The sequence below is a fragment of the Cetorhinus maximus genome, unplaced genomic scaffold (assembly GCF_964194155.1).
Source record: "Cetorhinus maximus unplaced genomic scaffold, sCetMax3.hap1.1 HAP1_SCAFFOLD_44, whole genome shotgun sequence".
In the NCBI taxonomy this organism is placed as follows: Eukaryota; Metazoa; Chordata; class Chondrichthyes; order Lamniformes; family Cetorhinidae; genus Cetorhinus; species Cetorhinus maximus.
The window spans coordinates 1132121-1204209 of NW_027596099.1; positions in this window are offsets into that span (position 1 = coordinate 1132121).

Below are 72089 nucleotides of genomic sequence, written 5' to 3' on the forward strand. Positions count from 1 at the left end.
TGAATAGAAACAATGAGTAGGGTCATGGGAAAACGGCAGGGAAATGGCACTGAACAATAATGCTCATTCAGACAGCCAGCGTGGTCACGATGGGCAGAATGGCCTCCTTCTGCACCATCGCAGCTCCATCATTCTGTGATTCTGAATTTACCTTCATGCGTCCAAACTTCTGACATTGAGAGCAATTTATTGTACGCAACTCAATGTTGTGCGTTAAATCCGGCGTGGGAGAGGCGGGGTTGGTTTGGAAAATGCGGGGGGTGGGATGAGGACAGTCAGATGTTCATTTCTGAGGGAGTGCCGCATTGTCAGAACATCAGCACATCGGGAACGCTGCACTGTCAGAGCGGCAGTACAGAGAGAGAACTTTACTGTCTGAGGGTCTGTACTGAGGAATTGTTACACTAACAAAGTATCAGCACTGAGTTAGCACTGAGTTAGCTCTGAGCTGTCAGAGATTCAACATAGAGTGTATGCCGCATTGTCGGAGGGTAAGTACTGAGGGACCGGTGCATTGTCGGAGAATCTGCACTGACGGTGTGCTGCGCTGTCAGAGGGCCAGTGCTGAGTTAAAAGCCCGGTATATCACCTTTCCTCCCTCTGTCTACCTGGTATATCACATTGGCGCAGCCCAGCTGCTGGTGTACTTGGTATAAATGCCATCTGCAATCGGGATCCTGGAATCTCACCCACAATCGCACATTGTACCTATTATATGTTCCCACTTCCCCAGTGCACCTGGAATAGGTACCTCCCCAACTGTAGCTGCTATATTACCATCCTGCCCTGGTGTGCCTGGAATACCCCCAACCTCATGTACCTGTATTATTCCTCCGCCTTCCAGCGATAGACATCATCCCTCATTGCTGCTGCTGCTTTTGTTGATGGCCTGATTTCTATCACAACCAGGGATTTGCGGGACCACTGATGACGCTCCCCTTCCCTCTGTTCTCCAGTCTGTATGGGTCTCTGTGCAGCGCTGGCAATTAACAGCTTATGGAACAGACTCTGTCCGTTTGCTCTGTCACCATAAAGGCTGAACGCCCTCCCACTCCGCCCTCTGCCTGCTGTCAGCCCAGCAAACATCCCCTCTGCCAATGGAAAGAGAAATAACATGGAAACGTAATGGACATTCTCAGTCAGTCAATGTTCAAATTCTCGGGTGGATTTAACAATTGGAGTAAAGGGGTATTTCAGCACAATCTTCAACTGCACCCTGAACTTAACCTGGGTCACGGCGTAAATCCCAGTGTTTGTGCAGCAACTCAGGAGCTGCAGCATGAAGCCCAATTCCATCACAATATAATCTAGATCAACTTGCACATTCCCCAAGAACGTTATCAGGCTTCACATGTAAGGTAATATTAACATTGTCCACAACAGGATGAAATTTGCTGAGATAACTGGTAGGAAAATCATGGATTTCCTCCGACGCTCCATCTCTGGGTCTCTGGGAGTCTCCCCACTGCTGTGAGCCTGGAGTCTCCTGCGGGCTCTGCTGTTCACTAAAATGTGTCTGACGGTGAGAACATTGAGCAGCAGAATCAGGACAAATGGGAGACAGGGGGTACAAATTAAGTGGGGCGATGGTGCAGAGGGATTGTCGCTGGAGTAGTAACCCAGAAACCCGGCATCATGCTCTGGGAACTGGCGTTCGAAGCCCGCCTTGGCAGATGGTAGAATTTAAATTCAATAAAAATCTGGAATATAAAGTACAATGATGACCATGAAACCATTGCTGATTGTTGCAAAATGCCACCTGGTTCACTAATGCCCTTTAGAGAAGTAAATCTGCTGGGAAACATGTGCCTCCAGTCCCACAGCAATGTGGTTGATTCTTAACTACCCTCTGAACAAGGGCAATTCGGGATGGGCAATAAATGCTACCCTAGCCAGCGACGCACACGTTCCATGAATGAATAAAACAAGAATGTGATGGAGGAACACGACAGCTGTCCAGGCGGGAGATGGTTTTGGAAAGAGTGTCCTGCAGTCAGCATCGCGGTGAAACAGTCTGGAAAGAGTCTACTGCAGGTATTTTTTAGAATAAGAATAGTGACATCAAAAAACAGCGCGAGAGCGATGGAGAGATCAGAACCAGCGCGAGTGCGGGGATGCTTGAAAAGGTGACAAAAGCACAAAGGTGAGAGCTGATTGGTGAGTCACGGGCAAGTGTTTTCCCCAGGCTAAGCTAAGGAAAGCTAAGAGTTCAATTTTTTATTTAATATACATAAATAATACAAAGTTTATTTTTTACTGTATTTAACTTAAAGTAAAGAACGGGGGTATTTTCAAACTAGAGGCACGGCAGGGCAGCTCAGGCCCATGTTATTTACCGCTTTCAACATGTGGGAAGTCTTAGATGCTCCTTACTCTCTGGCCGACCACGTGTGCAGGAAGTGCCGTCAACTGAAGCTACATGAGCTCCGAGTTTCAGAGCTGGAGCGGCAGCTAGAGACACTGAAGCGCATCGGCAAGGCTAAGGGTTTGGTGGCTAGAACGTTTTTAGGCATGGTGACCCCAAAGCAGACAGAGCTGGATTGGTAAGCATCAGTCTGAAGAGTTGGGTCAGACAGGTAGTCAGGAAATCCCGAGGGTGCATCTCGCTCAAGAACCGTATTTCTGTGTCGGAAAACGGTGAGAGTGACGGTTCGACTGGGGAGTGCAGCCACGCTCATGGCACTGAGTGGCTCAGATGCACAACGGGGAAGGAAAATGAGGGGAAGAACAATAGTTGCAGGAGGGCCCATAATAATGCGAACAGACAGCCGTTTCTTAGGCCAGGATGGTATGCGGCCTCCATGGTGCCAGGATCAATTATGTCTCTGCACGGCTTAAGGGCATTCTAAAGTTGGAGGGCAAAGAGACGGAGATCGTGGTACATATTTGTACCAACGACATCGCTGCAAAGAGGGATGAGGTCCTAAAAACAGAATTTCGGAATCCAGGAAGCAGATTAAATAACAGGACATCAAAGGTAGTGATCGCTTGACTTCTTCCATTGCCACGCATTGGTGCGTATAGAAGTAGGGGGCTAGTCCACTTGAATGCGTGGCTGGATAGATGGTGCAGGAGAGAGGGCTCTCTATTAATCGCATATTGGGACGGTTTCTGGGGGAAGTGGGACCTGTAAAAGGCAGACAGGAAGCACCTGAACTGCAATGGGACCAACATCCTTGCGGGGAGGTTTGCTGGTGTTGTTGGTGAGGGTTTAAACTAACTTGGCAGGGGGATGGGATCCTGAGAGGTGGTTCAGCAGGGGGAGTTGAACAGACAAAATTAGAATAGAGAGTAAGTGAGTCTTGAAGGCATAGAACTTATAGGCCAGTTAAGGCAGAAGCGAGCTCGGAAAGGTTGGATGGCATTTATTTTTATGCAAGGAGTCTGACAAATAAGGCAGATTTGAGGGCATAAGTTAACATATGGAAGTATGATGTCCTTGCTGCCGCAAACACATGGCTGAGGGAGGGACATGATTATCAGCTCAAAATCTCAGGGTATAGGGTCTTCAGGCGAGACAAGGAAGGAGGTAAATGAAGAGGGGGTTTCGCAATATTGGTCAAGGAATCAGTGACAGCAGTGAGGAGGATTGACATCCTAGAAGGCTCTTCAGAAGAAGCCATATTGATAGAACTGAAAAAACAGAAAAAGGAGCAATGACATTGCTGGGTGTGTACTACCGTCCGCCAAATATTCATAGAGAAATGGAAGCGAAGATATCAAGGCAAATTTCAGAGCAGTAAAAAAATAATAAGTGTAGTAATAGTGGGCGATTTAAATTTCCCCAACATTAACTGGGTTAGTCAGAGTGTGGTAGGTTTAGAGGGAGATCAATTCTTACACTGCAACCAGGAAAGCTTTTTAAGCCATTACATCGAAGGTCCTACAAAGTAGGGGCGGTCCTGGACTCACTTTTAGGGAATGAAGCCGGGAATGTGGCAGAGGTATCAGTGGGGGAGCATTTTGCGCATACTGATTATAACTCCGTTAGATTAATGTTGTTATTGGAAAGGTCAATTGAGTGCCAGAGATCAGAGTTCTAAATTGAAGAAAGGCCAATTTTAATAAGATCAGGTATGATTTTTCCAGAGTTGCCTGGGAGCAGCTTATTTTAGGTAAATCTGCTTCAGAGCAGTGTGACTCATTCAAGATAGAAATAGGGAGAGTGCAGGACAAACATATTCGAATAAAAAATAAAGGGCTGGACCAATAAATCCAGGGAAACCTGGATCTCGAGGGATATGCAGGATTGGATAAAGAGAAAAAGAGAGGCTTATGGCAGTTAACGAGAGCTCAAAACTGTGGAAGGCCTATAAGAGAATAGAGTGTATAAGGGGCAATTTAATAAGGAAATTAGGAGAGCAAAAAGAGGGTATGAAAAATCATTGGCAGGAAAAATAAAGAAAAATACAAAGTTATTTTACAAGTTAATTAAGAGTAGGAGATAACTAGGGAAAGAATAGAGCCCATTGAGGACCATGGTGGAAATTTGTGTGTGGAGCCGGAAGACGTAGGTCAGTTTCTAAATGAATGACTTGTATTGGTGTTCACAAGTGAGAGGGGTGATATAAATCATGCAGAAGGGCTGTGAGATAATTAAATAAATTAGCAAAGAAAGGGAAGAAGTTGTAAGCGGTCTGACAGGCTTAAAATAACATGAATCTCCAGGACCAGATGAAATTGATCCCAGGCTGTTGAATGAGGCAAGCGGGGAGATAACAGGGGCGCTCCAAATAATTTTCAACACCTGTCTGACCACAGGAGAGGTGCCAGAGGCGCCAATGTGGCACCGTTATTCAAGAAGGGAGGAATGGATTTACTAGGGAACTAGAGGCCAGTCAGTCTGTCATCAGTGGGTAAATTATTGGAAGTAATTCTGAGGGCGATAGTTTATCTACACTTGGAGAGGCAGGGAAAATCAAGGACAGTCAGATTGGATTGTTTAAGGAGATGTAATACCTGACTAATTTGATTGAATTTTACGAAGACGTGACCAGGTGTGTAGATTATGGCAATGCATTTGATGTAGTCTACTTGGACTTCAGCAAGGCTTTCGATATGGTCAGGAGACTGATAACGAAGGGAAGAGCCCATAGTGGCCAAAGCAATTTGGCGAATTAGGCCCAGAATTGGCTGAGTGGCAGGAAGCAGATAGTGATGGTCTAGGGGGGCGGGGGCGGTTTGTGAGTGGATGCCTGTGTACAGTGCGGTTCCACATGGGTCGTTGTTGGGTCCCGTGCTGTTTGTGGTATATATATAAACTATTTAGATTTGAATGTAGGGGTGTTTATCAGTATGTTCGCGGATGGCACGAATATAGATGAATATTAATGAATCTTGATGAATATTGATAAATAGTAAGAATATTAGCCATAGATTACAGGTGTATAGAGAGAGGCTGGTCAGATGGGCTGATCATTTTCAAATGTAATTTAATCCAGATAAGGGTGAGGTGATGCAGTTGGGCAGGACAAACAACACACGGGAATATGATGAATATTATGATCCTGGGAAGTACCGCGGATCAGAGAGATCATGGTGTGCATGTCCAGCGGTCCATGAATGTAGTGGGGCAGGTAGATAAGGTGATGAAGAAAACATATGGGATACCTGCCTTTATTAGACGAGGCATAGAATATAAGAGCAGGGATGTTCTGCTGAACTGTATGAAACGCTGGTTAGGCCACATCTAGTGTATTGCGTGCAGTCTGGAATCCGCATTATAGGAAGGATGTGTTTGCATCAGAGTGTAGAGGAGGTTTACCAGGATGTTGCCTGGCCTGGATATTTTTAGTTATGAGGAGAGATTGAACAAACTGGGGTTAGTTTCGCTGGAGCAGAGGAGATTGAATGGTGACATTATTGACGTGTATTAAAATTTCAGTCTCATAGATAGGGTAGGCGGGATGGAAATTTCCCCGTTGGTGGAGGGACCAATAACCAGGGGGCATAGATTTATGTAAGGGGCAGGAGGTTTAGAGGGAATGTGGGGAAGAATTATTTCACCCGGAGGGTGGTGGGAATCTGGAACTCACTGCCTGAAAGGGTGTTCGGGGCAGAAAACGTCATAACATTTGAGAAGTATTTGGATGTGCACTTGTGATGCCCTGACATACAAGGCTATGGACCTATTGCTGCAAAATGGGTTTAGAATATTTATGTACTTATTTGACCGGCGCGGACTCGATGGGCCGATTTTTCTGTGCTGCAGACGATTTTGACTCTATTACTCTATGTCTGAAATTGTATTATTCCAAAACAGAATCATGGATTGTTCATCTGCAAACAAGAATCTGGTAACATGAAATACCAGAAAATTTCTTTAAAAAACTCCGCACAATCATTTTTCTCAGAACCATTTTCACGGTTCAATATTTACTTCTCAGTTTCTGGAAAAACATGGCCACAAACCGATCAAATGTGAATGTCACTGAACAACACACAACGGCCAGTGGCTGCATAAAGCAGGACGGCATCGGTATGATACAGACGCATGGCCCACAGGAAATGAAACCATTCCCAATAATCAATCAGAATGCTTGTAAATAACAAGTATCAGTTTGTTTGCAGTCGCTGAAATTTTCCACTATGTTGCTGCATCCAGTGCCGTATTGACACTATTGTACATGCAATAATATGATTGTCTCTGATATGGTGGGAGGCAATAGAGATTAGATGGCAATAAATATGTTACTGAAATTGCTGAACTCGGATGTTATCATAATCCTGTCCCCCTGGATTCTTTAACTGGTATAAAAATGTTGCAATCTCCAAAACACTTGTAATTTTGATGAAGAAGAAATAAATAATTTCTACACGCTTTATAGAATTAATAACCATATACAATGAGACTTACCAGGGATGCCAATAATAGCGAGGATGGGATAGTAACCGGCCTGAATCACATGGAGTGCCTGATAGATCCGGCTTTCCACTGGCAGCCAATCAAATAATGTAGAAAGTAGATAAAGCGCCTCCAATAAACTCCTACTCATTGTTGTAACATTCCGATCTATTGTCCTCAGGTTCTGATCCATTGTTGTAACATTCCGATCTATTGTCCTCAGGTTCTGATCCATTGTTGTAACATTCCGATCTATTGTCCTCAGATTCTGATCCATTGTTGTAACATTCCAATCCATTGTTCTCAGAATCTGATCCACTGTTGGAACATTCCAATATTTTGTTCTCAGACTCTGGTATCCTCTCTCCCAGTTTTATAACCGCGGGTCCTTGTTCCTCATGGAGCTGATGCCCCCGCTGACAATATGAGGTAACACAATGTAGCGACTCCCTTATTAACAACAGTGGGAAGCCCCCCCAGTGAGTTATTTAGGATCCATGGAGACTAACATTAATTACAGCCACTGAACAAACAGGCTCATTTAACCCTTTCAGTCCAATTGCACATGCACCACACTAAATTGGAACAGTTAGCTGGTCCATCTGGGATGTAAGAGCGTTTCTGAGGACGGAATACTGTAAAGATAATCGTGTGAAGCAGAAAATCGGGCAAATGTCGGAGTTGTTTCGTAAAACTATCGGGTGGACATAAGCATGTCGCTGAAGGTGGCAGGGCAAGCCTTGTAGAGTATTAAAATGGCAATATATTTTTATTGTTAAACAGAATCAGAGTTTATGAAACTAAGAAAATCAGACAACACATTTGTAAATATTGGTGAAGCCTCAGCTGGAGTACTTGTGTCTAATCCTGGCCAGCGTTTTTCATGAAGGATGTGAGGGCCTTGGAGAGGGTGCAGAGGAATTTTACTGGAATTGGAACAGGGATGAGGGGCTTGAATTACGTGGGGAGACTGGAGAAGCCGGGATTGTTTTCCTTCGAGCAGACCAGGCAAAGGGGAGGTTTAATAGAGACATTTAAAATCACGAATGTTTTTGACAAAGTAAATAACGAGAAACTGGCGATTCTGTAAAATCAGTCAGTAACCAGAACAGTGAGTTTTAAAATGATTGACAAAGAGGCAAAGAGCGTTTGAAGAGTTCTTCGTACAAATAAATCTGGAATGTTCTTCCTGAAAGGCTGGCGAATGTAATTAATCAATTAACTGTGAAAATAGAATTGGATGAGTACTTGCAGTGGACATTTGAACAGCTAATGGAGGGGTGGAGCGAAGGGTTGATTAGATAGGTCTGGTAAAGAATCGAAACTGACAAGATGGGCCACATGGCGTCTTCCTCAAATTTATGATTCTATGGCTCTGTTGCATCAGAGGTCATAGGGTGCCAATATTATGTTTACAGTTGATTTTTAACAGAATCATCCAGACAGAGGCTGGACATTATTGTATGCTGATGGATGCAAGAGCGCAAGCAGACACACTCACTTCCTCTCAGGAAATCGTCTCAGAAACTCCTCTCCGGAACTCCTCTCAGGAACTTCCTCGTATCATGCCGTTCATAGATTACTTCCTTGTCAAATGACTCCTTTCAAAGTGTATCACGTCACATTATTGAGGATTAAATTCCATCTGCCAATTCTCTGGCCCTTAGACCATCCCGTGTATATCTTCCGGTAAACCAAGGCACTCGACCCCACTGTTGACCACCAGGCCAATCTTTGTATCATCCGCAAACGTACTAATCCTACCCACAACATAGTCATCTATGCAGCCATCTATCTTCTCAGGGACTCCTCTCAGGAACTTCTCTCAGGAACTACGATCAGGAACTCCTCTCGGTAACAACTCTCCGGAACACCGCTCAGGAAATCTTCTCAGGAACTCCTCTCAGGAACCCACCTGTGGAACCAGTCTCAGTAACTCCGCTCAGGAATGCCTCTCAGGATATGCTCTCAGGAGCCCCTCTCAGGAACCATTCTCACGAACCCCTCACAGGAATGCTCCCCAGGATCCTCTCGAAGGATGCCCTGTCAGGAACTCATTCAGTAATTTCTCTTAGGATCCGCACTCAGGAACTCCTCTTTTAAACGCGTCTCATGAAGCGCTCTCAGTGTCTCCTCTCAGGAATCTACTCAGGAATTCCATTCAGTGACAACACTCAGGAAGCCCCCTTAGGAACACACCTCAGGGACGCCTCTCAGAAACCACCCTCAGGATTTCCTCGGAGGAACTCCACTCAGGAACCCCTCTCAAGAAACCCTCTCAGGATCCCATCTCAGCAACTCTTTTCAGGAGCCCCTCTCACAAACTCCTCTTCGGAACTCCTCTCGGGAACCCCTCTCAGGAACTCCTCTCTGGAACACCACTCAGTAACTTCTCTTAGGAAACCCTGTCAGGAACCCCTATCAGGATCTCCTCTCAGGAACTCACCTCAGGAATCCCTCTCAAGTACTCCTCGCATTAACTCCTCTATGGAAACCATCTCCCGTACTACCCTCAGCAAATCGCTTTCAGGAACCTCTGTCAGGAACTCCTCTCCAGAACTACTCTCAGGAAGTCCTGTAAGGGAATCAACTCAGGGTCCAATCGCCGGATCATTGCTGAGTAACTCCACACAGGAATCCCTCTCCGGAACCACAATCAGGAAATCATCTCAGGGGCGCCTCTCAGGACCACCTCTCAGGAAAGCTTCTCTGTTTATATCCTCTATAACTCTGCTCATAACGCCTCTCAGGGTCTGCTCAAACAAACTCCTCCCAGTATCTTCTCTCAGTAAACCCTCTGAGGAACACGTCTCAGGAACTCCTCTCAGTACCATCTATAAGGGACCACTCTCAGGAACTCCTCTCAGTAACTGCTCTCTGGAACTCCAAACAGGAACCCCTGTCAGAAACAACCCTCAGTAACTCCTTTCTGGAACACCTCTCAGGAACTCCTCTCAGGTACCCCTCAGATGAATCCCTCTCACGATCTCCTCTCAGGAACCCCACTCAGGAACGCCTCTCAGTAACTCACCTCTGCAACTAAATCTGTAACTGTTCTCAGGAGCTCCTCTCAGCAACTCATCTCAGTAACTCATCTCAGGAATCCCTCTCAGGAATTCCTCTCAGTAGCTCCTCTCAGGAAACCCCCTCAGGAGCCCCTCGTAGTAACATCTCTCAGGAACTCCTCTCAGGAACTTCTCTCAGGGACTCATCAGAGCGACTGGACCCTGAACCTCCTTTCAGGAACCACGCTCAGAAACTCCTCTCAGGAACCCCTCTCAGGAACTCCCTTCAGGAACACCTTACGGAGATGAGGAGAAACGTCTTTAGCCAGTGAGTGGTGAAACTATGAAATTCGTTGCCATAGAAGTTTGAGCAGGCCAGGTCATTGAGTGTGTTTAAGACATAGATAGATACGTTCTTGACAGGTATGAGGATCAAAGGTTACAGGGAGAAGGCGCGAGAATGGGGTTGAGAATTTTCTCAGTCATGATTGAATGGCGGAGCAGATTCTATGCGCCAAATAGCCAAACCTCTGCTCCTATGTATTATTGTCTTATGATCTCAGCAACCTCTCTCAAGAACTCAACTCAGGAACTCCTCTCAGTAGCTGTTCTCAGGAACTCCTCTCAGTAACTGGGCTCAGTAACTCCTCTGAGGTACCCATCTCAGGAACAGCTCTAGGGATCTCCTCTAAGGAACCACATTCATAAACTCCTCTCAGGAACCATTCTCAGGTACTCCTTTCTGGAACTCCTCTCAAAAACTCCTCCCAGGAACCGCATTCAGAAGCTCCTCTCAGGTACTTCTCTCAAGGACTTCTCTCAGTAACCCATCTCAAGAACCCCTCCACCGAATGCCCCTCAGGAAACGCCCTCAAAAACTCCGCTCAAGAACTGCTAAACGGCACCCCTGTCAGAAACAACTCTTACTAACTCCTATCAGGATCAACTCTCAGGAATTCCTCTCAGGAACCCCTATCCGTAACTCCACTTAGAAACCACTCTCAGGAGCTCCTGTCAGGAACTCCTCCCAGGAAGCCCCCTCATGAACTCCTCTTAGGAACCCCACTCAGGAACGCCTCTCAGTAACTCACCACTGTAACTCACTCTGTAACTACTCTCAGGATCACCTTTCAGCAACCCCTCTTGGGGACTCCTCTCAGGAAGTCCTCTCAGCTGCACCTCTCAGGGACACCAGTCAATAACCTCTCTCAGAATCTCCTCTCAGGAACCCCTCACAGGAACTGCTCTCAGTAACGCCTCTCGGGAACAACTCTCAAGAACTCCTCTCAGGAACCCCACTCAGGAATTCCTCTCAGGAACTTCTCTCTTGAACTTTTCTCAGAAACCCCTTTCAGAACGTCTCTCATAATCTCCTTTAGGAACTCCACTCAGGAACTCTTCTCAGGACACACCCGCATAATCTACTCTTAGGTGCCCCACTCAGGAGCGTCTCTGAGTAACTCGCTGCTGAAACTCACTCTGTAACACCTCTCATGATCATCACTCAGCAACCCCTCTTGGGGACTCCTCTCAGGAAGTCCTCTCAGTAGCTACTCTCAGGGACCCCTCTCATGAACCTCTCTCAGGATTTCCTCTCAGTAACCCCTCAGTGGAACTGCTCTCAGTGACTCCACTCGGGAACAAATCTCAGGAACTCCTCTCACGAACACCACTCAGGAATTCCTCTCAGCAACTTCTCTATTGAACTTCTCTCAGGACCCCCTCTCAAAAAGCCTCTCAAGATCGCCTTTAAGAACTCCACTCAGGAACTCCACTCAGGAAATCCTCTCAGGAACCCCTCTCAGGAGCTCCTCTAAGAAACCACTCTCAGGAATTCCGCTCAGCATCTTCACACTTGGGCTTCTCTTCGGAACAACTCCCTCAGCGACGCATCTCAGTAACCATTCTCAGGAACGCCTCTGTTACTACCCTCCCTACCTTCTCTCATAACTTCTCTCAGGAACTCCGCTCAGCATCCCATCTCAGTAACTCCTCACAGAAACCACTCTCAGGAATTCCATTCAGGAACATCACTCTTGAGCTCCTCCCAGTAACTTCTCTCGCTAAACCCTCTGAGGAACAGCTCTCAGGAACAACTATGTTTATTCCCACTAAGCGAACACTCTGAGGAACTCCTCCCAGTAACAGTTCTCTGGATCTTCTATCAGGAACCCCTCTCAGAAACACCACTCAGCAACTCCTCTCAGGAACCCCTCACATGAAACCCTCTCATGATCTCCTGTCAGGGACGACAATCAGGAACTCCTCTCGGGAACCTCTCTTAGTAACTCCTCTCAGGAACCCCTGTCAGGAACTCCTCACAGGAACCCCACTCAGGAATGATTCTCAGTAACTCAACTCTGTAAGTCCGTCTGCAACTCATCTCAGCAACTCCTCTCATTACCTCCGCTCAGTAAAGACTCTCAGGAACCCCTCTCAGTAACTTCTCTCAGGAAAACTTCTCAGGAGCCCCTATCAGGAGCATCTCTCAGGAATCCCTGTCAGGAACACCTCCCAGGATCCCCTCTCAAGAACACCACTCACCAACTACACTCAGGAACCCGTCTCAGGATCCCCTATCAGGATCCACTCCCAGGAACTCCTCTCAGGAACTACTCTCAGGAACTCCTCAACAGAAACCACTGTCAGGTATTGTCGCGGAAAACGGAGTGAACACTCAGACCCAGGAGGTTTGTCTCAGAAGCCTTTATTAAATCGTGATATCACGGAGAGCCCAGTAGCATACAATGGAGCTAGCGGACACTCTGAGGAAGCATCAGAGCACACACAAAGTTATAGTAAAAGTCGTACATATCAAAGAGCTTGAAGGTGATAAGACTGTCTAACCTTGAAAAATTAATTACATTGAGAATCATTGTCTTTGGCATGCAACACACAATTAGTCTATTCTAATTTATGACTATACAGGATATTGGGGGAAGCCCATCTGGTAATAGATAAGTGAGACAGAGCATAGATAACCATGCTTGACCTTATCTTTAGTGCTAGGGGGTGGACACTCTAGAGAACAGCTGACCATTGCTTGATCCTGTCTCTTTGTGTTGGGGGCAGACATTCTAGCCTTGTCTCAAGGATTCTAGGAAGCTTGTTTATGATACTCCTTTTCTCCTTTCCTGGTCAATTAGCTGGCAGCTGCAGGTGTGCCTGCTAGAACAAAAGAGGGAACTGTGCTTTAGTATTCCACTACGGTTTTAACTGTTTAACCCTTAGTTGTCCTGTAAATATATTTTATTCTTCCACAATCCCTCCTTTCAGATTAATACCAATGAGGAATAGTATCTTCACCATCATACGGGGTCCCATAACCATAAGGAAAAGGCTGAGCCCTGGCAGGGTAAACTTTTTCTCCCCAGCAGTGTATTTCGCTGGGGCCAGTGCATGTCCATTGAGGGACAACTTGGAGCTCCTCTTAATCCAGTAGAGACACTGTTAATAACCTCGGAACAGCAAATTCGCAGAGCAACACATGCACAAGACCCTATAACACATGGTATGACCAACCCAATTAAAAGGTATAGCCACCAACCTCCCCAAACGGAGAACCAACCTAGTATTACAGACCACCAAGAATATTTTTGACAGAAATTACTCAAACTTTCCGTTTCAATACATAATACAAGTTAGATCACTTGGTAACAGCTGCTATATTGTTGCCGGACAATGTATTTTACAGCGAGTGGCGTGGACTCAGTCTTCCTTCTCTTTAAGCTTCAAGGCCGTTCGAGTTGTTAGCAGTACAAGGTAGGGTACTTTCCACCCTCACATGCAATTGAGCCGCTGTTTTGCATAGAGGAAAATGAGTAAAAATCTATCATTTAGTCTGATGAACTTGCGAGGCTATGGCCTGCATTCGTTGAACCGCAGAATTGGTATTCCATGCCCCCGCAAGGACCACGCAGGACAGGATCCAAATCAGAGTCAGCATTCTGTCGGCTCAGTTAAATTTCTTGCACAAGCCCTTCTGTCCAAGGTCAGCGTCCACTTGCCGTGCGATGTGTGGATCCACAACGGCGTCCTCCAACCTTCACGGCCATATGGGTGGTGAGCAGGGCTTGGAAAGGCCCTTCCCATCGAGGATCCAAACAGTTATTTCTCCTGAAGGTCTTCACTAGGACTAGGTTCCCGGGCTGGTATTGATGGCAATCATCAAAGGTGGGCTTTTTCTGAGCTTCTACTACCTGTATATGAAAGCTCTTGAGAGAATTAGTGAGCACTATACAGTATGTAATCGTTCGCTCATCCATAGCGTGGATGTCCATTTCCCTAGCAGACAAGGGTGGGGTCACTGGGAGGCGCATAGGACATCCCATTACAACTTCATAAGGAGAGAGGGAGGTGGTACGGTTATGGTGAAAGTGCATAGTCATGAGCGCCAAGGGTAGAGCTTCAGGCCATTTCAAACCAGTTTCTTCACATAATTTAGTTTGTTTTTCAGAATACCATTTTGGCTTTCCACCGCCCCAGTAGACTGGGAGTGGAATGGGCAGGAAAGGCGATGGTTGCATTGTAAGGCCTTCAACAGTTCCTTTATCACTTTAGCAGTAAAATGAACAACAGTTTTACAACAACAACAGCATCATTTCGTTGGGTGGGATACGCCTCCACCCATCGCGAAAACAAACATACTTGAACTAAAACAGAATTATATTCCATACATTTAGGCATTTGTGTAAAGTCCTTTTGTTGGTGTACAAATGGGCCCCATGGCTGGGATCCCGTAACTGCAGTCACTGTGGGCGTCATGCCTAGGTTATGTCATTGACATAGGTATGACAGGTATTACTAATATAATGCCTATTAGCATATTACTATTCACTAAACATTCAACATTCATTCTACATACACGTGTTAAACCCTTGAGCTGGCAACCGGTCAGGTCATGATTCTTGTGTCGTGAGAGATTCAATAGATGCTCATCAGTTACCCATGAAGGAAATGCCCCTTCTTTAGTCTGTCATAAATTTTCTGGCGCTTGTTCCAGTGCCCAAGATCCATAGGTGTTGCAAACCTCATTTCTGCTCGCTTTGTCTGCATTTTTTTTCCTTATTTCAATTAATTTATTGATAGTCCCCGCATGACTTTCGAGCACGGTAGCCAGGCTTTGGATAAACCAATGATGTCCAACAATGTTGAATATCGTAGCGGCATCATTTATCAGGCTGCGCTTAACTCGGTTCCATCCCAAGCCTGATCGCGTCTCGCTACTGAACTGAACTGCTTCAGTCATCAACTGGTGCGTCAGAGCCGTATAGAGTGCTTGGGTATGGGTGGAGGACCAGTGGAGCAGGACGACACCGGATACATTCAAGACCACGGGTACCAGCTCATGGTGTACATTATCATACAAAACTTCTGATTAACCAGTACCAAACCATTCGTCGGTCCTGGATGCATAGTCGGACAAGATGGATTAGTCGGTGTGGTTTGAGGGGCTTCAATTATCTCTACTCAGACTGTGAAAGTAGAGGTGGGATGTGGCTGGGTATTGGGGGACCTCCCATGCTCTATCTGAAGCAAAACCTTACTACAATTTGAAAGCACTTGTTCTCCTATTGTTACATTTATCATTCCCCGTTGCGAGTCAATCGGCACTGCCCATGCTGTACCAAGGTTCCTCCTGCTGTGCAGGATGGGCAGTGATGTTCCCCGACCTTGTTGCCAGTACTGATAGGCCCACGACCAGGATCGTAGATCTGTGGAGACATTACAATTGGCTCCCGTTCTCTGGGTTACCGCTTGGTCAATTGTCATGTATCTTTAACTGTGTGTAATGCCTCCTTTTACTTCCCGTTCTCAAATCTACAAGTGCGCATGTATCACCTCCATAATTACGTGGTATGGTCCATTGTGGCTCTCTGGATTTGCCTGATTCCATATCCTTAATCACCTGTCGGTCTCTGAATTCCTCTCTCCACTCATGTAATTGCCTACTTAATTTCCTTACATTGTCCTGTATTTTTCCTTTCTGTGGCCTTTCATCTCCTACTATAATACCTTCAGGTAAATGCATGGCCCTTCCTGTTATCATTTCAAAAGGGGTGTACCTGGCGGTCCTGCTTGGGGTAGCCCACAGTGCATTAGAATATTGGGCTGTTCCCTGTCTCTTGATTGATTTTTTTTTTAAGTTCAGTTCATCCTTTCCACCATCCCTGGACTCTGAGGGTGGTAAGGAATATGGAATTTCTGTTTAATCTCCATAAGATTACACATTTCTTTAATGACTCTCCCTGTGAAATGAGTTCCCTGATCTAAATACATTTGGGTAAACTCCTTCCAGTTTACTCCCTCCTGCTGCTGTCTTATGTTAGACCTCAATTCCTTAAAGAACTCTACAATGCACCTTCTTATCCTATCTTTCAATGGCTCAGTATTTTCACTTCCAGTGATGGTTCTCTCTGGGAACCGCTTAACTCTGCCTGTCATCAAGGTGTTAATCCCATGGTTTTACTTTTAGTAGCTTGCAGGCAGATGAGTATAGTCAGTAATACATCTATTTAGCCTTTTTCCAGCTTTCCCTTTACCTCTAGGTTTTCTTTCCTGACCATGATCATCCTTAGGTTCTCTGGAGTTCAGTTTCTCTATTGCCTTGATTGTTTAAAATGTTTCCTTACTCTTTAGGTCATATTAACTAGTCCATTTCAACGTGGATCTCTGTCTCTAGATTTTTCCCTATCTCCCCCTGTGCAGTTCCAATGCCTCAGTTGATGGCCAGATTATCTTATCTTGTTCATGATGCCTGGAGAGACTTTAAAATATTTTCATAACAGTTTTAAAAACAGAAATCAGGTATTGACATGTTTTGCTTCCTTTTCTTCTTCTCAAAGATTTTATTGTCTTAAAAGAAACCCACTAAATTGTGTCTGACCCTTTTCTTTTAGAATTATCCCAGATTCATTAACTCGGCCAAAAATTGGATTTCTGCCATACTTTGCCAAGGCCTTGAGCTTAGCTTCATATTTTTGGGAACAGGCTTACAAACACAAAAGCTTGCAGCATTTGAATTAGTGCCAATTGTTGTCAGACGTTTTAAAATGAATATTCCCTTTTGAGAACTTTATCAAGAACCAAGCCACAAATTTTTAAACTTTGTAAGAACTGTAATTTCCACTATCAAAATTAAAACAAGCTCTTGTTCATGTGTAATGATTTGTATCCAAGTTATAATTTAAGTATATTTATCGACACATTCTTTATCTTAGATAGCATCCTAGTGATTCAAAAGTAACCTGTTAAATTACACTGCACTTTACATGTCAAGATTGTCCCAAATTCAAATTCCAGTGCTTTTGGGAAGCAAATTTCCTTCAATACTTAATTCGCCTCTTCTTACGAAACCCCTTTTTATCCATTGGAACCATCTAGATTTTGTGTTTATGTCTTTTCGTTTTCCTAGGATCCTTCTGAATTTCAAGAAATTTCTTTTTCTCAGAATTTTAGAATACTAACTCTTATGTATTAATCCCAATCAGCTTGGAAGCTGATGATGAGGGTTATTCCCTACTAGTCTGCCAGGGGGTGGTACAAGGGTTGGTTCATCTCAAAGAAAAGCAAGCCCTGTTGTATCTTTACACTAACTTCAAATCGCGATTTTTGCCAGAAATCCCAACTCAAACCTTATACTCAAAACTTTGGAATATTTGAATAAACTTTTCCTTTAATCTAATATGGGGCTTTCGACTCTAAAGTGCTCAACTACCCACACAAAAGACAATTCAGGGAAGAAAACACATTAAAGCTCACTTACAAATGCTTCATTGCACACAAAAAAACACATATATAAAGGTATGTATCGATACTCCTATAATATTGAACTTAACTCTAAACGAATCTTCGTGTAGCAGTGGGGAATAAAGGGATCTTGAAGGCTCCACCTATAGGGACCTTCAAACTGACAAAAGCTCACATTTTCTCTGCTGCTGCTTGTAAATTGCTCATTAACCCCCTAGCGGTACCCTCTATCTCTCTCTCTCTCTCTCTCTCTCTCTTCAGCACAAACAGCTCTTGTAACTTAGATCAATTCATTTTTTTTAAGTTACAGAAAATTCAGTATCGGACTATCTACCTCCGTTAAAACATATTAAAAGTGATCAATTTGCCCCAATTAGAAGTTCCAGCTGGTGAGAAGTTCCCTCTTTTACTTTGAGTCCATTTAACCCAATCAGAAACATAGTGGACAATTTCAGGACCGTAATGGACACAAAGGAAAACACAGAAATTATTTACTTTACACCTCCAGGGCACTCGAACCCCTGGGTATACCACTACTACTTTTTTACTCCCATCCATTTTTCAAAACAACCCATCATATAATCAAAATCCCAAGTAGGATCTCTGGCCCCATTAGCCACTCCATCCTACCAGGCCTGGATGAGGGGTATTTTAAAATTCCTACCAAACAGCCATTCCCCGTTTGTCCAGCCATATAAGTCACTGCTAAAAGGCACCACATACCTGTCATCACCCGTCTCTTTTACAACAATGTCGGCTGGCGACCCCGGAGGGACCAGCGGGCCTCCTACCTTTTGTCGAGCCCTGGTTACCATTTTCACATGTTTTTCCGTTTTCTTGCCCATCTTCAAAGTTCCTGACTTGGGCTCTGGCTTTGGTTTGTTTTTGGAACCCCGTGAAACTGGGGAGGCGGCAGATGCCGCTCTGCTGTTGCGACCTCCCATTTTTCTGAAAAGGAAACACAATTAGCAGCGCGGCGCGTTTCCTACCCTATGCACTCACCGGTGTTTAAGAATTCCTTAACAAGTCCTCCGATTGTTTGGGTCACTTAAGTCTCTTTGGTCGGTAGCTACCCTTTTACTCGCCCTCCCCTTCTCAGCTGGGACGCTGACTCACTGCAATTCCCTTTCAGCTAGCATGCAGTTCGCACTCTCCCTAACTTGGGAGAGGCATTCCTCTCCTTTTTCCGCGAGTGTTCTTTTTTTTTAGTGTTCCGACGGCCCACGATTTCAATCAACTCTTCAACATAAGAGGCTACTGGACTTCAGTGGGATCCCATCTTCGTCGATAATTTGTCGCTGAAATCGGAGTGAACACTCAGACCCAGGAGGTTTGTCTCGGAAGCCTTTATTATTCGTGATATAACGGAGAGCCCAGTAGCATACAAGGTAGCTAGCTGACACTCTGAAGAAGCATCAGAGTACACACATAGTTATAGTAAAAGTCGTACATATCAAAGAGCTTGAAGGTGAAAAAACTGCCTAACCTTTAATAATTAATTACATTGAGAATCATTGTCTTTCTCATGCAACACACAATTAGTCTATTCTAGTTTATGATTGCACAGGATATTGGGGGGAGCCCAACTGGTGATAAAAAAGTGAGAAAGAGAATAGATAACCATAATTGACCTTTTCTTTAGTGCTAGGGGGTGGACACTCTAGAGAACAGATGACCATTGCTTGATCCTGTCTCTTTGTGTTGGGGGCAGACATCCTAGCCTTGTCTCAAGGATTCTAGGAAGCTTGTTTATGATACTCCTTTTCTCCTTTCCTGGTAAATTAGCTGGCAGCTGCAGGTGTGCCTGCTAGAACAAAAGAGGGAACTGTGCTGTAGCATTCCACTATGGTTTAACCGTTTAAATCATAGTTGTCCTGTAGATGTATTTTATTCTTCCACAAGTACAGAACACCGCACATAACATACTCCCTGAGTGGTTCCCAGATTTGCTGAGTTTATTCGACATTTATAGCTTGGAATTTGCTCTTGCACTTTGGGAAAAGATCATCGGAGGCACCTGTCACAATGATGATAGAGGGGGTGTTGGTTGCCTCGCAATGGTGATAGAGTGGAGCGGCGTTCTATTTTTGGAGACCAGATGAGGATCTGGGCTAGTAACTATGATGACAGTGCAGGTGGCAAAACCTGCCACTACAGTTACCAAACATCCTCTCGCATCCACAGCAGTGGTGGGTCCTGACTGATTTGTGAATATCACTGGCCGCCACAAACGTGCTCATCCATTGCCACAACACCTGACTGCCCAAAAGCTGTCTCCATGACTAACGGGCGCACCGAGGTGGGGGTGGTTGAGTATTGTGCCAGGTACACTGCAGGATGTGAAAATATTACAATGACGACAGGGGTTTGGTTTTGATATGCCAGGTACAAGCCACGAGCATAGTGGTGCTAATGGTATAATGGGGCAGATATTATATTGGTTGACAAGCAAACATGGGATGATACAGCATGATTTCCTGGCTGATGGCTGATGTACCTAACAGACCAGATGAGGCTTTTGATTTCTAATGTAGAGTGGAAAAGTGTGGATACAACAAATGCTCAAAATAAGGATGTTCTCCAGATGGAGCGACTGATATGCCACGTAAACAGGTAAAATGGGGCGATATATCAGGTAGATAGAAGTAGAGGAAAGAGGTCACGAAGCACAATCCGTGGAGCGTGATATATACCAGCAGCACCAGGAGAGGGGGATGGTGAGCCAGCATACTGGTGTAGGTGTGGTTAGGGAGGAAAGCCATGTACACAGGGAGAGGTATAATGGGCATAATGGGATGTGTATATATACCTTTACAGTGGGTTAAGTCTGATTGCAGAACAGATCGAGAAATAGAGCAGACGTCGGGCATGTTTTTTTCGTGCACAAAGTGGGGGAGTAGGCTATCCGTGATGCAATGGGTGGGTTGATATAAAAGGTAAACTGGCAGAGCGGTAAATATATATTACGTGCTGCAGGGCAGGCAATGAGAAACACGATTTTCCAGGGAAGAAGGAGATGTATACCAGGTACGCTGCGGGGGCTGGGGGTGGCGGAGTATGGGAATATACCAGGTGCAATGGACGGGGGGTGCTTTGTTCGGTTTGACCCGGGAATGGGTGTAATATGCCAGGTAAATCCGCCAAGAGGATGTATATCAGCTACAACGGGGGGCCTTGGGGATATATTACAGGAAAAGCGGGGAGGGGTAGTTATATACCATGAACACTGGGGGAGGGGCAGTTGCAGAAGTTCCATTGGATGAACGTAGAATGGTATCCAATGAAAGCAGCGAGTGGGGGAATATATGCCGGCCACACTGGGGGAGTATGAGATTCAGACCGGACGATCGGGAATTACCAAATTTCTCTCTGGAGGGAGCGCTTTGAACCGCTTCTCGGGGGAGGGCAAGGCCATGGCGGGTGACGGACATAATAAATTCTCTCTCTCTCTATCTCTCTCGCTCTTTCGCTCTCTCTCATTCTCTCTATCTCTCATAAATATATGTTCAACGTCTCAGTCGAATGCTTATAATAATGGATATTGTTCCTGAGTTTCAGCATTTTGGTAACTTCAACTGACAAACTGACAACTGACAAACTGCTTTATAAACCTCCTTGATGGTTATTTAATCTCCAAGTGGTCAGGGCTCTGCAACATCTATTTCACTGTTTATGGAAATTCGACAAAAAAATTCTCACTGAGCACCAAACATGGAGCAGGGAGATCTCAGGCCCCATCATGGTTTTACATCTGTCAAGGTCGGCACAGGACCTCCTGTCACTTTGTCGGATGAGTGATGGAGGCAGGGGATTACGGAATTCAGGCAGTAATCCTGACAACCGCACATATAACATGACACAGAGTCCGAAATGCAGGCAATGGAAGCCCACACGTAGTAGTATCGAATATAAACATGGTAAAACAACCACAGATGCTGCAGAGAGCACTATATGGCAAAGCGACAACAACAACTCATATTCATATTACACATTTAACACAATCACGTGGCCTAGGTTGCTTCACATTAGCTCCACACAACACAGCTTGACAACTGATCAAAGATTTAGTCAAACGGGTCGGTCTGGAGAATTATCTTAAAGGAGGAAAGGGAGGCAGTGATTTGGAGCTGTGCTGGGGGGGAATTCCAGATCATGGACTGTAGGCAACTGAAGGAAAGTTCAGCAATGGTGGAAAAATCACAGTCAGGGAGGTTCATGCAGCCGGAATTAGGCGACCACAGTTATCGTGGTGACTTGCGGGGGAGGAAAAAATTACAGAGATAGGGAAGGGAATGCCATGAACAGACGTCACAGACGTAATTGTGACTTTTTTTAGCAATTGACCAACGAGCCAAAGATTATATTGTTTCCCTCGCCTCCTGTCTGTTTGCTCAAATATTATTGAATTTTAGTGAAGCAAGAACTGGAGGTGTCACAGGTTATCAGATCCAGGTGAGGGCGCAAAGTACAGAAATTCCGAATAAGAACACCATGTTTTTCTAAAAACAATGCTCGCCTTTCAGAGAAAACAAGAGATGGGAGGGAACACTAAACAAGCAGAAAAAACAGCTTTCCCAACAGCATTTGCTTGTTTTTGCTTCAAAAGTAAAAAAGCGCGTTATTCCATCCATCTTGTTTAATGTGAATACCTTTGTGGGCTGAATTTATTTTTTTAGCCTTTAGTGGTAAGAGTGATTATTTCACACTTTCCACTCACCCAGTGAAGCTGACAGGAGTCAGTGTATTTAAACAGATGCTTATTACCCTCTGCTTATTTTTGTCTAAGTCTAATTATTGTTTTAATCTTGTTGCTCTGCTCAATGCGAGGAGGAGCGCGGATAGGAACATTAATCTGGCTCAGAACGCCAGGAGGGGATTGATTTAGACAGACAGCATTAATACCATCATTATTTTTAAATTCACCAACACATACCCTCAGTGAAAGGAGAGTGAAATGGAGAGGGCAGGAGAGGGGTTTGAGCCTGTGTTTACAATGCGGCGCAATAACTCTTCAGATGTTTACCGAGCAGAGACTTAATCAGGTTAGTTACAGTCTGGTAAAAAAAAACAGCATCTTCGCTCTCTCTCGGCCTCTGTTTATTTCTCTCTCTCTCTCGCTCTCCCACACACACATAACTCATCTCTCTCTCTCTCTCTCTCTTTCTCATTTCTCTCTCTCTCGTTTGTTCTCGTTTGTTTTCACGTTAATAACATCGCCTTCACGTTTTTCTATGCTCCTGAATCCAACTCATCCATATTTCCTGCGCAGTATTCTCGGGACTGGAGTTTTTAAAGAGGGAAGGTTGTCCTGACCCGGTAGTCAATTCAAAAAGACGGGATAAAGCCAATTCTAACCCAGGGAACTGAAGTATTTACAAACACAGAGAAGGACTACACCACGCGAGGCCTTATGGCTCTGTTTGGAGTGCATAACACAGAAATGTCTGCAGACACAGGGAGCTGATGGACGGTGTGAGGCCTTCCCGTTCTCCAGGCAGTGAAAGGCATGTAACTATTCATAAATGAAGCGGTGGAGTTGACTCGGAGAGAACTCGCACATTTGGACACTCTCAGAAACATTAAAGTTTTGATAAGCCCAGAAAGCTTCCAATTAAACGAAATATTCAACGAAAATCCTTGCATAATATCCCCACTAATTGTGACAATGGAACTATTGGATTGTCTTTAAAAATCCCCGGCTAACAAGTTATTCAAGTGCCAGGGTAACGTGGTTGAGTCTTAACCGTCCTTTGAAATGGCCGAGCAAATAATCAGTTTTATAGACAAGCTGCAGAAATGTCGAATAAGGATGAATTCTAACTGCCCACCCAGCTTGAACCGAGGGACTGCTCAACACCCGCTTCTCTAGTGCAATTAAAGAGCCGCAACAAAAGCAGGTCTTGGTTGTGATGGTCACCGCCGATGAACGAAGAGGGCAAAGTACAATTATCCACCCTGCGCAGTCAAGGCTTAGTCACTTCTGGTGACCAACACTAAAACAGAAATGCTGATCGTTATTTCACTCCAGCTTGTGGAACCTTACAGACTTAATTAATAATTACCAACCTGGTAGTGCTGAACATTCAATCTGCCTAAATTGTAACACTGACCATAAACATTGGAAAGAACGTTATGGAAGTCTGTGCTTCACAGGCCTGCATGAGTCCATCGATAAAATACAAAGGAAACGAATACAAAAAGTCAACCTGTCTTTACTTTTAAGGTTACATATCTGGAATAAGTAGTAAGTTGTTTGTTCACTTTAAAATAATCATGAATTATATAAATCCATCGAGTTCTCTGGCGATTTTTATGGGAGACTTTAACAGGCCTAGGTGACATGTAACTCAAGGCCCACAACAGTGCCATTAATATTTAACTGTCCGCTGGAAAAGTGACCCGGAGGTCTGCACGGCCGAAAAGACAAATTCGAACAAATTACTGAACTCTTGACTTTAGCGAGCGACGAAATTCTAAATGTCTTAAACATTTCGTTCTTTTAAAATAAAATGTTATTTGTTACATTTACAATTCATTTATCGTTAATCTTGATTTTTTTCGTCTGTTTTTTTTTCAGTGCAAGGTCCCTTCTTGTGGTGCCCACAGAAATCGTTCTGCGACCAGTTTGAGCAGGTTACCGAGGCTGTTGAGTTTTTTTTTCTGTTTGTTCCCTTGTTCTATACTCCAGCAGGAAGGCATTTTTAAGGAACTGATAGCAGAAAATGTTAGAATTTATGATCCAATCAGACAGAGTGAACATGATTTTCTGAAATAACAATCGTGCACAAATTTATTCCAGTTATTTCAGGATGTAACAAGCAGGATGAGGAAAGAAGGACTATTAGATGCAATTTTATTTTGAATCGTCAAAATGTATCCGATACGTGTGCACATTAAAAAAAAAGTTATTACACATGTTACATCGTCATGGTTTTAGGGTAACATTCCATCATATCTATAGGGTGGCCTAACAGGAAACTAGAAATTAGAATTTGAAGAGTGGGTGGGAAGAGATATTCTTGAAACCTATCAGGTTCTAGGGCATTTTTTTCAGGGTAGATGTTGAGAGGATGATTATTTAGTGGGGGAATCTACAATTAGGGGAAATGTTTCATGTTAAAGAGTCTACCTTCCAAACCAGAGAATAGGGTGTATTTCTTTTCTCAGGGGGCCGTCGCTATTTGGAATACTGTGTTCCAAAAAAAAACAACAGTAGACTCTAGGTCATTAAATATTTTCTCGAAATACTAGGAATAGCGCAGTAATAGCAAGCCTCACTGTTCCGCGAGCTGTGACAAGTTTAAAAAGAGGTTCGCCAGCAAGCAGATTGGCCAATTCTAACTAACCTTTTAGTTTAGGTTAACGGAATACGAACATCAGGTTTGTAAACTTAATATGTGTTATGATTGAACATTATTTAAAGGCTGGGCTAGTTAAAGTCCTGGAGGGGAAATTTAGAAAACTGTCATAACCTGTATTTTCAATTCGTATGTTTTGAGTTCTTGCTCTAAATTCAGAGATAAAACCACCGGTTCTCTAGAGGTCCTCTATCAAAGCAAATGAGACATTTATTACTTTGCAATGGATTAAACACATACATGGGGCTAGAAATTACTATAATCGTAACATTTTTGAAAAATACCAAGGAATTCTCCACTAAGGGAACAATATCTAATAGACTTAAGCAGACACCAGGCAAAGCATTTTCTCCTTACAAATTCAACACGAGTTTCCTTTCAATCTCTTTCCATTGCAGAATGTTGGAGGCTTACAACTGCTTTTATGTTAGCTGCCACTACCCTTCACACCCAAGTTCCCTTCTATTGTACACAACACGTCTCTTTGAATGTAAAATCTCAGTGAATTACCTGGCGCTTTGGGCATGACCTCTTCCAACAATAAAACCCATTTCATTGCACCAAATGTATTAGTAATATAAACATTGATTGGTTTCTCCTTGCTAGGTGAAAGAGTCCACTCCCCTTTTGAATGCTCCATTCAAGAAAATGCAAATTTACCTCTGCCACTGTTTACTTCTCAACACTATTATACATCAAAGCACCGAGAGTTCTTGGTCTTAATCCAATTAACGAACTGCCTGGCACACGCAAATGCTAAACCTCTATTTGGAAATAAACCTTGGTGCTTTATTGCAACGCCTGCATTTTATTTATATAAAGGACACTTTAAATCCTAAGTGAAAGTACGAAAGACTTTTGGAAGGAAGAACAATTGAATTCATCATTATGATGTCATTACAGTTCTGAGATGTGAAACTCAGGCTCAAGTTGCAAGGCGGTGGAAGCTAAAACTGCAAATTAATCGATTTGGGATTTTAATTGCAGCTCGTGCCCTGCTGCTGGAAGAAGGACACAATTCCAAACAACAAACATATTTCTCAGCGTGAAGCCGTGGGGATAATTATTTGAAAACATGACAGAGACTTTGAATCGGTGGATTAAAGGAAGTCAAGGTGAGAATTCGTAACAGAACCAGATAGGGAAAACAAGCTAGGTGGATTCTGGATAGAAAAGTGACAATTGAATAGGGGATTTCGCATTTGGATTGCTGCTGGAAATCGGATGCAGTGTGTCTGTTGTTTGAAGGGACCTCAGGCCGACCTGTACTGACGAAAGCTATTTGGTCTACACTGGAGAAATAGGGATTGATGTGAAACACTCTAAAAGTGTAGTTATATCTTACACACTGAGAGCAGTGGGTGTAATTGATGCATCGGGAATTGGAGTAGAGGGATGAATAAGACTTAATTGGTCTGCATAATGTTTTGGTGTGACGACACCAGGAGTATTGTACAGAGTTTTTGTCTTCACATTGAAGAGAAGTTACGCTATCTTCGGAGGTGGTAGAGAGAAGTTTCACAAAACTGGTGCCTGGAAAGGGCAGGGAATGGAATCTGACCCCAAGATAAGCCACCCTAATAATAAATGGCGGTGCAGGCTCGAAGGGGCATTTGATATACCACATGTTCCAATTTCTTCTGTTCTTGTAACTATCCAACATTGAAATTTACATCTCACCTGGATTACCATTGACCTATTAATTTTTGAATTATGTTGAGTTTGGGTCGATCGTTGCAATATATATATTTTTTAAAGATAAATATTGACGTTCGGATTATTTATTTTGCTATCATGAAGATCCAAGTATTCTGTACGGTGATAGTAACAGCGGAGTTCCCTTCATGTCGCTCATGGACAAATGTTGCGTTGATATCAAGAGACATCATTATCATCGCAGCTCATGAGTTCAGCCATTTTGTATGTGATACTCATAAAGCTACAATGAAGCCATTAGCCAAATAGCTCTGGCAGAACACCATCCGGGCATCAATGAACTGGTGGTGTTATGCAACTGCCGCTTAATACCAAAATGACAACTTCCATTGTATTGCTGATGTCCCAGGTTAGATTGATGGGCCGTTATTTGCCAAGGTTATATTTCTCATGGTACTTGCGTACAGCACACACTTGGGCATTTTTTCCACATGTTCGGTAGCTTGTGCTTTTGATGTATCTGCGCTGAAGCTTTTGGTCTGCGATTTCGGCTGGCTATAGAGCACAAATCTTCAGTAAAACTGCCCGGATTGTGTCACCCCTACAGCTTTTGCTGTGTCCAGTCCTTTGAGCCATTTCTTGCGATCATATCAAGTAAATCACATTTTCTACAACCTGATGGAAACAGCTCTCCGCAGAATCTGCCAAACCTGTTCAGGTTTTCCAGCCTAACCTGTGTTTCTTTCAGATTTCCATTATGAGCAATATTTTGTTTTTATATTCAATCTGTCGTCTGTGGTGTCAGGGACATTAGGGGGATGAATCATTCACAATCCTGACACACACGAGCTACAAATGTTTCATCCTTGTCGATTGTACTGATGTCATTTGGCTCCCAGCATGGCCGATGGGAATACTTTTGAAGCCTCCTCCTCCTTAAAGTTGTCTTACTAGCACTATCATTAACCGCTGGATGAGACAGGAATTTAAGGTTTAGATTTGGTGCACTGTTTGTGGGAGATGTTCGCATTGTTGCAGTTTACTTCCGTTGTTTAAAATGCAGGTAACGGTGTGTTGAAGATTCACGACCTTTCCCACTGTGTGTTAAATTTGCTGCTGCTCTTGTACTGCTACCTGCACTCGTCATTTTATCCGTGTTAATCCCGCGACGGACACTATATGGCGGAATGAGGAGCATGCCGGGGCATGAGCATAAAGAGTCCAATTTAATATAATTTTGCTGATTCTTGAGATCCGCAGCTTCTCCCAGATTCCCACTTTTAATATGCAAGGTCAGTCAATAAGCTCGCGGCCATGCTACACAACCAGATGGAGGGCATCGTTCGTGTGAAGTTGGAAAAAAGTAAAGGTTAATTGTAACTCCTTCTTTGTTGGTATTGATCGTAATGTGCAATTTAACAATCAAGCGTAACCGTATTCAACTGTTTAACAATAAACGAGAAGTTCATAACCCCTTTGCATTAAGTATCAATTTCAGTTCAACTGCTAGCGGTAAATCTAACAACGTGTGCATGCCCAATTTAACATTCTCTTCATGTTTATTTGCTAATGCCCTAATTTATTAGGAACTCTAAAGTTATTGAAGTAGTGATGTTTTACTACTTTTGAGCAGAACGTTGCCGATAACACATCTAAAGTATTCTGCACAGTTTTGGTCTACAACTTTAAGAAAGGATATCAGTTAATTAGAATCAGTTGAGATAGCGTTCACTCTGCAGATACCTGGGATGCTGAGTTGTTGGAGGGTGCTGGTGGTCTGGGTGTTATCCTATTCGGAAAGATTGGCTAAATTTTATCCATTGGAGTCTGGAAAATGAGAAGTGCTTTGATTGAAATAGGTTGGATCCTCAGGGATTGTCCATATTGGATTCAATGAGAATATTTCCCTTGTCGGGGAGTTTTCAAGATTTGGGTATCCCGTTTAAAGGGGAGATGGAAGCGATTTATTTCAGTCATAGTGATGAACGGCTTTGGACCTCTCTTCCCGCAAGTGCTATGGAGAGAGGCTGATTGGATATTTTTCAGGCAGAGACAGATAGATTCTTCAGTGCCAAGGGTGTCAAATGTTATTGGAGCTGGGCGGAATGCGGAATCCACAATCAGATGAACCATAATGTTATTGAATGACGAGAGTGGCTCGAGGCGCCGGATTCTCTAATTCTGCTCTGGATTTGTATTTATCATTTTCAATTACCCTGTGCAGCTTTATCTCCTTTTGAAAGAGAAAATCTATTCCCGTTGCATTTAATCCATCGTTTCCTCCTGCATGACTTCAGTTTACCCTCGTTCCTAAACCACGTCCTCATGTCCCAACACCGCACCCGCCTCAAGGTCTTGAAAGCCGCGTTTCTTGTCTTCCCCCAATCTCGATTACACACTGGCTCGACCTCCAGCTTCCGCATCTAACTCCACCCGGAAACTGAAGCTCCCGGCCTTGGCTCTCAGTCTTTTCCCGTTTTCTAAAACCCTTTGTTGATCCTTGTAACGCATAGAAACAAACGACCTGCACCTCCGACTGGCTTGTTACATCCCAATATTGAGTGTGGAGCTAAGTCTCATTTGCATCCGTATATTCGCGTTCACTTCATTTCGTTTATTGATCACAGCGCCCTCAAACAGAACTTCCAGTGGATTGCATGCAAACATTGTTCACTTTATGTTGGTGATTCTGCGAACACTTTTTGAAAATAGTATTCAGATACATTCTTGTGATTTAGAGGATTTTAGCACAGTTCGAGGCAAACTGTTCCCTTGGCTTCAGGTCTGGTGAAACACTTCTGTTTTTATTTTCTGGTTATTATCTCTTCCAGGAAACTTGGTGACACTTTTGTTCCTGTCCCGAGGCAACTGTTGCATCTCAAAATGTATTATTTGCTACCTGGAGCGAATGGCAGGGACCTGATTCTAGGTCGTTATTTCTGATCCGATATTAAAGGGGATTTGACAGGCGGAATATCCAGTTCTATTCGAGCACAATACTCGCATGTGTAAATTAATTTCGTTTCTGTTTTTTTTTGTGTCAATCACAAACAACTCGTTCAGCCTCACAGTTGACTTTACCTAGCATCCGTTAGCGGATATTTGTTGCATGAAGCCGATGTATAGCATCCCATCATGTCCATAGCGCCCTGACTATAGTCCTATCTATCAATCTTTATTTTTTTCTATCAATCTTTATTTTTTTCTATCTATCTATCTATCTATCTATCTATCTATCTATCTATCTATCTATCTATCTATCTATCTATCTATCTATCTATCTATCTATCTATCTATCTATCTATCTATCTATCTATCTATCTATCTATCTATCTATCTATCTATCTATCTATCTATCTATCTATCTATCTATCTATCTATCTATCTATCTATCTATCTATCTATCTATCTATCTATCTATCTATCTATCTATCTATCTATCTATCTGTCTATCTGTCTGTCTGTCTGTCTGTCTGTCTGTCTGTCTGTTTATCTATCTATCTATATATTATATATATCTTGCTCTTTCACTCACTCGCTCTCTTTCTCACTCGCATTGTCTCGCTCTCTCTCTCGCATGTTATCTCTCTCTTCCAATCAATCTGTCCACATGCCAATCTCTGTCCATTTATCTGTCTGTCTGTCTGGCAGACCATTTGTCTACCTAACGATCTTCGTGGTTGATTCTCCCGGTGCTTCGACAGGTGAGCACTCAAAAAAAAAAGCGCGATATTATGTGTGAAGTTAGACCACGTCTGAATGTGCACAACTATTGCCAAATCCTGCTTAAGAAGGCTGCTCAGGCAGGATGAATTCTCTTTGCCAGCCCTTCCTTGTCCTTATGGCACTGAATCTGTTCTCCACAAATGCTGAACTCAATGAATGCATTTTCAATTTGGGTGTTCCGAAGGTTTGTTATATTGTTCACAATTATGTTTTCAAATGCATCCTTTCATGGGGCGGAGATGTAATTAGATGGACCGACGTTATTGGTCTTTCCAAATTGCCCTTGAGAAGTTGCTAGTGCCCCACCTTCCTGAAATTGTGGATTTCATGTGATTGTCGTCTGTGGCCGTCCCTCATAATCCGGGTCCTTCAGGCCCAAGGAGAAGTCAGATGAGTGAGGAGCCCAACTTTGGATCTATATGTTCTTCGGCCGCGGGGCACGCTGTTGGCCCAGTTTGGAATTATCCTACTTCCTGTGCCTCTGCCCTTCCACTTCTCTGTCGAGTCGCAGAGCCGCAAAGTGGTTTTCACCTTGATGGAAAAAGTGGTGCCAGGCAGAGAGATGGGCAGCTTTCTCCTCCTGTTCAGTGGTGTTAAAGCCTCCGTGCTTTAAGGCGACATTGAGAGTACCCTGATAACTTTATATTTGGCCACCTTTTGGACGAGGACTGTTCAGTGGCAGATGCAGCTGCCGAAAGGCACCCCTTTCCCAAAACAATTGACCGGCGACAGTTTCACATCTGCCGCCTTTATGCAGAATCTTGGCTGGTATTCTAGGTAACCAGGTATCACAGCCCTGTACCTGTCCACAGTCCTCCAACACCATAGTGCGTGTCGCCTGAAGGAGGCCTGAGGAACGCGTAGTTTAGCATTAGGATTCCGGTGCGCCGGGCTCAGGCTTCGTATGGTGCAGGTACGCCACAGGGCTGTTAGCCAGGGAGTATCAGGAGCCCATGCACTGGGACCCAGTTTCCAATCTCTGGGTCTCGCTTTGAGAATTGAAACATCCTGTCGTGCAGCTTCCCGTGTTCACCTATTGCGGCTTTTGGTATGTCGGCATTCTCCATATGAAACACATGACTGACCTAGGGAAGCTGGGCTCTAATGAACATGTTATCGATGCCCAGTACGCTGCACTTTGCAAGGACATTTGTGTGGGGGAATCGGTTCCGCCACTTACCGTTGGAAATGATTACAGACAGTGAAATAGGAATGTTTTCATAAGCGTTCAATGAGTCTGATCGGTGTTGAAAATCTCGCATAGAATAGAGATAGAAAAAACATTGCCGGACAGGCTTTGATCTTCCTTCTGAGGGAAGCTCCAAGCTTTTCTTTCAGAAGTCAGTGAGTGCAACCTGCCAAAGACCGAACTCGTTTATGTCAGGCGATGGTTAATTTGCTCATTCAGTTAGTTCTCTTGGAGAGCATGCTGCCAACATAGCAAACTTCCGCACAGAACAGATGGGTGTTTGGTTCAGAGCGGCTGTGGCATCTTGGACCACGTGAGCAGCGGTGATTTGATAAAGCTTCCCTATATGCGGATATATTGTTAATGGAAATTTCTCTGAATCAGCACACAGCTGTATCTCTCCGCATTCTGCCCTATGAAAGTGCGGTGATCCGCGAATAAGGCTTCACTCAGTCGCTGTTCATTGACCTATGTGCAAGGTTTTACTCTTGGTTCTTTGCAAACGTTGCTGTCTGTCCTGAAATTAATGTGTAAACCTGTGTCAAGCTCTTTGAGTACATTTTGGAGAAAGCCCGGAAAGTATATGACAAACAGCTGAAGCCACGACAGTTTCTTACTTGGCGCCGTAAGTCACATAAAAGGGGACCACACAGACGAACCACTTTGCATCGCTCTGATTTTAATGTCATCGTCAAATGAGCAAATGACAATGATCATTGTATTCATCTTATCAGGCCGGCCTCATAATCTAGGCTGAATTGGATAGTTTATTGACCAATAATGGATATTGATGTCATGAGGATGTATGTGTTTCTTTTGAGGGGGGTGTGGAGGGGGCGGGTGTGCGACGCAGGTTGGAGGAGTGGAGGCAGGAAAATGGAGCTGAGGCCACGATCAGGTAAACCATTCTATTTTCGAGTTGCAGAACAGACTCAAGAGGGCGAATGACCTACCCCTGCCCTTAATTCTTGTCTTTTTGGTGTTGTATGAAATACAGCGGGAACCAACAGCCGGAGGCGACGGCGATTCGGTTTCATTATAATGAGTGAATCCATCGGCCAATGATTGTCGTCAGAAGACATGTGAGGGCCAAGAGTTAAATGTTCACCATGGAATATTCTCCTATCGTTGTACTCTCGTTATCCTATTATTTTATTCAACACATTGTTTTCCAATCAGCCCAAACATCTCTCTGGATTGAGTATGTGAGGGTGGTTTAGGATGATTGGTTGCCGGAAAGAATGGTTATTGAGCGTTTATGGGATCGAAATCGTTTTGAACGCTTTATTTTGAAATATTCTGGTTCAGAAAACAAAAGCCTCCCCGTACAGCTTGTATTACACATCACGTAATCACCAACACCTCCAACTCCTTTGGCTGCATTTATAATTTCCGGGCGGAATGATGCAAATTTCTGTGCAACGCCATGGAATGTAGGCCTAGTCACCGACAGAGGTGTCAGTACCAGCGTAACCCACGGAAAGATCTGGTCAGCGGATGTCTTCCCTCTGGGCTCTTGAATGTCAAATACAAGGATCACATATGTGCCTTGTTGGAACATAGAATGTGTCCTGAAACACAAAACATTGGGGAGCATCTGAAATTTCCCCACTACTTCTGGAGGTTCAGGACCATAGAGTTGCTAAGAATCATTTTGATTTAAATTAGTGACGGTTTATCCGGCAAAAACGCCTTGTGGTTTAATCATTTCCCGCCCTGACCATCTCCGATAATATTTACCCGTTGATCACTAACATACAGTCCCTTCCATTGGTTTGACCGCTGACATCAGTCCAATATTTGACGTTTGCCTTTGAAGTGGTTGTTTTCACAAGGAGAGCGACTGACGTAATCTATTTGTTCAATGACTGAAACTGATTTATTTCTTCAGGGAGCATGAATGTGCTAATGGGGATTTGTATGTTGTATAAATAAGAGTTTCTCTGAACGGATCATTTCATGTTCTCCAAAAGACTCAGTGTTTCTGCTTCAGTTAGCGCTTCTCACACCGAATAGCCTTTCGTTGCACTTCGTCAGATACCGGACTTATAGAAACCCATTCTCGAAGTTCTCGTTGTCTAGTGTACGTTTATTTCCATACTCTCAGGCTAAAAATGCGAATATCTCTTATTCTATCCATTCATTGAATATGGTCGACGCTGGCGAGGCCAGCATTTATTGCCCATCCCTAATTGCCCTTGAAAAGATGGTAGTGATATGCATTTTTGAGCTGCTGTAGTCTGTGTTATAAGGGGGAGGTCCAGTACTTTGACTCAGAGGCAGTGAAGGAACGGCGATATATTTCCAAATCAGGGCGGATAGTGGTTTGGAGATGAGCTACTAGATGGTGGCGTTCCGATATCTATGTTGCCCTTGCCTTTCTAGGTGGTAGCTGGGTTTGGAAGTTTACGTACAGGGCTTCATGTCTGTAAAATGTAGCAGCTTTTCTCTCTTCCCTGTTACGAATGCTTTGGTGCCAATTTTACCCTGATATTCTGGGTTTAATTACTGTGGTATCTCCTTCCGAGTCTCGGCAGTGACTTTACTTTGTTTATTTTATTTTTCTGATATTAATCCAATGGAGACGGGGGTTTTGGAGACGGTATGTTTGAGGTCACATCGTTCCATTCCATCTTGTTTACCCACCTCAGGAGGAAAGACAGCTTCTCATAAAGATGGGAGAACTGATACTTCGCAAGATAGAAACCATTTACTACCCTATTCTCGCAGCTGTCGGTGTACCAGGTAAGAGCCTAAACACAATCAGTGGATGTATAAATGGATATTGACTTTCTTCTCAAACGGCGTTTCTGGTAACGTGAAATCGTTCCTTTTCTGTTCGAGAGTCATCAAAGTTGATGTGTCACGTTACCTGATTTCTGACTGTTGCTGTATCATTCACGCTGCGTTCGACAGTGTTGACACCGTATTCATTCTTTGGGGATTGTCTTGAATTTGGGTGGGGTCTGCAATAATATTGATGACCAAGTGCAGACCGTGTTTAAACTTGGAGGTAAGACATGTCTATGAAAATCAATGCAGGGGCATATTCGCATTTTGCAGAATTCAGCTTGAAGTAACTGAAAGTGTTTGCTCACGGTTTTCACCTATTATCCAATATCGCAAGCAGCAGAATCGCTGTCAAATCACATACTTTTTAGCAGCGATATTTTTACAAATCAGTGTGAAGTGAGGATATATGGAAGCTTGCCTGAAACACAATGCTGTGTGCGCTTCAGACATTCCCATGTCTTACTCACTTGTATATTGATAGACATGAAACTCTTTCGAGTTATCAACAGTCACAGATTGCAACTCTTTTGAGTACAATCACAGTTCTTGGTTTCCGGGAGTGGGACATGAACCCACAACCCTCTGATTCAAAGGCGAGGGTGCTATGAACTGTGCCACAGCTGACACCTCCTGATAGACATGAAACTCTTTCGAGTTATCAACAGTCACAGATTGCAACTCTTTCGAGTACAATCACAATTCTTGGTTTCCGGGAGTGGGACATGAACCCACAACCCTCTGATTCAAAGGCGAGGGTGCTATGAACTGAGCCACAGCTAACATCTCCTAGTAGTCATGAAGTTGAACAACCCTTGTCCACGACCACATTGATGGAATTACATAAAGTAAGCCTGACCGTCAATTTGTGCTCGGGAACCTTGCGCAGACAACATGTTGACAATGACCGGATTTTTTATTTTGTGGATTTTAGCAGAGGTGTAAATATCGGTCAGTGTACAAGGGGCTAGGACAATGTTGCTTTCCGAATTAGTGGAATTGAATCATTTACGTTTTCCTCGTGAATCGATTTGACATCTGTTCTTAATGGTCCTCCTTGCGATAGTGCAAAATTACTTCACTACGACAATGGAGAGTTAGCCGAGAACTTTGTTCTGAAGTTCTGGCGCCAGAAGTAAATCGTTAAACATCTATCTCAGCACGGAGATTTCAGCTGACTGAGTGGTCCGATTTTGAAACACCTACGCAGCCCGAGTAGTTATCTCGTTCTCCTTATGCTGCTCCATTCAATTCCTCTCCCTCCACTACCTGCTGGTGTAAATCAAACTTCCAAATCTAACTGATTTACATTGTGTATTGAAGTGAGTTGATTTAAGAATCTTCGGACTCCCCTGTCTCTTTGTAAGCCTTGCATTGCTAAGTGACATGCAGGCGCTGACAAAAGAACATAGAGGCATAGGCAACGGGAGCAGAATGTAACAGTAGGGCCGCTCGAGCTTTCTCCACTACTGAAGTATATCATGGCTGTAATCATGCCTTCACGTCCTTCCCTTCTCATATCTCTGGACGCATTTAATATTTAGAAATGGGTTCATCGCGCTGCCTTCAACATACCCAATGGCTGAGCCTCTGCCGCTGTTGCGGGAGATAATTTCAAACATTCGCTGCTCCCTGAGTGAGGAAATTCCCCCTCATATCTGCGCTAAATGAACACCTGTTATTCTGATACTGTTTCTCATGATATTAGATACACCCGCCGGGGAAACATCCCTCCAACATCTATAACATCGAACACTGTAAGAACACTTTATGTTTCAGTGAGGTCAATTCTCATTTGGCAAAGCTCCAGAAAGCATAGGCCCAGTCTCGTCAATGTCTGCACGTTGGAAAATCCCAGCTAATTCCCAGTAATCCAAGGAATTATCTTGTTGACATTCCTTGTCGCACAGCTACAACAACAGCGAAAAAACTCACACCAAAATGAGAAATTGGAATGCTTGTCCTGCACCACAACCATCATCATAATAATGCCACATGGAAATTGAGGAGTTGTGGATAGGTTGGGCTTGGAACAACAAATTATGGCTGTGCACATCCCTGCTCCAGCTGATGGCCCAAAGTGCCTGTTGAATGCCCACTTTTGAGTTGCTGATTAGCTTGAAACCTACCCCATATCGCACAATGGTAGTGTCACACAATACTATGGAGGAACTTTCCAATGTGAAGGCCGACTACGTCTGCACAACGACCGTGCGGTGTTCTATCCTATCAATCCTGTAATGGGCAGGTGCATATGTTGCTTGAAGGTTGGTGAGGCGAGTTCATTTCGGGCTTTGCACCTTGTTGGTTCCCTGATCACCTGCCAAAGACCCAGTCTAGCAGTTATCTGTCTTACTCGGCCTGATCGGCCATTAGTGGTGCTACCGATCCTGTCTTGCTCATAGACGTTGACCCCCGTGCATACACTCATTTCTGTTTCTTGGCACTCCCCAAAACTTTGTTTTATGCCCTAAAGAGTTCATAAGTTAAAGGTGATGGGCAGGTGGTTTAGGATTGATGGGAAGAAAAACGTTTTTTCCCTAGAGGTTGGTGACTGTCTCTAATGCGCTGCCTGGGAGGGTGGTGGAGGCGGGTTGCCTCACATGCTTTAAAAAGTAACTGGATGAGCACTTGGCACGTCAATACATTCAAGGCTATGGGACAAGTGCTGGTAAATGTGATTCGGAAAGTAGTTCAGCTGTTTCTCACATGCCGTTGCAGAATCGAAGGGCCGAAGGTCCTCTTCTGCACTGCGATTCAATGATTCGTCCATGGATGTTCATTCATTCATCATCTGAGGGGGACGGGAGGTGGTCAACATAAGGGAATATTCAATGCCCGTGTTTTACGTAATGCCATGAGGTTTAATATATGTTACACGTGCTCTTAGTGCTACAAAAAATGGTGCACACTAAACGTAGAGACGTTATAAAATGGAATTTAGGAAAGCAACAATGCAATTGGGGGAAGCCTAAATTTCCATTTTAGGTAAAGTTATTTTGCTCAGGTGTTGGTTGATGATTGAGATGAAGTTTAAAATCAGTAAGAATAATTATTCGGTAAAGATAAACAGCTTGAATCATTAAAGCTAAGGACCGGTTGTCAATCATGCAGCCTGCTTTGCCGTGGATTAGTTCAATATTGTTGAATGTTATTGAAGCAGAACTCATCCAGAAAACTGTTGTGTATTCCAGTACATTCGTGAATTGTGCATTGTAGATGGAGGGAAGGTTTTGCAAAGTCAGGGGGTGATGTCCTCGCCACAAAATTCCCACATCCTGACCTGCCCTTCTAGTCACAGTTTCTAGTCCATGTTTTTTTGCCGTGGATGTTAAAAATGGGGAATTAAACTATGGTGATACCATTAAATATCCAGGAGAATTTGTTGGACACTTTTTTTTTTGTAGGTGGTCATTGCCTGTCACTTGGGTGGGGCTAATATGACTTGTCAGTTTTCAGTAGAATCCTGGATTTTCCCCAGGTATTGATGCACTCTGACAGGATTTCTTCAGCATCTGCTGAGTCGCGAATGGTGTTGAACTTTGAACAATCATCAACGGACACAACCCCCACCCCTCCCCCAACACAAACCTTCTTCTGGGTTCATGATGCAGAGATGTTCATTGATGAAGCAGCTCAAAGTGGTTTGGCTCAGGACACTGCCCATATGATCACGTGGAGTGATGTCATCGGGATGAGATGATTCACCTGCAAAAGAAAACAAAAACAAATCTTCTTTTGCGATAGGTATGACTCCAATCATTGGAGAAGGTTCCCCATTATTTTTATTGACCCCAACCATGATATATCTCCTTGATACCACAGGATGTCAAATGTTGTCTTGATGTAAATAACAGCCGCTCTCCGATCACATCGTGAATTCAACACTTTTGACCATGTTTGGTTTAAGGCTGAACCGAGAGCTGGAGCTTGTCCGAAGCACAAAATGGTCGCCAGTGAGCAGGTCACTCCCGAGTACGTGGCGAGTGAAAGCAATGCCCATGACACATTCCATCACTTTGTTCATGATGATGATTAGGCAGATGGGGCGGTAATTCGATTAGTTGGATTTGTCGTGTTTTGTTTTTGTGGATAGGCCCAGCTGTGCAACTGCTCACATTTTCGCGTAGATACCAGTGTTTTACTTGTACTATACCAGGTTGTCTAGGAAGGTTTATTCCGGTGCACTGATCTCCCGTAAAATTGGCGGTATCCGACAGAATCCATAGTCTCTGCATCATCCAGTCCTTCAGTCGTTTCTCAACATCAAGTGCTGTGAATCACAGTGGCCTAAAACTGGCATCTGTGATGCTCTCATCCTCAGAAGGGGGCCGGGCTGATTCATCCACCCGTCACGTCAGTCTGAATATGGCGGCAAGTTCTTCAGCCATGTATATGCACTGATGTGCTGCGCTCCACAATCATTGCAGATGTGGATATTGGTGGGTTGTTCACCACCATTAAGTCGTTGAATTGTCCAACATCATTCAGGATGGCATGAGCAGAACTTCAGAGCTAAGTTAAAGTTATTTGCTGGTGGGGTCAATTAGCCCTGTCAATTGCATGCTGCATCCGCTGCTTTGCATGCAAGTCGTCATGTCTCGCAATTCACCAGGTAAAAGCCGCGTTGTTAGGTATGATTGCTGCTGCTCCAGATATATGACAGATGTCGACAAAGGTCATCCGTTCGAGTACTTCACCTCGAAAGCCTGGAAGGGCAAGAGCAGAAGTGGCATGGGAACACAATTATTGCAAAATCCTTTCCAAGTCACACCCCATCCTTACTTGGAGATACATCAGCGTTGCCTGAAAGCCACTGGATCAAACACCTGTAAGTGCATCGCTCGTAACACTGTGTATGCACCCGCATCACATGGAGAGCAACAGGGAGAATATGTGATATCGGAAAAAATGCTCATCTTGCCAATGTATCCCACGGAAAGAAAGCGCTGCATAATGCCGAATCTATGAATAATTTTGTCATTTGATAATGAAAGGACATCCCTGCATGTTTACTTTGTAGTAATAAACTAAGGCTAACTACAACATGCATGTTTTAATTCAAATCATTTCGCAGAACTCTGGTTCCTAACTGAGGATGTATATCTTCAATTCGCTCCTGAACACCTAAATCTGCAGCCAAAAAATTTGGCTGGTAATTAATTTCCAAATCGCACCCCCAACCCCCACCCTCACACTCCCCAGCACCGCTAGCACCACCCCGCCCACTACTCACTCCCACCCCTCCCCCACCTCCCCCGCATCATCCACCCCTCTCAAAAGCATCGAATCCGCACGAATATTATATTCCTGCTTCGGGGATAATGGCGTTGCGTTGTTAATTCTCCCCAATTCCAGATGGAGACCTTTCTCCAGTTAGTAATTAACAGGATATTGAGCTTGTGATCGAACCAGTCGTATGTTGTCCTGTTTGGTGCATTGCATTTGCCGTGGCTCAGACGAGAAAAATACGTGTTTTTGTGCAGCTACTGTGAGACGGCAAATGCGCGGAAGGGAACTCCTGCCTCAGGGAGCATGATCGATGGCAGCAGCAGATTGTGCTGGGGAAGATGGCAGCTTCTTCATGCTTTTGTTCACAGTTTTTTGTTTCTTGCCTGAGCTTTCAATGAAAAATATTTTTCCAAAGATTTTCTGAGAGGAGGTTGTTTTGAGCTTGTAGCCATCTGTTCACAGCATTACACTCTGCCCCGTGAGGACCAGGCGTTCACTGCCGATTGGACGCGGACACAATTTTGCATCAACATTGCCTCTTCCCCTGAATTTGATGAGTTGAGGAGGGGGAGGCCGTCTAAGGGATTGTGAGTGGGACAAGAGGGAGAAGACCACTCATTTTGCATTTCCCCAATCTCACGTTGCCGAAAAACGTAAAATCCAGTCCCATGCCTACTTAATGTAATGTTGCTTTATAAACCTACATCACTTTTAGCGTTTTAAACCTGCAGCGGGGGAACTTGTCCTGCATTTCTACTGTAACTGTTGCTACCGAGTCTGCAGCAATTTGTCATAACCAAAATTACTGTTCAGTGGATCTTACTCTGTCTTGCATTAGTCAGAACATTCACAACGTCCCCGGAATAAATTGGAGCTTTAGGATAGCTTTGCATACAAACGATGCCAATGGAAATTGTTATTTTTTGTTTACATTATGAAACAAACATCGCTCTTGAACTGATATGGAGTTAGGAACGTGGAAAAAACCCCATCGCTCTGTTGTTCTTCAGAATGGTTTGTTTGCGGGACCGACACCAAGAGGCACATAAGTCAAAGTGCGCTGAACCTGCTCTAAGTTTCTTTTCATAAACAGCAAATCAATAAAAGGTCAGAAGCAGGTTGCATTTGCAGAGAGCAATTCCGCTGCATATATACATGTTCATTTCTCTAGTTTATTTATCAGGGGCTTATATGGATAATATCGTTGATATCTGTATATTTAAATTGACAGGTGAAATACTGCTTAATGGCTTGTCGAGTTCACTATTCAATTCGGTAGAAAATTGTGAGGTTCATTCATGGTACATTTCAATGTTTAATTTGGAGGAAAATCCTGGAAACATGTTGATAATTGATTGGATAATAGTTTTGATAATTAATTTATTCCAACATTGGCTGCTTCACTATATTATTGTGTAAATTACTGTCTTTTTCCTATTTTTAACCTTATCCTTAATTACAGTTCTGGCCAGTAGAGATTCAGGTGTTGATAATTTTTTGATCCATAATTGTATAACCCAAAAAAGCGAATTGATATTTATGACTCTCAGTGAAAATTAATGACATTGTAACGATATGATACTAGATTTGCTCAGGATATAATCGGTATTAGGATAAATGAATATAAACTTTATTTTTTGAAGTTTCTTTTTGGCTGTAATTGAGTCAAAACGGTTTTGATTTTCGAATGCTTCCCCCGCTTTCCAGTGCAGCCTACATGGTCAACAGAAAATCAACCTTCAACTTATTTACATTACCTCGCGTTTTCAAGGCTGTTTGTGATTATCTCTGACATATTATGATCAAGTCAATCAATGTTTGTTGCTTTCATTCGAGTTAGAACATTGTGAATCGGAGGCAGCAGCTGCCAACTGGACTGTGTATGTCACCTTGCAAAGATCTTTTTTGTGTGTGGTCAGAGCTTGCTAACTTACAAGCTGATACAGAAATGTAAAATTCTGTTTATCTTTTTCCAACTAATACGACTTACTTTTTTCAAACTTCTTGTAAATAATTAAACAACATCTTCAGGAATTAATATGATCCAAAATGTTAATTCACCACCCCGTGTCTTAACATTGCTCCATTACATTGATGTTTTCCTAATTTCAACTCTGCTAAAACTAAACTTTCAGACTGCTCCAGGTTGCAAAGCCTTAAAAGCACTTGGTACTTCAATGAAATCTCTCTTCACTCACCCCTTGATTGTGAGAATGTGCATTTTCTATTCCTTAATCTGCGCATCCTGATTCTGAATGGAGAATTCAGCCGTAAAGCTATTCTGTACCATTGCAAGAGCCAAGAAATCGTATCCTACCCCATGGGCACCAGAACCACAAACACAATTTCAGAAGCGAACCGATTACTTACTTTGGATATTAATTAAGACTAGAGTTATTCAGCTTGCTTTGAATTGCAGATAAAATTTAAATAAACGTGTGCATTAAGTTAGGAAATGTATGGCTGCAACAAATTGGTTCTTTGAGATACACTGAGAAACTCAATTCTTCAAAATTCAACGTAGTTTTATTACGTAAACAACAGAAACCCTCATGCAGCCATAGTTCTCTGAGGCTCACGTCAATTTCGCTTGATTTATAAATATTATTGAATTTAATCAGTAATTAGTAGAAATCGCTCTACTTAATCTTCTATATAATAGCACAACATTGAATTACGTCGCTATTTCACGAAAATGTTCTTGCATTTTGAACAAGAAATATGCATTTTACCAAATAATGCTAAAATTCAAGGATGTTGTGATCCAAACCAATCTAAAATGAAAATAACTGCAAAGTATGATAATTTAACCATGCATATGTCAGGGGTTAGCTCTTTATCATCAGGTAATCGACACTTCGTTGTTTTCCCCTTCGAATCATATAGTATACCTAAAATAATTAACCTACTCAAATCGATGTGCCCATCACGGTCCATGTCGACCTGGAACTTTTAGACTTGGTGTCCTGCAAGGGTCAGTGTTCAGCTTCACATTCCAAACAATTTCTCCCGGATACTGCAAATGACACGCACGTGACTCCCTTACGGCGTTTCGGAAACAAAGTGCTTTGATCTACTGCCGATCGATCAATGCGAACGTTCTTCTGTCTCCTCAGAATAGACATTTGATTTTAACCTCATTACAATCACATCTTCGAATTGCTCGCTCACTGCACTTTAACAACAATGTGTCTTGCATCGCTGTGATTCCTATTGTCCCTGCATTTTGCGATATCCATTCACTACACTTTAAAACTAGTCTGCCGAGAAAGAAGTGTGGTCCTGCACAAAACCTACTCTACCTTCCCGTTAACCAATACATATTGCACACTTAATGTGATTGCAATGTCACCGTTCCCGGCCGGCCATTCAATTGTCTCCTTGATCAGAACGATCTTTTCCCAGTCGGCAAAGCAATGTTGCTTCACTTTTTCTGCAAAGAATTAGCGATGCATTCACCTGACCCATACCTTCACATTGCCCAGCCTGCATATTAATCTTGCTTTACTCAGTCTGCCTTAAAACACGTGACTTGTCAGCCCTCATCCCCTTCCACAACGTTTCACTGCGAAAAAGCATAAAAATGTCACCATGTTTTGTACGTCATTGGACAGCATCTGTGAGGACTCCTAGTTAAACTTTTATTCGGCCTCGTCTACACTAGTGTTTCTTTGTAGCACAGTGACCATTCTAACATGTCCTGTTCAACTACTATTCCATCATTACACTCCGGAGCGTTCAGAGTATGTCCATGCTTCTGGGCAACACTTTACCCTCGAGCAGTCAGTCCTGTGTCAGAGTTACCCTTTCAAAAATGTATCGCATCCATAAATCGTGCAGCACACATTGCACCACTACCTCTTCCAGATTATAACTCTGCTTAGCCCAGATTCCATTTTGCATCTTCATTTCCCAATTGATATTGCACCTTCACACATTAATTGTCTCTTTATCCGCCCATTTACCATATAAAATTCAACATGCCCAGCCGTTTTTGTATCTTCGAGATGTCCAGATCACATTCTCCCTCAAAAAGCCCAGTACACAGTAGTTGTCCAGTTGAAATTGACGAAGTTCCTGTCAAAAGAGGAATGAATAATTCCCTGTCCACATTTACTAAATCCAATCCTCATTTAACACATGCTCGTCTTGGGAAGCTGGCCGTGCATGTTTGGTTCAAATGCTTGAGCCTTTGCGGCATATGGAAGGGAAGTTGTCTTGTTTATCTGTGTCGTCTATCTCCTTCTCTCTCTATTCCTCACTTACAGCTAATTTTGTGGCGATTGTGATCCTTTCCAGAAGAAAGTGTGGTCTCTCCAAATGCATTACACTCTATATGATGGCCATGGCAGCGTCTGATCTCCTGTTTATTTGTACTGAAGTCATACTGAAGGAAATGCTGGGTATTTATTTTCCGGATTCATTCTTGACCATGAGCACGGCGTGCTATCTAACTGAGACATTGATTTATGTAGTCACATCAGCCTCTGTCTGGTTCACAGTGGGGTTCACCTTCGATCGTTTTGTGGCGATATGTTGTCAGGAACTGAGAAAAAAATATTGCACAGAGACAACAGGCGTAGCTGTCATATCAGTAGTGAGTGTTTTGAGTTTTTTGACAAACATTCCCTGGTATTTTACATATGAACCTGCATATGTAACAGGCAATGTAACTAGAAGTTGTGTCCTAAAGCAGACATTTTTCATTAACGCTGAATGGGCTGCATTTGATTTGTTTACGCTTATTTTGACCCCATTTGTTCCATTCATTTTAATTGTGTTGCTAAATGTTTTGACGGTGAGACGTATTTTAGCCGCTAATAAAGTTCGCAGGGGTCTCCGCGGTTGCTGCAATGGAGAGCATCACAACGATCCAGAGATTGAAAGCCGAAGAAAGTCCATAATTTTACTCTTCAGTATAACCGGCAGCTTTATATTGCTCTGGGCAACTCCAGTTGCATATTTTATCACTCTGCGTACAACAATTACTTCATATTCTGCCACTAATGACCTTCAGTCTTTGGGATTCATGCTTGGGGTCCTCAGTTGCTGCACAAATACATTCATTTATGTGCTGACACAAGCTAAGTTTAGGGAGGAGCTGAAGAACGAAATGCAGTACCTTGTGAAACTCTGCATAAAATTATTCAAATTACAGCTGAAAACCCATTGACATATGCAAGAGGACATAAACTTTGTGCCTGAAGGGACTCATATTAGCAAAATACTTGAAACAATGTATGGCCACTCTGAATAAAATTATATCCCAGCTAAAATACTCCAACATAATTTCGTCTCAAATTGAACTCCTTTTCACATTATATTGTAATAAATGGTGCACATGATCTGTGACGATAATAATAAAAATTAAATTACTGAACAGCCCGTCTTATTATTGCAGAGTTTGAGAGGATGAATTGTGATGACACGTTCTGAAACCATAGAGCTCACTGGAACAGTTGCTATGATCAACATGAGAACACCCGAAACATCACAGGCTGAATCATAATAACGCGAACAAGCGTAATATAGATTAACGTCACGAATACCCTTCAATGTCTCTTCTGGGCCAAATAATATATAGGGCGGTTTTCAGAACAGGTTTCATCAAACCTGGCTCCCTCCAAATATCGGGCAGTTGCACAATGAGCTGCTACTCAGAGTTCCATATATCTCACATGATTAAAACAAGGAAGGCCTGGCCATCACGTGCTTTGCTGAAAGACCGGGCTTTGGCGCAATTGGTCACATGGTACATTCTATCACTCATTCCAACGATCTATAGGACTTAGAGACGGTTGCATACCTTGACTTCGGATTTCCGTACGATTCATTTGATAGATCGCGTAGCTCAAAATGTATTACTCACGCTCATAGGCGCTGCCTCCTGCCCACATGCTCATTCCCGACACTCTATGTTTCATGTTATCTGATCGGTTCACACACGCGACCACCAAATGGCTGTTAACACAATTCACAGATAATGTGGCGTCTGAAAATTATTAACTTGAAGTCCACTCATCAAAATAACGAGTGAAGCTTCAACCAGATATACGCACGAATTCCCAGCTATGAAACGTCCACTCGCTCATGGCCCTACCATAAACATCTTCCTTTGTATTCCTATGCATATTGAATGTGAACATATATAATGTAATTCTTCTCTTCACATAACCTTATCATTTCTTCGCATTTACTTTACATAAACAGAATTCGTAGAATGCAACCATATACTGGTTACAGCATAGAACAGATCATTTGACCCGCCCTTTCCCTATCGGCTCTCTGAAGCGAAGATGCAGCCGTCAGCCACTTTTCATCCTTCTCCATGTTGTCTGGGTCATTCGGTTTTCTCAAATACTAATCCAAAATCGCCTTGTCCTTTCCTAGTTGATCAGCCTAGTCATCCTGGAAAATGGCTGGCCAGAAGAACTGCTCATTTAAATGGCGAATGCATAGTTGCGTTAGATGCAAACCTAAACCCGCTATCAAGGAATAAATGAACATTTAAAAAAAAATATTGATTCGGTCATGGCATGAGGGGCATAGCTGGCAAGATAAGCCTTTATTGCCAACCTCCCATTGCTCTTACAGCAAACTGAACGTGAACCGCCTTTTCGAGCAGATACAGTGAATGTGATATATTCGCACAGGATGCTGAGGACCCGAAAAAATAAATACCCACACCGACCGTTAGGATAGCATTCTTTTCTACTTAGTTGCTCTGTCGTTTTGACACCAGCACTTTCTAAATATCCACCCTGACTGCTGAGCTCCCAGTCCTTTTAGTTCCCGAGGGAACCGGAGTTCCTCAGGGTAGTGGCCGAGGCTCAACCATGTTTAGCTCCGTCATCAAGGATCTTCCCTCCTTTGCAAAGTAAGGAATGGGGATTTTCGCTGAAGATGCACGGTCTTCAACACCATTCCCGAATACTGAGACAGTGAGGCAGCCCATGGCCAAATGCAGCATGTTATGGATAATGTACAGGCTTTGGATGACAATTGGCAAACAACATTCACCCAAGAAAAGTGCCGGGCAATGACCGTCTCCAAACGAGGTCATCTAAACAAAGGCAGTTGAAGTTCAATGGCATTAACGAATTTTCCACTATCAGCATTGTAACGGTTATCATTGACAAGAACCTGAACTGGATTAGGCTTATAAACACTATGTCTACAAATGCAGTTCAGAGGCTAGGAATCCTGCGGCGAGTGACACACTTCCTGGCTCCCCAAATCCTATCCAGAATCTTCAAGGCAAAATATAGGATTGTGATGTTATACTCTCCACTTGCCTAGATGCGTGCAGCTCCAACAAAACTCAAGAAGCTTGACAGCATCAAGAACGAAGCAGCCGCTTGATTGACACCACATCGACAAACATTGTGTCCCTCCACCGCCGACAAACAATTGAAGCAGTGTGTGCCATCTACAAGAAGCACTTCAGGAATTGACCAAGGCTCATTAGGAAGCACTTTTCAAACTCACGACAGCTAACACCTAATAGGATAAGGGGCAGCAGGTTGCAGGGAACACCAAAACCTGGAAAATCACCCCCACACCCCACGCTACTCGCAACCCTGATTTGGAAATATATAACTGTTCCTTCACTGTGGCTGGGTCAAAATCCTGGAAATCCATCCCCATCAGCACTGTGGGTGTAAGGGTACAGTAGGGACTGCTGCGTTTCAAGAAGGCAGCTCATCACCATCTTCACAATGGAGACTACTGATTGGCAAGAAATGCTGTGCCAGCGATTGAAGCCAAAATCCCATAAATGAATAATAATTTTTCGTCTAAGTGGCTGCACAACTACTGTGCTTTCCAATTCTCCACTCTGAGAACCAGGCTCTACCATAGTCAAATCAATATACCAGCTTCTTATGAAACTGCTATTACTATTTAGCTCCCTCTCATTTAGTAAATCTCTGCTCTGGGGTGAGAGCCCCTGGTAAGTTTCAATCTGTGCTTTGATTATCTCGCTCTCGCTATTTTTAAATCTCTCTTCTGGCAGCTCAGCTCCCGCCCTTTTTAAATCTCTCCTCTAGCAGCTCAGCTCCCGCTCAATTTAAATACCTGCTCCAGCGTCTCAAATGTCACCTCTTTCTAAAAATACTAACTGTTGGTGCTCAGCCCCCAGCTCTCTCTAATTCACTGCTCTCACTGTTCAGCTGCAGTACTAAAAATATAACTAAATCTGCCCTTACAGCCAAGCTTCCTGCCCGGCATGGGAGACGGTTGAGATTAATTGAGAATGATCACGGATTTGTAAATGGCATGCCTCTAACTAAGAACATCCTTGAACAACATAGTTTGCAATCTGATGTCACAACAGGGAAAATTAAGGAAGATAATACAGGGGTTGTTGGCTAACTGGATTTTGAGGTATTAATTGACAACTTAGCGCAGATAAGGCTGATAATAAAATTTAAGCTCAAGAAAGAGGGCAGAAGCGGGTGGTCTCTATCCAATTGGATACAATTCGGTAACGCACCGAAAACAGAAACTGTTGGTAATAGTTTTGTTTCAGTCTGCATGATGGGATCCACTGGTTTTCCCCAAGAACCTGTGTTGGGCTGGTGTTCGTATTGCTCTCTATTAACCAGCTGGATCTTGTAATACAGGAAAACGTTTCAAAATGCGTTAATGATAAACACAAGGTGGGGTGGGGGTTAACCAGTCAGGATGATGCGATTCCGTTGCAATCGGACATGGAGAAACGCGCAGAATTGGCAGGGAATTAGCAGGTTCAGTTTAATGCATTGCATAGAATAATAATACACTTTGGAAGAAGGGGTGGAGAGGGTTAATGGAAGAAGAATGTCACTGTTCTAAAGAATGTGGCTGAATAGAGTGACCAGGGTGCACCTGCTTCGATGTTTGAATGTAGTGGACAAAGCCGGGCCTAGGGTATGGATAATTGTGGCAAACGCGCCTGGCACCGCGCTTTGGGGGCATCCCATGGGGCGCGCTGTGCTCACTTTTGAATGTGGGCGACCTTCCCTCTCTGGGTAAGAATGGAGGCGTCTATCTAATTGACGTAAATGAGCGGCCCTATTCGTATTTAGAATGCAATGGCTAGCACGTGCAGAGAGAGAGAGAGAGAAACAAACGGTGGAAATATTGCTCGGGTGCGGAGAAAAGGCAGAAAAAAACGAGAAAATGAGAAGACCCCGAAACGGCCCAGTCGCACTATTGCTTTCCAAACTGGCCGTCTCATGACATACATTGCTGCTGATCTGGCTCAGTAGCAGCTGGCGAGGGAACCAGCAAAAAGAAGCACAAATCTATGTTGCCTCATCCTCACCCATCTATCTGTTTTGATGAATGTAAACATGAAAGCATCAGTAAGAGTGAGCACCAGGCACTTGTTTTGGGGACTAACTCCCTTGCTCACGTTGAGATATCCTCCATCATATAATGTGGCTCTACGAGCGTGTTAAATCGAATTAGGTTATACTATTCTCCCAACAGGGAAATGGGCATCCATGTGGTGCGATGGGCGACCAACGGCAGCAAGATCGTATGTAACCACAATCTGCAGCCAGTTAGCCCTGCATATACCTCACGTTGCAATTAATATCAAACTAGCTAAAATCTGGTTGTGGGAAGAGCGCGGGCGGTGGGGGTGAGGGGATGGTGTGGGATGGTGGTATGGGGGAACACTACTAAGTTTTCTTTAAAGTGACATGAAATAGCTTCAAAGACATATTCTGAAGCTGCAACACATTGAAATTTCCATTACAAACATCCAAAGAAACATTTGGTGCGCAGATCGAAATGATCCTCAACAGACGGATCAGATCTCAAATCTACATCCAGACATGAGTGTCTGTGAACAATAACACAAGTAACTGGAGGCGGAGGCTGCACAAACATTCCCAACCTCATTAATGGGGGCGCTGAACACACGAGAGCATAGGACAAGGCAGCAATCTTTGCAACAATTTCAACCATAAGTGGCGCGTGGAGGATCCAAGTAGGCAACACGTTATCTCCCCAGAATCACAAATTTCTGTCTTTAGCCAGAAAGATTTATTCCACGTGCTGTCAAGAGAATGCTGAAGGCATTGGATACTGCTAAGGGTAAGGACCCTGAATAAACGCTGGCATATTACCAAGGACCTGTGCTCCTGAGCTAGCCAAGCTGCTTCCCAGCAACTAAAACACGTGAATTTATGTGGAAATGTAGAAAAGTGCACTGGTCTGTTCTGGCCACTAATTTAGTAAACAATCCGGGTAGACAAAATGCGACCCCATTAATCTACTCTCGATCATCAGAATGAAATGGTGGTGAAGGCCGTTGACAAAGCTACTAATTGACATTCATTCAGCAATAAATTGTTCACTCACGCTCAGTTTGGAATCTGCCAGAATCCCTCAGCTCCTGATCTAATTTCAAACCTGGGGGCAGATATGTGCAAATGAGGTAAACTCAAGAGCTGAGGTGAGACTGACCGCCCCTGTTATCAAGGCAAAGATTTACCGCTCCTTCACTGCTGGCCTTTGCCCATGACGACATTCCCACCTCCAGGCTGCTCTTTGTAGGTCGCCAAAAAAGGAATTGTCAGCTGAATGCTGGCATTTATAAAATCGCCCAATAAAACTGTTACTCTTCATGTTGCCCACCAATTATGAACGATTCTCCATATCACTATAGCTCCTCCCATCTGGTGTAGTTCCAGCCACTCTCTCACATGCTCGCGCGCACACACACACACACACACACACGCAAACACAGAGAAGCACACAGACACACACACACACATGCAAACACAGAGAAGCACACACACACTCACACACACACACACACACACACACACAGGGACGCACGCGCACACATACACACACACACAGACATACACAGGGACACACAGTCACACCTACACACACAGGGACGCACACACACACACACTCACACAAACACACAGAGGGACGCACACACACACACACACACAGGACGCACACACACACACACGCACACAGCGACACAAACACACACACACACACACACACAGGGACGCACGCACACACACCGGACGCACACACACGCACACAGAAACAGGGACTCACACACACACAAGACGCACACATACACACACACACGCACACACAGGGACGCACACACACACACACACACACAGGACGCACACACACACACGGACGCACACACACTCACAGACACACGAACACGATACTGTCCGTACCAACAAATCCTGCTGTCACTGTCACCCCATGTGACGTGAACATCAAGGATTAAACCCTCCCACACAGTGATCCCCCAACTCACCCAAGTCCCCCCCTTCAGCCCAACTCCCCCACTGTTTGGAAAGGGGGACAGGCTAAGTTATGACAGTATTTGGAGTAAGAAATGAGGTTCAGCATTAAAGTGTAAGGCCGATTGGTGTTTCAGCATGTGTGTGTAATGCAAATGTCAAGGTGAGTCTCAGTCTCAGTGTCACCTTAAAACGTGCCTGCATTACTAATGAGAGCTTACCACTGTAAGAGAAGTTAAACAAACACAAGAGTGGAAAATCTGGGCTGTTGCCTGGCAACACGGTTCCAGAGAGGCAGGCCCTTCCCAGAGGCACATGAAAGAAAATCGAAACAACAAAATTTTCGGCTTAGTTTAAAAGACAACTGCCAGAAAGAAGCAGCCCAGACGCCACAAATAGCCAATTCCAAGCAAAACGTTCTTTGAAAGTAGTTTTCAGGGAGCGATTGAATCATATTGGTCAGATAGCCAGTCCCAAGCTAAAGAAGACATTCCCCAAGAATCCAGGGACGTGCAACAGGAGAAATTCTCAGACAGTCCTTCTAGTCAAAGGAGGAACTCGAACTGGAAAAGGTTCTGCTAAGCGAAGTTCAGAGCCTGGGGAAGAGAAAGGCTGCAGGATGAAATAGATGAAGGCTGATGAGAAGCCAGAGTTTCCAAAGAGGCAACTGAAGTTTTTAACCATTTGCTTTAGGCATGTGAAGCAGTTGTATCCTGTTGAAAGCTAGATCTCTGAGAGAGATTAAATGGGAGAAAGCTTGGACGCATTTGATGACTTAGAGGGAAGGAAAGTAGGAAGGATAGCTTGAAACCGTGGAGGTGAACCATTGTGGAAGGTGTTTTGGAGAACCGTCGGTTGAGAGAAGATTCTAAAGCCAGTGATATGACGGTGGTGGTTATAAACCCTCTGTGAAAGACTTAGTTCAGTGCGATTGATTGGCTATCGGTATGACAAGTATCTGCTGGAGTAGAGGAGTGACCCGTAGCTTCTGGGGTGAGATCTGTCCCTTGGCTCAGAATGTCTTGTTTTTTTTTTACCACATGTTGCCAATTACTGTGAGCATCTGAGTATATGATATTGTTTGTAACTTGTGTTATCATTACAAATCTACATTTATCTGTAAAATTATAGCTAGCTCTGGTAAAGGCGTATTGTAATATCGTTTCCTTATCTTGCTTAATATACATTTTATGCTTTTGGTAAAAATTCATTAGCCGATTCTGGTTACTGTTCAGTAACCCCTCTCACCGTATAGAAACAATCAAGCAACAATCACACTAGCAAAACTGGAGCCATTGAGAATCAGGGGTATAACTTTCCGCTGGTTGGAGCCATATCTATACAAAGGGAGATGATTGCGGTTGGTGGAATTCAGTCGTCTCAGCTCCAATACATCACTGCAGGAGTGTGTCTGGTTAGTGTCCTTGTCCCAAACATCTTCAGCTGCTTCAAAATTGACCTTCCTTGCATCCTAAGGTGAGAAGTGCTGATGATTGCACAAAGTTAATTTCGAACTCCACAGATAGTGAAGCAGCCCATGCCAAAAAGCAGCAAGACCTGAACAATATCTGGGCTTGGGCTGACATGTGGCAAGTAACAACGGCGCCACACAAGTGTCAGGAAATGACCATCTGCAACAACAGAGAATCCAACCATCGCCCGTTGATTTTCAAAGGCATTAACACCACGTAATCACTCTCTATCAACATGCCGGGGTTCATCAATGACCAGCAACTGAATTGAAAGCCATCTAAATACGATGGCTACAAGAGCAAGTCCGAGGCTTGGGATCGTGTAACGAGTATCTCTCGAGTTCATTGAGCACATTCTAACCCTGTGTTTTCCATTCATCCTGCTTCATCTGCTCAATGATTTCACTGTTAGGCACATTTTAATGGCCAGCAGAGCCTGTGGAGATCCTGGGATCAGAGCAGTGGGGTGACTCACAGGAACCCAGAGATAGAGAGTCGCAGGAAATCCATGGTTTTACTGATCCGTATCGCAACCAATTTCATACTGTTATCGGCACTATTAATGGCTTATTTCATTTGGCACCGGATATATTGATTTGAGATATGATTCTGTACATCTAGATCTGTTTGTGCAGGCATTGGGATTAATTCTGCAGCTCAGAATTGCTGCACAAACTCTTGTATTTAAACATTGGCATCACATCCATAAAAATTCACTAACCCCACCACCGACGCACAGTTGCAACATTGTGTATCAGCTTCAAGATGCACTGCAGGCATTCAAAAAGGCTCCTTTAGCAGCACCTTCCAAATCCAGGACCACTGCCATTCATGAGGACAAGCGAAGCAGATACACTGAAACAATGTCACATGGAAGTAACTCTCCAATACACTCACCATTCTGATTTGGAAATATATCGCTGTTCCTTCACTGTCACTGTGTCAAATTCCTGGAACTCCATCTCTCACAACAACGTGGGAGGACCCACAACGCATGGACTGCAGCGTTTCAAGAATACAGCTCACCATGACCTTCTCAATGGAAATTAGGGGTGGACAATAAATGTTGGCATTGTCAGTTAAGGAAATTAAAAATCATGGACAAGGTGGAGGCGCTTGTTCAAGAGGAATTGGCTGGCCATTTGGACATGCATGTTCTTGAATAGATAATCATGATACACATTTACTAAGTACATTATTAATAGCATAATTATAGACAAGAAATACGTTAAATTAACCATTGAATTAAATAAATGGCCTACTGCAAGCAGTGATTTGAATGAAGATCCTTTCATAATAAGTTGCCAATTTGCTTCAAATCAATTATGAATCATTTGCATGTTATAAATCATTTCAATAATTAATGGAAAATGCTGTCCCTTACTTTCTTTGTTCTCTGTGCATTTTGCAGAATGGTTTCTCTCTCATTAATTCCTTCGCCATTTTCCTTTCTTGAAGTTTTAACTGAGATGGTGGCGACTTAAATTTTTTGCATTCTTTGGAACAATATAAATCAACATATTTTGAAATGCTGAGAGGCAATGACATTCCAAGTGATTTGGCGAGTTTGTGTGTTTTTCTACAAGCATCACACCAAGTTTATAATGCAGGTGTACTGAGGAAGGCAAGTGGAGTATTAGCTCACCTTGCAAGCGGATTGGAGTACAAAAGGAAATAATTAATGCTGCAGAGCCACAGAGGGTGGAAGACACAGTGAGAGGGGCAAAAAGCAAGAGATGTATAGAGGGCGATATATATAAAGGTAACTATATGGAGGCGGTGAGATACAGAGGGAGAAATAATCCCATACAGATGGGAAGAGACGCAGACAAAGGCGGGAGACTCGGGTGGACTATGGAGGGTGATAGATACAGAGGGGGAGACACAGAGAGAGAGCCAAACACTCCTACCATGTAATTAAGCTGTTCAGGTTTCGGAACTGGCACTGAGGCAGACACGAAATGTACAATAACTGATGGGAGGGAATTATTTCCTTTTAGCTGCTGTGCAAAACATCTGTCCAGGAGCTGATGCTGAGAGAAGCAGACAACAACATGTATTTATATAGAATCTGTATTATCTTTACAAGTTCAAATTCACTTTGGAAGGGCGTCGTAAAGGTGAATGTCACAAATTAGGAGAGTTTTGGGACTTGGCAACTGAAGGCATTGCTGGTAATGGTGCAACAAATACAATGGTCAAAATTAGGGGAACACAGACTATGGGGTCTGGGGAATGTGATGCTGGAGAAGAAAGAGCGAGGAAATTAATGGAAGAAAGCATCAAACCCCTACCACCTTGGAATAAAGGAAATGCCTTCTGTCATTTATTTGGAGCTGTGTCAGACTATTGTTGGGTAGCTAGACTATTTTCATTGCAATACGCTCCAATACCATCGTTTCCCTCCATCTACCCGAGCAGATTCAATTATTATTTTGAAATATTTCTTCAAGTGAAACTCCAAAAGCCTCAGGAATCTGCCTAAAACTCCATCGAGACTATCCTATTAAACACTCAATGGCCAAGGACACCGAGACGTTAGCTCTGGGGAAAATGCTTCCCAGAAGCTCTCCCCTCAAACACTGCCAGGTCATAGGGCACTCTATAAAATCCTGGTTCGGCGTCAACTCGTGATTTGTGTTTACTCCCGACATCAGCCTTTGGGAAGTTTGTATCAGCATTTGGGAAGGCGGAAGAAAAGCATGGCTAAAATAATTCCGGGGTTCTGTAACATCAATAACGTGAATAGATTAAACTAGTTGGGTAGGTTTTACTTGGAGAAAAGAAGATTGAATGCAGGTTTGATGGATATATTCAAAATCATGAGAAATTTGGTAGAATACATATGGGCGGAAAGGTTTCCATTTGTGGATGAATCAAGGTCAGAGGGCACACATTTAATAAAAGTGGCTAAAGGAGCAGAATTGGCATGAGGTTAATGTGTTGTAGTTTTTTGGTCACTCAGCAGGTGGTTAGGATCTGGAATGCATATGTAAGAAAATGGTAGAGGTAGGCTCAACAGGGGTTCTAAAAGGTTTTGGGTCATAATGTTAGCAGAAAAAGAAATGCAGGACTGCAAGGATACGACAGGGAGTAGCAGTAGGTGAACAACACTTTCAGGGGCCAGCACAGACACGATGCGCTAAATGACCTCCCTCTGCGCTGTTACCATTCCAGGGTTCTAAGTAGTTGTTTTGAAGGAGAGTATTAAAAGAGGAAAGAGACGCGGTGAGGTGGAGACTTTTCGGGGAGATTAATTTTTGCTTGCCAAAAGAGACTGCATTTTACACTTTTCTTAAGAAAATGTATTTAGGATTAGGGAGCCAATGTTGATAAGGATTTCGGCAGCGACATGACTGAAAGGGTAGAACAGGCAAGAACGGCCGAACAGCATCCTTCCGTGTACCTAAATGTTTATTAGTATTAGATGACTCAATAAAAACGTGGACTTTATGATTTAATAAGTAATGGTTTAGAATTAAGTAATAATAGGTTCTCCTATTGCACAAGTGACGATAATGTGCCGTGTGGTATTTATGGTGACGTGAACTTTTATTGTTTATGAAACTGATAAATATTTCATAAGTATTCAAAAAAGTAAATGCCATTTTCTTTCCATCATTCATCAAACTCCGACTTACTGACCCTAAAAAACTGAATGAAATACCAAGGAACAGTTCTGGCTCTGCAGGTTTCCTTTAAGATTCTGGAGATGACCCCTGCTCCCCTGAGGGTCAGAACGCAGGGTCAGGACTTCACAGACTGATCGGGAGCTGGTGATGACCCGTAACCTCTTGACCCCGAAGTAAAGACGAGGAAATTGGAAACGGTCCATTCCGTATGGAAACAAGAGGACAACAGACAACAGACAACTAAGGCCAAATCCCGATGGAGAAACAATAGCGTTTTTTTTTTCCGAGTAAAGGCAACAGAATGTACACAGAGGATTAATGTAATTTTATGAACGTGAATCTATGTGACTATTTTGTTTCCCTCTCTGTCACTCCGTGTGCGTCTGGGTTTGATTTCTATGTTTATGTGTGCTTATCTGGACCGGAGAGGCTGACTGTGTTTATTTGTCTGTCTTTGTGCCTGTTTCCCAGCTTGTATGTCTCATCGTATTGGTGTCTCAAATGTTAGGGGTGGTGAAAGACACTGGAGAACGCTTTCTTTGCATATTAAAGATCTTTCATCTTTATCAAGTCAAATTGATAGTTATATAATGGGAGAGGCAGAGGACGATAAAGAATGCATCCGCGGATGAATAGCTTTTTTCAAGTCTTTGCAGTTTCAACGACTTTCGTCAAACCTGGTGGGAGACACTCATCCAATATGTAGCTCCCAAAATGCACACCCGAAGGGGCTTTCAGCGTCTGCCGAACTATTGCCTGTATTTTCTGTGTCCTGGTGCCCGCACTCGTGTATCTATGGAGCCTTTCCCAACATTTATCTATATTACAGTTTATCTCTAATATTCTGTCCAATCAATTAACCTGCACGAAAATTGTTTGCAGCCTCCCTCTGTCCTCCCACATCTTAACTTTCCATCTAGTTATGCATCATCAGGAATTATAGATACACTATTCTCTGTTTCTTCATCAAAGTCATTGATGGCGATCGTACTTCTCTGAAACCCCAGCACTGACCATTGCAGCATTCCATTATTCACTACCTGCTGACTTGAGGAAGGCTGGTGAAGGCTCACTCTCTGGTTTATTTCCGTTAAATAATCTTCTTTCCATTTTAGTATATCACCCCTAACCCCATGTGCCCTTACCTGCCTTATCATCCGTCTGTCTGGAACTAGTTTGAACGCTTTTAGAAATCCGAGCGTATGCACTCCCTGCTGATTGCCCTTTATCTAACCTTCAAGTGCTATCCTCTATAAACTCTAATAATTTTTTCTATAAAGATTTACCTTTCGTAAAATGAAGTTGACTAGCTCAAGTCCTATGGTGCCTTTCTAATTTCATTCTTAAAATTGTCTTAATGATATAATGTCGCATATTCCCAACTACTAAACTCACGCTAACTGGCAAGCAGTTCACTGCTTTCTCTGTTCTTCCTTTCTCAAAAGCACTGTAACATTTACCAACTTCATATATAATTGGAGCGTCCACGAATCTAGACAAATTTGGAGAATCATAGAGTGTGCATTCACTATCTCTAAAGCTATCTCCCTTAGAACGGTGATGTGTGGAAAATCAGTTCCAGGGATTTGTCGGATCTTAGTCCTTAAAATTTCTCCAATACTTTTTCCCATGCCTTTTTTATTTTCCGTAATTTCCTCACGCTTCTTAGCATCTATTTTACCGTATATTCCTTCTACGATTCGTATACATCCTCCTTTGAAGACAGGCACATAATGTTTCCATTCTTGTGCCATTTCCTCATTCCATATGATAATTTGCACTATATCTGCTCCCAACGGACTAACATAAAAAGTGCCCATCCTCTGAATTGCTAGTGATTTTGCAACATTATAATCACTTCTATTATTCCAATAATATGATTACATTCCTGAATGAGCCACGGATTGGCCTCTCAGACAGCAGTCATCTTACTCAGCAGCGCCACTTTGGAGGCGTTGGCTGCTGCTGGAAGGACAGGCAAAGGAGTCCCAGCATGGGAGCAAACCAGATGAAAAACGGGGCCAGCAGCACGGGCAGGGGTTCTCTCTCAACAGCAAAAACAGTTCTGTATGCTCAACCCCTCGATCAGGCACCGAGTGCTTATGATCGCAGCACCAACATTAACGACGTGTGAAGGACACAGATTATAATTTGAGAATGGGGCAAATATTTTGTGTCCAGCCAGGAGGACAGTGTTGGTCTTCAAGAGGGGATAGACAGGCAGGTGTCATAATTGGACATGAGGCAGATGAGAATAAAATCAATTTTGAAAATATCTCCGGGTGCACGGGATTCTTCAATATGGGCGTGGAGGCAAAAAATCAGGGCAGTGATGATAAGCCCGAAGATAACCATGATTCAGACTCAAATTCAGCATTGTATCTATTTCTGGGAGCCATGTTTTCAGGATGATATGAATGCATTAGAGGGCATGCAGAAACAGTTTTATGGGTATGGTTTTAAGGACCAGGGGCTTCAAGTAGAGAAAAAGTATTGGAGCAATTTTAAGGACTAAGATCCGAGATAAGAGCAAAATAGAGTTTGGAATGTACAACCTAAGCTTCTGATGTAGAAAAAAATAGATTATGACATTTAAAAGAGAATTTTATAGTTATATGAGCAGAGAAGAAAATATATGTAAAATTGGGAAATTGCTTCCGAGCGGGGTTAGGAAATCTGCCCCTACCGACAGCCAAAGGGACACTCTGCATCGATTGGGCTCAGTCATGGATTGTACCCATTTAGTAAATATGGCGAACTTCAAACTTAAATCTGCACGGAAAATATGTTAAAATCATTCCTCCTGGTTAGCTTGTAATGTGAGAAGTTAAAAGGTGCATAGACACAAACTCATACATACATGAAAAATGTACTTTATTCATAAAATATCTGAAAGAACATGACAAAGTATTTCTAAATGGCCTTCACAAAAAGTGCAATCAGATTCAACTTTTACACAAGGATCACGAGACCCTTCAATACAATCAATAAACATTACAGTCATTTCAATATATCCATTATAGACAGCCGGATAGTGCAATCGTATTGGGGCTATCGACATACATCATGCAGCAATCTGACTTCCTCCAATACAATTATGATACATTTAATATTCACTACACACATTTATTGTGAATATTTCAGCCCGCTACAATTTCCAGCCCCTCGGTGCATCATTGCAGGAATTTCTTAGAGAGCGACGATTCCCCATTGCGCCTTTGCGGCGGCTGCCCCAACTTTACTGCGTCCATCAGCAAGTAGTCCTGGTCCTTGGAATGTGCCAGTCTGTAGCACTCGGTCGGGGGCAATTCTTTGCGTTTCCCTTCAACTCCATCCTCCCCTCATGCTTCCCTTCCACTCCCGGCTCCTCTCGGGCTTCCCCTCCGCACGCGGCTCCTTTTGCGCTTTACTTCCACTGTCGAAAACTCAATCCCGAACACTCTTGTGCTTCCCTTCCACGACAGAATCCTCTCGCGTTTCCCATCCACACACATACAGACAAGGGACCGTAGACATCGGCGGGGTTTTTAAAGAAGGAGATATTCAGATGCTGCAAGGAACAGAGTAAACGGTTAATGTTTATGCAAATGACACAAAACGTTTGATGACAGTGTAAGGATGGCACAAAAACAAAAAATGCTGGATAAACTCAGCACTCCTGTGGAGAGGGAGACAGAGTTAACGTTCCGAATATGTATGACTTCCTCAGAGCGAAAGGAAAGTAGAAATGTGGTGAAGCATATACTGTTTAAGCCGAGTGGAACAGGTGAAGTTAAATCGAAGAACACCGATAGGTGGTGGCAAAGGAGAGATTGCAAATCTGTCACAGGGAAAAGTTCAAAGGGGTGTCGATCGTGGTGACATTGGCTGAATGAGATGCTAATGGTGAGAGTAAGAGCACAATGCAGAGTGTGATAATGGCCGGACCAGGGTAAGAACTCCAGACAGAACATCATGAGCAAGTGACAGATGGCTCTACTGGGGGTGGGGCGGGGGGTGACGGGAAAATAATAGAAATTTGGCTAAAAGCTGTGGATAAAACAATGAATAAAAATAAAAATAAATTTAAAAAAAAACAATAATAAAAGTAGTTGGAAAATAAATTAGAACAAAAGAAATGAACTTTGAAGAAAGGGGATCAAAACTGCGTGAGGATGGAGGAGAGTGTTCATGGTCTGATTTTATTGAACTTAATGTTATGTCCAGAAGTCTGTAAAGTGCATAATCAGAATATGACGTCCTTTTCCAAGGTTTGTTTGAGCTTCACCTGAACACTGCAGCAGGCCAAGGATGGATAGGTGGGCATAAGAGCAGGATGGGTGTGTGGACATAGCAAGGGACAGGAAGGCCTGGGTTATGCTCGCCGGCAGTCAGAAGGTGTTGCTCAAAGCGGCCACCCTGTTTGCGCTTGGTCTCCCCAATGCAGTAGAGACCTCGTGGGAAGCAGCGAATGCAGTGGACGAAATTCAGGGATGTGCAAGTGAAGCACTGCTTTACTTGAAAGGAGGATTTGGGGACTGGACGTTGAGGATGGGGGAAATAAAGGGGCAGGTGTTGCATCTTCTGCCGTTGCATTGTGAGGTGCTGTGGGCGTGGGCTGTCGTTTTGGGGGTGATGGATGAGTGGACTACGATATCTCAAATGGAGTGTTCCCCAATGAATGCCGAAGGGGTTGGGGGATGGGGGTGGGGGGATGGTGGTGAAATGGAGAAGTGCCTGGTTGTGGTATCATGTTGGATATGGCGGAAATGTCAGAGGATGATATTTGAATGAAAAGGCTGTTGGTGTGAAAAGTGAGCAGGAGGGTGACCCTATCATGGTTCTGGGAGGGAGAGGAGTGAGTTAGTGCAGAGGCGTTGGGAATAGTTCGGGCACGGTTGAGGCACTGTCAACCAACCTGGGTGGCAATCCTCGTTAAGGAAAGAGGAAGACATGACAGGAGCACAGTTTTTGATAGTCACAACATCGGAAGAGATGGGACGGAGGTGAAGGGGCTGAGAGAATGGGATGGAGCCCTTAACGGAAGCTAGGAGCGAGGAGCTGTACTCGAGGTAGCTGTGGCAGGCGTCTGCGGTTGTAATGAATATTGATGGACAGCCTGTCACCAGAATTTTGCCACAGAGAGTTCAAATGCGTGAAGGGACGTTTCGTAGATAGGCCATGTGAAAGTGTTGGAGGATTGGAAATTGGAAGCAAAATTGGTAATTCTTTTCCAGGTACAGAGAGGAACATGAAGCAGCTCAGAAAGAGTCATCGATATACTGAAAAGAAGTTTTGTAGGGGCCTAACTAGGCCTGGAACAGGGAATGTTTCACATACCTCATTGACCCCGATGGAGGAAAGTGGTGGTGGATGGGGATTGTTCGGGTCCCTGTTATTGGAAGAAGTGGAGATTTCTCAGACCATCCTGGTGGGGGACGGGGTGTGGAGGATTGGACATCCATGGCGAAGAGGAGTTGGATAGGGTCAGGGAACTGAAAATTGTTGATATGATGTACTTTTTCAGTGGAATCAATTATCTAGGTGGGAGGAGACTGGAAAAGGGGCGACCAAACGGAGTCGAGATGGAATTCAATGAGTTCCATGGACAGGAACAGGCTGACACGATCGGTCCACCGGGAGGGAATTGTTTGTAGGTTTTGGACATGAGGTGGAAGTGGGAACTTAGTCGTTGGGAGGCTATGGCATTGGAAGCAGTGGGAGGAATATGTCCAGAGGAGATGAGGTGAGCGGCAGTCTAGGAAACAATGACTTGATGTTCGCTGGTGCGGCCATGGTCCAGGGGGAGATAGGCAGAAGTAGCAGATATTTGGCGCTCAGCCTCCGCCAGGTAGAGGTCAGTATGGCAGACAACAACAGGACCACCATTGATAGCAGGTTTGATAAGGAATTCAGGATTGGACCTGAATGAATGTATTGTGGCCAGATCAGAAGGAGGCATGCTAGTGTGGCTACAAGGAGCAGATAAAGTAAGATGGCCGATGACAGTTCTCAATGAACAGATCAAAGGCATTTAACAGCACAGAGTGAGGTGTCCAGTTGGCGGGAGAACACTTTAGGCGGATGAAAGGAACCAGTGAAAGTGTGAATGGCGCTTGACCAACGAAGCGAGTTCGGAGGGGAAGGCGGGCAAAGAACAGTTCACTATTGTGTCGAGGCCAGAATTCATTGAGGTGTGGGCGGAAGGTTACGAAACTGAACCTTTGCTCAACACTGAACGTTCAACTTCGGAGAGAGGAAAGTCAGGGTGTATGGAGAATTCAAGGCAAGGGCTGGGATTTGAATACGGGATGGGGTCGAAGGGGCGGCAGGGGTGGGATGCATTGGATGTGCCTAGGTGTTAATGAGTTGTTTGAACTTGCGTTCCTTAGCACGTGAAAGAAATTGACAAACATTCTTGTTATAGCATCGGATGAGTTCAAGAATAAAATGAAAGTGGTCTCACTGCATGAAATGTTTGAACTCTCGCTGTTTAAGCTGTTTGAAGTCTCACTGATTCATCTGCTTGAATTCGCGCGCTATAAGCTGCTTCAGCTCTCCAGGCTTCAACCTATTTGAATAATCGCTGCTCACCTGCTTCAAGTGTCGCTGCTTAACCTTTTTGATGTCTCCCAATTTAACCTGCATGAAGTATCGCTGTTTAACCCGTTTGAAATCTCGCTGCTTAACCTGCTGGAAGTCTCGCTGTTCAACTTGATTGAATTATCGCTGATTAAACTGTTTGAAGTCTCGCCATTTAAACGCCTGAAATCTCGCCGTTTTACCTATTTGAAGTCTCACGTTTAACCTGCTTGGAGTATCGCTGTTTAACCTACTTAAAGTCTTGCTGTTTAAGCTATTTGAAGTTTCGCTGTATAGTCTTTTTTGAAGTATCGCTGTATAATCTTTATGAAGTTTCGCTGTTTAGGCTTTTTGAAGTACCGCTGCTTAACCTGTTTCAAATTTCCCTGTTAAACTGCTTGAAGTGTCGCTCTTTTATCTGCTTGAAGACTCGCTGTTTCAAGTGCCCCGAAGTATCACAGTTTAACCTGCATTATGTCTCGCTGTTTCTCCTGTTTGAAGTCGCGTTGTTTAACGTGTTGGACGGCCCGATGTTTCAACTGCCCTGAAGTATCGTATTCAAACTGTTTCAAGTCTCGCTGGTTCACGTGTTTGAAGTCGCCCTGTTTAACTGGCCCCCATCCTCCCTTTTTAACCTGTTAGAAGTCTCATTGACCTCATCTCAACTATTTGAAGGTTGGCTGATTAAGAGGTTTGAAGACTCGCTGTTTAACCTGTTTAAGTCATGCTCTTTACCCTGTCTGAAATCTCGCTGTTTAAATTGTCTGAAGTCTCGCCATTTAACCTTTTTGAAGTATTGCTGTTTAAACTGTTTGAGGTCTCCCTGTTGATTCTGATTCAAGTCGCGCTGTTTAACCTGTTTGAAATCGCCCTGTTTAATTTGTTTGAAGATTCGCTGATTAACCTGCTTGAAGTCTGCTGTTTATGCTATTTAATGTCGCGCTGTTTAACGTGATTGAATTCTCGCCGTTTAACATGTTTCAAGTCTAGCTGTTTAACCTGTTTGTGAGTCTCGCTGCATAAACTGCTTGAAGTCTCGCTGTATAAGCTGTTTCAAGTCTCGCTGCTTAAAGTGTTTGAAGTCTCGCTGTTTATCATATTTAATGTCGCGCTGTTTAACGTGAATTGGAGTCTCGCCGTTTAACCTGTTTGAAGTCTCCCTGCTTGAACGGTTTGAAATCTCGCTGCTTACACTGTTTAAAGTCCCGCTGTTTAAACTGTCTGAAGTTACGCCTTTTAACCTGCTTGAAGTCTCGCTGTTTAATATGTTTGAAGGTTCGCTGATTAACCTGCTTGAAGTGTCGCTGTTCAACCTGTTTGAGGTTCCGCTGTTTATCCCGTTTTAAGCCGTCGCTGTTAAACCCTGATTGAAGTCTCGCTGTTATACCTGATTGAAGTCTCGCTGTTATACCTGATTGAAGTCTCGCTGTTATACCTGATTGAAGTCTCGCTGTTATACCTGATTGAAGTCTCGCTGTTATACCTGATTGAAGTCTCGCTGTTATACCTGATTGAAGTCTCGCTGTTATACCTGATTGAAGTCTCGCTGTTAAACCTGATTGAAGTCTCGCTGTTAAACCTGATTGAAGTCTCGCTGTTAAACCTGATTGATGTCTCGCTGTTAAACCTGATTGAAGTCTCGCTGTTAAACCTGATTGAAGTCTCGCTGTTAAACCTGATTGAAGTCTCGCTGTTTAACCTTTTTCAAGTCTCCCCGATTAACCTGTCGCTGTATGGCCTGTTTCAAGCCTCGTTGTTCAACCTTCTTGCAGTATCGCTGTTTAAACTATCTGAATTATCACTGTTTAACCTGGTTGAAGTCCCCCGGCTTAACCTGATTCAAGTCTCGCTGGTTACCCTGTTCGAAATCACCCTGTTTAATCGGTTTGAAGGCTCGCTGTTTAACCTCCTGGAAGTCTGATTTGTTAACATGTTTAGAGTCCGGCTGCGTACCCGGATTGAAGTCCCGCTGTTGGACCAGCTTGAAGTTTCGCTGATTAACCTGGTTGAAGCCTCGATGTTCCAACGACCCGTAGTATCGCAGTTTACCTTACTTGAAGTCTCGATGTTTCCTCTGTTTGAAAACCCGTTGTTTTCCATGTTTGAAATCTTGCCTTTTAACCTGTTTGAAGTCTCGCAATTTCATCTGTCCCGAGGTATCGCAGATCACCCTGTTTGAATTCTCGCTGTTTCGCCTGTTTGAACTCTCGTTGTTCAAACGGTTTCAAGTCCCACTGTCGAATCAGTTTGAAGTCTCACTTTCTCATATGTTTGAAGGCTAGCTGCATAACCTGTTTGGAATCACGCTATTTAACCTGTTTCAAATCTCCATGTTTAACCTGACTGAAGCTTTACTGTTTAATCTGTTTGAAATATCGCCGTTTAACATGCTTCAGGTCTCCCGTTTTAACCTTTTAGAAGTCTTCCTATTCAACTGTTTGAAGTTTTCCTGTTTCACCTGTTTAAAGGTTCGATGCGATGTTTAACCTGCTTGACGTCATTTCCTTAACCACTTGGATATGTCGCTGACAAAGCTGTTTGATCTCTCGCTGCTTAAACTGCTTGAATTATTGGTGCATAATCTGTGTGAAGACAATTTGTTTAACCTGTCTTAAGTCTCGCAGTTTAACCTGTTTGATGCCTCGCCGTTTAACCACTTTAAAGTTTCGCTGTTTATCATGTTTGGAGTCTCCCTGTTTAACCTGATTCACGTCTCGCTGTTTACCTGATTGATATTGGTTTCTTTAATATCTGATTGAGGTTTCGCTGTTTAACCTGTTTTAAGTCTCGCTGTTTGGCCTGCTTCAAACCTCGCTGTTTAATCTGCTTGAAAACTCGCTGTTTAATAGTATTCAAGTCTTCATGGTTAACACGTTTCAAGTTTCTCTGTATAGCCTGCTTCAAGCCTCGCTGTTCAACCTTTTTGATGTCTCGCTGTTTAAAAATTTTGAAGCCTCACTGTTTATGCTATTTAATGTAGCGCTGTTTAATCTGATTGACGTCTCGCTTTTTACCCTGTTTGAAGTCTCGCTTTAAAAACTGTTTCAATTCTCGCTGTCAAACCTTTATGAAGCCTCTGTTGAGCATGCTTGAAGCCTAGCTGTTTAAGCCGTTTGAAATCTGTCTGTTTTAACGGTTTATAGTCTCCTTGATTAAGTTGTTTCTGGTGAAGTGTATAGTCGATGCCAATCCTCGCTGTTCAAACTTATTGAAGTCTCACTATTTAACCTGTTTGAATTGTCACTATTTAACCTGTTTAAAGTCTCGCCGTTTAAACTACACCGAAATATCGCAGATCACCCTGCTTGAAATGTCGCTGTTTCACCTGTTTGAACTCTCGCTGTTTTAATGGTTCCATGTCTCGCTGTGGAAACTGTTTGAACTCTCACTGTCTAACCTATTTGAAGAGCAGCCACTTAAACTGTTTGAAATCACGCTATTTATCCTGTTTCAAATCTCCCTTTTTAACCTATCTGAAGTTTTACTGCTTAACCTCTTTGAAGTCTTCCTGCTTAACCTGTCTCCAACCTCCCTTTCTAAACTGTTAGAAGTCTCATTGTTTAAACTGTTTGAAGGTTCGCTGATTAACCAGTTTGAAGTCTCGCTGTTTAACTTGTTTAAGTCATGCTCTTTACCCTGTCTGAAATCACGTTGTTTAAACTGCCCGAAGTCTCGCCATTTAACCTGTTTGAAGTATTGCTGTTTAACCTGTTTGAAGTATTGCTGTTTAACCTGTTTGAAGTATTGCTGTTTAACCTGTTTGAGGTATTGCTGTTTAATCTGTTTGAAGTATCGCTGTTTAATCTGAATGAAGTATTGCTGTTTAACCTGTTTGAGGTATTGCTGTTTAACCTGTTTGAGGTATTGCTGTTTAACCTGTTTGAAGTATTGCTGTTTACCCTGGTTGAAGGCTCCCGGTTTAACCTGATTCAAGTCTCGCTGATTACCCTTTTCAAAATCACCCTGTTTAATCGGTTTGACGACTCGCTGTTTAACCTCCTAAAAGTCTGTTTTTTAACATGTTTGGAGTCCGGCTGTGTACCCTGACTGATGTCCCGTTGTTGAACCTGCTTGAAGTTTCGCTGATTAACCTGTTTGAAGCCTCGATGTTCCAACTACCCGTAGTATCGCAGTTTACCTTGCTTAAAGTCTCGATGTTTCTACTGTTTGAAGTCCCGCTGTTTCACGTGTTTGAAGTCTCGCTGCATAAACTGTTTGAAGTCTCACTGTTTAACCTTTGTGAAGTCTCGCTTTTTCACCTGCAGTTTACCCGGCTTGAAGTCTCGCTGCTTCACCTGTTTGATGCTTCGCTTTTAAAATGGTTTGATGTCTCGCTGTTGAACCTGTTTGAAGACTCGCCTTTTAATCTGTTTGCAGTCTCGCTGTTTAACCTGTTTGAAATCTCGCTGTTTAACCTGTTTGATGTCTAGTTGTTCAATCAGTTTGAAGTCTAGTTGTTCAATCAGTTTGAAGACTCGCTGTTCAATCAGTTTGAAGGCTCGCTGTTGAATCTGTTTGAAGCCACGCTGTTTCAAATGCCCCAAAGTCTCGCAGTTTAGCTACTTGAAGTCTCGCTGTCTCATCTATTTGAACTCAGGCTCTTTAACCAGTTTGAAGTCTCGCTATTGAATCTGTTGGAAATCTCACTGCCTAACCTGTTGGAAGTCTCACTGTCTAACTTCAATGAAGACTCCCCGTTTATGCTGATTGAACTGTCCCCGTGTAATCTGTTTGCAGTCTCGTTGTTTAACCCGTTTGGAGTCTCGTTTTTTTTCCCTGTTTGAAGTCTCATTGTTTAACCTGTTTGAAGTCTCTCTGTTCAACCTGTTCGAAGTCTCGCCGTTTAACCGGTATGAAGTCTCGTTGTTTAACTTGCCTGAAGTCTCGCTGTTTAACCTGTCTGAATTCTCGCTGTTTAACCTGTCTGAATTCTCGCTGTTTAACCTGTCTGAATTCTCGCTGTTTAACCTGTCTGAATTCTCGCTGTTTAACGTGCCTGAAGTCTCGCTGTTTAACCAGTCAGAAGTCTCGCTGTTTAACCAGTCAGAAGTCTCGCTGTTTAACCAGTCAGAAGTCTCGCTGTTTAACCAGTCAGAAGTCTCGCTGTTTAACCAGTCAGAAGTCTCGCTGTTTAACCAGTCAGAAGTCTCGCTGTTTAACCAGTCAGAAGTCTCGCTGTTTAACCAGTCAGAAGTCTCGCTGTTTAACCTGTCAGAAGTCTCGCTGTTTAACCTGTCAGAAGTCTCGCTGTTTAACCTGTCAGAAGTCTCGCTGTTTAACCTGTCAGAAGTCTCGCTGTTTAACCTGTCAGAAGTCTCGCTGTTTAACCAGTCAGAAGTCTCGCTGTTTAACCTGTCAGAAGTCTCGCTGTTTAACCTGTCAGAAGTCTCGCTGTTTAACCTGTCAGAAGTCTCGCTGTTTAACCTGTCAGAAGTCTCGCTGTTTAACCTGTCAGAAGTCTCGCTGTTTAACCTGTCAGAAGTCTCGCTGTTTAACCTGTCAGAAGTCTCGCTGTTTAACCTGTCAGAAGTCTCGCTGTTTAACCTGTCAGAAGTCTCGCTGTTTAACCTGTCAGAAGTCTCGCTGTTTAACCTGTCAGAAGTCTCGCTGTTTAACCTGTCAGAAGTCTCGCTGTTTAACCTGTCAGAAGTCTCGCTGTTTAACCTGTCTGAAGTCTCGCTGTTTAACCTGTCTGAAGTCTCGCTGTTTAACCTGTCTGAAGTCTCGCTGTTTAACCTGTCTGAAGTCTCGCTGTTTAAACTGTCTGAAGTCACGCTGTTTAACCTGTCTGAAGCCTCGCAGTTTAACCTGTCAGAATTCTCGCATTTTAACGGGTTTTGAATGATCGCTATTTAAAAGGTTTGAAGTATCGCAGTTTAGATCGCCCCGAAGCATCGCATTTTAAACTGCCCTGTCGTCTCGTTATTAAAGTGGTAGAAATTCTGGCTGTTCAAATGTATTTTAGTATATTTGTTAAATTGTCGGATGTATCAACATTTAATCTGTTTTGATGTCTCATTGTTTAATCTGCCATAAATCACTCTTTGTAAACAGCCTGAAACCACGCGGTTTGAACTGTCTCAAATATCTCTGTTTAAACTGCCCGAAGGCGCGCTGTTTAAACTGCTCCATAGCTGTTTATACGCATTTGAAGACGGTCTGTTAAACGGAACTTTCGCCCTTTAACCTGTCCCGATGCCTCGCTTTTTAAACTGCCTGAAGTATAGCCATTCAATGTGCCCGATTTCTCGCAAATGCATGGGACCTCCCACCCTTCCGCTTCCGGCTGGGAGAGAACATGATGTATTCCCCACACCCAGCATAGCCCGGCCTCCAGCACCTCATGTACTCCCCTTAAATTGTGCCATCCTGTGCTAAAGCTGAACACACCGGAATAATATGTGATGATCAATTAAATTTTGCTTTTGTATCGTTACCCTCGATGTTCTTGTACTTTGGTACTTGAAATGAAATGAATTAAAGGTTGGATATTGCTGAAAAAAAGCAGGCTGGAGGCTTCGATTCTTTCTTAGAACCAGAATAGCTTTTGTTTTTTCAAAACATCTCATCATTCAACAAAGCAAAACAGGAAATTGGATGGCAACACCAAGGGGATGGTTCAAGCGACGGCGTCCGGGTGAAAGCAATTAATAAGGTGTAAAAATCGGCATTCAGAAAGCGATTGGAGACTAAGAAATATAGAGGGTTAGTGAAATTGCTTTTTGGAGAGAAAGCAAGAAGGAACAGGAAGAATAAGAGAGGGAAATATAAAGTGAGAGAGAGAGAGAGAGAGAGCGTGTGAAGAGCAAAGGAAAGCTAAACAGAGAGCAGCCTCTGTGTGAATAGTAGATCAGGATGAAGTACTGAAAGTTCAAAAGTCATAGAAACTTATATCGCTTAAAACACGGGAATGCATTCGGCCCATCATGCCAGTGTCAGCCCTCTGCAAGGACAACACACATCGTGCCACTACCCGTCATTCTCCCTGTAGCCCTGCTACCATTTCCTCTTCCAACAATGACACTTTCGTCTTTTTAAACATCTCGATTGAATCTGCTTCCACGAGATTTTTTGCTGAGCATCCCAGTTCCTGACCAATGGCTGTCTAATGACGGCATGTTCCATGTCACTTTTGCTTCTTTGTCCAATCACCTTAAATTAGTTCTCGTTAGCTCCACAATTCGGAATAATTCCTGCCTATTTACTCTGTTCTGACCATTATTATTTTGACAGCCTCTTGATCTCATGTTTGTTTTTTCTTCTCCAAGGAAAACAGTCCCAAATTCTCATTCAATCCACATAACTGAAGATTTTCATCGCTGGACCATTGCCGTGGAACTTTCTTCACCAGCCCTCACGCCTCAGCAGATTGTTGCCGATATCAGATCTAAAGTATTCTGCACAGTTTTGGTCTCCAACTTTAAGAAAGGGTATCAATTAATTAGAATCAGTGGAGACAGCGTTCACTCTGCAGATACCTGGGATGCTGAGTTGGTGGAGGGTGGTGGTGGTCTGGGAGTTATCTTAATCGGAATGATTGGAAAACCTTTGTCCACTGGAGTCTGGAAAATGAGAGGTGCTCTGATTGAAATTGAGGGATTGTCCATATTGGATGCAATGAGAACGTTTCCCGTGTCGGGCAGGTTGGAGCTAAGGGAGCACAGATTACAACCTGTGGGTCTCCCGTTTAAAGAGGAGGTGGAAGCGATTTATTTCACTCAGGAGGCTGAACGGCTTTGGAACTCTCTTCCGCCAAATGCGGTGGGGGGAGGCTGATTGGATATTTTTCAGGCCGAGGCAGATATATCATTGAGTTCCAAGGGTGCCAGATGTTATTGGAGGTGGACGCAACGCGGAATTGCTCCCACAATCAGATGAGCCATGATGTTATTTAATGTCGGGGCTGGCTTGAGGAGCCGGATTCTCTAATTCCGCTCTGGATTTGTATTTATATTTTTCCAATACCCTGTGCAGATTTATCTCCTTTTGAAAGATAAAATCGATCCCTCTTACATTTAATCCTCCGTTTCGTCTTGCATGACTTCATTTTGCCCTCGTTCCTAAACCATGTCCTCATGTCCCATCACCGAACCCGCCTCAAGGTCTTGAAAGCCGCGTTTCTTGTCGTCCACCAGTCTCGATCTCTCACTGGCTCGACCTCCACCTTCCGCATCAAACTCCATCCGGAAACTGAAGCTCCCAGCCGTGGCTCTCAGGCTGTTCCCGTTTTCTAAAACCCGCTGTTGATCATTGTAACTCATAGGAACAAACGACCTGCACCTCCGACTGTCTTGTTGCATCCCAATATTGAGTGTAGAGCTAAGTCTCATTTGCATCCGTATACTCGCGTTCAATTGAATTTGTTTATTGAACACAGCACCCTCACTCAGAACCACCAGTGGATTGCGTGCAAACATTCTTCACTTTATGTTTGTGATTGTCCGAGCAATCTTGGATAATGTTATTTAGATACATTTTTGTGATACATGTTATTTAGATACATTTTTGTGACTGAATGTGTTGTCCAGGCCAATTATCAATTTACATGTTAAATGCCGCAAAGAGATGAGGATTTTAGGACAGTTGGAGGCAAACTGTTCCCTTGGCTCCAGGTCTAGTGAAACAATTTTGTTTTTTTTCTGTTTATGCTCACTTCCAGGTAACTTGGTGACGTTTTTGTTCCTGCCGCGAGGAAAGTGTTGCATCTCAAAATGTGTTATTTTTCTACCTGGAGCGAATAGCAGGGACCAAATTGTAGGTCGTTATCCCATATTAAAGGGGATTTGACAGGCGAAATTTCCAGCTCCATGCGAGCACAATACTCGCACGTGTAAATTATTTTTTTCTTCAATCACAAACACCTCTTTCTGTCTCACAGTTGACTTTACCTACTACCGTTAATGGATATTGGTTGCATGAAGCACATGTATAGCATCCTATCATGTTCATAGCTCCCTAACTATATTGCTATCTAAAGATCTTTGCTATTATCTATCTATGTATCTATGTATCTATCTATCTATCTTGCTCTTTGACTCGTTTGCTCTCTTTCTCGCTCGCACTGTCTCGTTCTCTCTCGAATGTTATCTCTCTCTTCCAATCAATCTATCGACATGTCACTCTCTATCCATTTATCTGTCTGTCTATCTGGCTGTCCGCTGTCTATCTAATGATCTTGATGATTGATTCTCCCGGCGATTCGACAGGTGTGCATTCAAAAAAAAGTCATTCTGATATCATGTTTGACGTCAGGCAATGTCTTAATTTGCACAATCGATTGCCAAATTCTGCTTACACATTCTGTACAGGCGTGTTAAATTCACTTTTCCCGCCCTTCCTTGTCTTTAAGGCACTTGAATCTGTTCTCCCCAAATGCTGAAATCAAAGAATGAATTTCCATTGTGGGTGTGCCGAAGGTTTGTTTTATTGTTCATAATTATGTTTTCAAATGCATGCTTTCATGTGGCGGGGATGTGGTTAGATGGGCCAGAAGTTATTGCTCTTTTCAAATTGCCCTTGAGAAGGTTCTGGTGCCCCACCTTCCTGAAATTGTGGATTTCATGTGATTGTCGTCAGTGGCCGTCCCTCGTAATGCGGGT